General features: G+C 45.1%; 1 protein-coding gene across 1 annotated transcript; it reads right to left on the bottom strand.

Annotated features, from left to right (window-relative positions):
* Window positions 1-18,400: 18,400 nt before the first annotated feature.
* On the bottom strand, window positions 18,401-55,187 carry smarcc1a (SWI/SNF related, matrix associated, actin dependent regulator of chromatin, subfamily c, member 1a). The gene is made up of 28 exons (XM_060900520.1): window positions 54,933-55,187; window positions 36,557-36,676; window positions 36,111-36,196; window positions 35,914-35,995; window positions 35,601-35,693; window positions 35,457-35,526; window positions 34,799-34,868; window positions 32,795-32,870; window positions 30,941-31,066; window positions 30,299-30,417; window positions 30,051-30,178; window positions 29,795-29,854; window positions 29,572-29,609; window positions 29,315-29,436; window positions 25,512-25,583; window positions 25,122-25,235; window positions 24,833-24,986; window positions 24,445-24,555; window positions 23,655-23,714; window positions 23,259-23,517; window positions 22,703-22,864; window positions 21,977-22,032; window positions 21,639-21,789; window positions 20,952-21,103; window positions 20,406-20,540; window positions 19,995-20,295; window positions 19,706-19,819; window positions 18,401-19,275 (listed from the first exon to the last, which is right to left on the bottom strand). The coding sequence occupies exons 1-28, from the start codon at window positions 55,119-55,121 to the stop codon at window positions 19,175-19,177; spliced, it is 3,321 nt and encodes a 1,106-aa protein (XP_060756503.1). The 5' UTR covers window positions 55,122-55,187; the 3' UTR covers window positions 18,401-19,174.
* Between the last annotated feature and the right edge of the window lie 16,902 nt (window positions 55,188-72,089).

Below are 72,089 nucleotides of genomic sequence, written 5' to 3'. Positions count from 1 at the left end.
AGGAGGGCCAGGTGGTCTACTTGCGCAACACCATTGTACGCGGTAGGAATAAAATACAGGATGCATGGAGCCCCACTAAGTATGTCGTGCTGAAGGCGCCAGCCCGAGGGGGGTGCGTTTATTCTGTTACCCCACGGGACCAGCCAGATGACATTAGGCATGTCCATAGGTCCATGCTGAAGGCAGTGTGGCCTCCAGCTACAGCGGAGCCGCTAGCACCTGCCCCGCCCATTCAGGGAGGGCCTCAATCAGAGGCCTTAGAGGAGGAATCGGGGCATTGGGTGGCATTGCGGCTTCCTAGTGAGGGTGTCCCATCACATCCGACAAGGATTGAGGTTCCACCCGAACCACTGCCCCCTGGGGGGGTGGACAGTGATGATGTGGTCTCAGTACCTAGTGCCCCGGAGGTGGTTGCTCCAGGTGATTCTGGCCAGCAGGTTTCCTCTTTGGATGGACCCCATCTGGCCGAGGGGGTGCGCCGCAGTAATCAGGAGATGGCAGGGAAGCATACAAACATCCACCACCTTCCCCGGCCAGTAATAAATGGCGTAGTCGGAAATCTATTGTATCTGCCACTGGTTTTATATATATATATATATATATATATATATAACCCATGTGTCTAGTACACTTGACAATCATAACAGGTCATGTGTTGTAGTTTCACAGGATGAAATAGAGTTAGATTAATACATGCATTACCTGAATCAAATGTAATCATGGATATGCAAAGGAACTTAAAGGTATTATTCTGCACTTTTATGATGGCCGCTGGTCAGATATTACATTACACTGAAATGGCATAAAAACCTACAGAGACTGACTGCAATATTTACACACATGCCAACCATTATTTTTGTTCTGGCTCTAGAAAATATTTAATAGTGAACCAGTGTTCAATAATAGAAATTCTAGCAGTGAAAGAGCGAACAGCTGTCTCTGGTTTCCAAATCAGATGAATGGTGGGTTGGTACAGTAGTTCTCTCCTTAGCTGTTGCAGCCACAGCAGCGCGAGCCTGCAAATATAATTATAATCAATGATAAATTGGGAAATCCTTGTTTACCATTATATGGTCAGATTAAGTGATGTATGTACACATAAAATTTTTGCAAGAGGTAAGTACCTACAGATAATTCTGCACAATTTCATCTAGGCGCATCAGAACCTTTCTCTGATTCTTCTTCTTCTTTTGGCTGCTCCCGATTAGCGGTCACCACAGCAGATCTTTCATCTCCATTGCTCCCTGTCTTCCGCATCCTTCTCTACCACACCTGCCACTTTCATGTCCTCTCTCACCACATCCATGTCTCTCCTCTTTGGCCTTCCTTGTTTTCATTTGCCTGGCAGCTCCATCCTCAACATTCTCCTTCCCACATGCTCTGCATCTCTTCTCAGGATGTGCCCATACCATCTCAGTCTCATCTCTCTTAGCTTCATTCCCAAGCTCTCCACATGTGCTGTCCCTCTGATGTGCTCATTCCTTATCCTGTCCAACCTCATCACTCCCATCGCAAACCTTAACATCCTCAACTCCGCCACCTCCAACTTTGCCTTCTGTCTCTTCATTAAGGGTACGGTCACCAATCCATACATCACAGCTGGTCTCACTACTGTCTTAATCAGAACCTTTCTCTGATAATCTACAACCCTGATTCCAAAAAAGTTGGGACAAAGTACAAATTGTAAATAAAAACGGAATGCAATGATGTGGAAGTTTCAAAATTCCATATTTTATTCAGAATAGAACATAGATGACATATCAAATGTTTAAACTGAGAAAATGTATCATTTAAAGAGAAAAATTAGGTGATTTTAAATTTCATGACAACACCACATCTCAAAAAAGTTGGGACAAGGCCATGTTTACCACTGTGAGACATCCCCTTTTCTCTTTACAACAGTCTGTAAACGTCTGGGGACTGAGGAGACAAGTTGCTCAAGTTTAGGGATAGGAATGTTAACCCATTCTTGTCTAATGTAGGATTCTAGTTGCTCAACTGTCTTAGGTCTTTTTTGTCATATCTTCCATTTTATGATGCGCCAAATGTTTTCTATGGGTGAAAGATCTGGACTGCAGGCTGGCCAGTTCAGTACCCGGACCCTTCTTCTACACAGCCATGATGCTGTAATTGATGCAGTGTGTGGTTTGGCATTGTCATGTTGGAAAATGCAAGGTCTTCCCTGAAAGAGACATCGTCTGGATGGGAGCATATATTGCTCTAGAACCTGGATATACCGGTACCTTTCAGCATTGATGGTGTCTTTCCAGATGTGTAAGCTGCCCATGCCACACGCACTAATGCGACCCCATACCATCAGAGATGCAGGCTTCTGAACTGAGCACTGATAACAACTTGGGTTGTCCTTCTCCTCTTTTGTCCGAATGACACGGCGTCCCTGATTTCCATAAAGAACTTCAAATTTTGATTCATCTGACCATAGAACAGTTTTCCACTTTGCCACAGTCCATTTTAAATGAGCCTTGGCCCAGAGAAGACATCTGCGCTTCTGGATCATGTTTAGATACGGCTTCTTCTTTGAACTATAGAGTTTTAACTGGCAATGGCTGATGGCACGGTGAATTGTGTTCACAGATAATGTTCTCTGGAAATATTCCTGAGCCCATTTTGTGATTTCCAATACAGAAGCATGCCTGTATGTGATGCAGTGCTGTCTAAGGGCCCGAAGATCACGGGCACCCAGTATGGTTTTCCGGCCTTGACACTTACGCACAGAGATTCTTCCAGATTCTCTGAATCTTTTGATGATATTATGCACTGTAGATGATGATATGTTCAAACTCTTCGCAATTTTACACTGTCAAACTCCTTTCTGATATTGCTCCACTATTTGTCGGCGCAGAATTAGGGGGATTGGTGATCCTCTTCCCATCTTTACTTCTGAGAGCCGCTGCCACTCCAAGATGCTCTTTTTATACTCAGTCATGTTTAAAAACAATTTAGTTTTTAAATTTCACCAAACATTCATATTAGGATGCATGTTTATCAGTTTATATTGTAACAATACTAAATAACTGACCAAAGTCATCTTTTGATTGAAATCAGGAGGTAGTTAAACCATCACAGCTTTAAACCATGGTTTAAAAAATTGAATGAAATTCCCCATAAAGGATCCACACTAACATTCAATAACAGGGTTGGCACTGGGAGGTGGGACTCCGACACCACGCTCATCATCCGCCACAAACAACATGGTGCCGTGCGCGCTTTCCTGCGGTGGAGACTCAGACACTAACATTCATTAAAATAAACACTTAACGATAACATTTGCATATAATATATCATCAGACTTAATCACCTTACATTCACATAGTGACAACAACAGCAAGGGTAACATTCTTACCTTGAAAGATTCTGTCGATCAAAGCTCTCCAATTATAACCAAACACCTTCCCTTTGCACCAATAAAAACAAACCGGGAGGCCAGAAGTCGCTCCTTCAATGGGTTTTGAAAGACCGACACGATCCGGAGCCGCAAAGCATGATGGGATAGAGGTCAGCCAGCATAGGCCCTTTTCCCGCCAAGTTAACAGGGTGGGGTGGTGGAGGGGGTCAGGGATAGGGGCAGGTACTGGGTTTGGAAAAAAAGTGGGGGATATTGATAAGAAAGTGGGGGATATTGATAAGAAAGTGGGGGAATATTGATAATTTCTACGAAAAGCGTACAATAATTTCTACAGCCCGAAGGCGCCCTGGGAAATGAAACTGTATATGTTCATTCAGTGAATTTGAGCATATTTTGAATAATTTTGCTTGCTTCAAGCTTTCTGTTGTGTTTACTCTTTTATACCCCCCCAGTCACTGAAGGGGGTTAAACCCCTCCCTTGGATCTGCCCCTGGGGGTCACAAACATAAACATTCTCAATCACACATCACAGGAATAGAAACAGGCTCAAATCATAAGTCACAGAAATAGTTTGTTGGCAATCACAGATCATGTGAAAGTCCTCCCCTTCAGTTAAAGTTTTGCATGCACCGAACATGATTTTGGATAAAAAAATACCACTAATAGTTATATTAGAGGGTTACAATGCAGATAAACTGATAAGACATGACTAACTGCAAAATCATGAATCTACGAACTTTTATTTCATTGAAATGGCCTCATTCAGCACTATTTTAAAGTTAAAATATGACCAATTCATCAACAGACCAAGATCACATTGCTAATGTTATTCATAGAGAAATACAACAAAATGTACGAAAGCAAATTAGTAATACATCAATCATCAAATAGAAAATACACACAACATGTAGACTATAGCGGTGTTTCTCAATCTATGGGCCGTGGACCGGTACCGGTCAGTGAGAAGATTACCATCAGTCCACAAGCCTGCCTCTGCACTAGTAGTCAGTATTATAATTTCAAACTACTGGTCACTGTCAATCAGATTATGTAGAAGAGCGATTGGCTGGCTCTGCTCTCAGTGCTTTTGTCACTGTGTGCCACGTAGCGTAAGTCCTGCCCCCCCATTCTAGAATGTTAAGCCTTCCTGCCCGTGCGAGGTTGCACACTTGCACTTATTCATTCTTTCTGTCCCAAGTCCAGTCATTCGCGCACACACGCTTTATGAGACCAATATCATGGCATGTTCAAAGCAAGCTACTCTTGACTCTTTCTTTGGAAAGCGTCCATCTGACAGTGCAGATACACAACATGAGCCAGAGGAAAAAAAATATTGCCCATTCACTCACAATTATGACCCTTCATACATACAGTTCGGCTGTATTATTTCTGTGCTGTATGTCGAGCCTGTATAGCATATTTGACAATAAAGTTGACTTGACCTGACTAATTTGACCAAGAATGAAAAGCTAACAAAGGCATCATACATGATTTCACACCACATTTCCAAATGTCAGGCACCCTTCACAATTGGGGAGAAGCTAATTATGCCTTCGATTGTTACTGCTTGTAGTGAGGTGTTGGGTCCGGCTGCTGCAGCCAAAGTAAAAGAAATTCCTCTGTCAAATGACACAGTCTGTCGTCGAATTGACGATATGGCGGTGTTGTATTATACCAGGTGGGTGGAGCACAGAAGCATGGCAGGCCAGAACTGAGTTCTCAATAACTCTTTTATTGTCAGCTTTTCAGCTTCTACACGTTCACTCATACACACACACACACACCACACACACATGCGTTCTGGTCGGGAGAGCCCCCTTCCTCTGCTCTCCCTCTCCTCTTATAGGGCGTGGTCACTGGGGAAGACACACAAACACAGGTTAATTCCCGTCAGGTGCAGTGATTCTGCCACTTACCTTCCCTGACTCCGCCCTCCCTTCACAGACCGATGCTTGACCACGCCCCCGCTGCCACATACCCCCACCGCCCGACTCAGGCTGGGGAGCCGTCCGGCCTGCAGCTGACTGCAGCTGACTGCAGGTGCCCCCTTTTTAGTGAGATCAGCCAGCGGGCTGGTGACGTCCGAATAATTAGGTATAAACCTACAATAGTAGCCAGCCAGCCCCAGGAACTGTCTCACCCCCTTTTTGGTCTTGGGCCTCGGGCAGGCCACAATCACTGCTGTCTTATTGATTTGGGGACGCACCTGCCCGTTGCCCAAGTGGAAGCCCAGATACTGTACTTCCATCCGCCCAATTGCACACTTCTTCGGGTTGGCTGTGAGCACCGCTCACCTCAGCGACCTAAGGACAGCCCTTAGGTGTTCTAGGTGCCGCGGCCAGTCATTACTATAAATAATAATGTTGTCCAGGTATGCAGCCGCATAGGTGGTGTGGGGGCGGAGGACCCTATCCATAAGCCGCTGGAACGTAGCGGGCACCCCAAACAGCCCAAAAGGAAGTGTGACAAACTGGTGTAAGCCAAACGGTGTGGAAAAGGCCGTTTTCTCTTGGGATAGAGGAGTCAAGGGGATCTGCCAATATCCCTTTGTCAAATCCAGTGTCGAATAAAAGCGAGCTGTGCCTAGTCAATCGGGCAACTTGTCAATATGAGGCATTGGGTAAGCGTCAAACTTAGACACCGCATTGACTTTTCTATAGTCCACACAGAACCGGACAGACCTGTCGGCCTTGGGAACCAAGACCACCGGGCTGCTCCAGTCACTGTGGGACTCCTCGACGATGCCCATTTTGAGCATGGCCTTGAGTTCTTCCCGAACCACCTTTTTCTTGTGTTTGGGCAGTCTGTAAGGGCGGCTGCACGCTACTACCCCTGGGGGCGTCTCAATGTGGTGTTCTATGAGGTGGGTGCAGCCGGGCAGGGGCGAGAACACATCAGAAAATTTCGTTTGCAACTGGGCTACCTCCGTGAACTGGGTCGGGGAGAGGTGGTCTCCCAACAGGACCAGAGTGGTGGGTGATGTCAATTTTCCCTTTTGAACCTCCGGCCCAAGCTCTGCCTTCTCTGGAACCACCGACACCAATGCCAAGGGGACCTCCTTGTTCCAAAGTTTTAACAGATTGAGGTGGTAAATCTGTAACACCCCACACCTGTCTGTTCGCCTCACCTCATAGTCGACGTCCCCGACTCGCTGTGTGACCTCAAAGGGTCCTTGCCACCTGGCGATTAATTTGGAGCTCGACGTGGACAACAACACAAGTACTTTATCTCCCTGTGTGAACTCCCTAAGGTGCGTGCCCCTGTCGTACAGACGGACTTGACGTTCTTGGGCCTGCCACAAATTCTCCTGGGTTAAGTGCGTGAGGGTGTGGAGTTTGGCGCGCAGGTCAATCACGTACTGAATTTCATTTTTACTTGTTGAAGGTCCCTCCTCCCAATTTTCACGCAGCACATGTAGAATGCCACGTGGCTTATGCCCATATAATAATTCGAACGGGGAGAACCCCGTGAAGGCTTGTGGGACCTCTCGCACTGCGAATAACAGGGGCTCAAGCCATTTATCCCAGTTGCGTGCGTCCTCGCTTACAAATTTTTTAATTATGTTTTTGAGGGTGTGGTTGAACCGTTCGACTAAGCCATCCGTTTGTGGGTGATAAACGCTGGTGCTGATCGGCTTAATTCCCAGTAACCCATACAGTTCGCGCAGTGTGCATGACATAAACATAGTGCCTTGATCAGTCAGAATCTCTTTAGGGATTCCAACTCAGGAGATGATGCGGAAGAGTGCTTCCGCAATACTGCGTGCTGAGATATTGCGAAGAGGCACTGCTTCCAGATATCGCATTGCATAGTCCACCAGAACTAAAATAAAGTGATATCCTTGTGTTGACTGATCTAATGGCCAGATGAGATCCATCCCAATTCTTTCGAACAGGGTCTCGATTAATGGCAGAGGGCGCAAAGGCGCTTTTGGAATGGCCGCTGGATTTACTAACTGGCATTCACGGCATGCCGTACACCACCTACAGACATCGCCATGAATCCCTGGCCAATAGAACTGGGCCATTATTCAGGCTCGTGTCTTATCCTGCCCTAAGTGTCCAGCCATGGGATTAAAGTGAGCCGCCTGGAATATAGATTCCCAGCGGCTCTTTGGGATTAAAAGCTGAGTTATCGGCTCCTTAGTCTGAGTGTCCTGCATCACTCGATATAATCTATCCTTAAAAATGGAGAAATAGGGGAAGGATGGGGTGGCATTTGGCTGGAGCGTTTGACCATCGATTACTCTCACTTGGTCAAACGCATGCCGCAGAGTCTCGTCTCGCGACTGCTCTAATGGGAAATCTGTGAGGGATTCCCCGAGAGAGGGAGGAGGAGCCTGCTGCTCCTCACTCTGACGCGGTGATGATGTGGACGGCTCTGTGACAGCTGCTCCCGCCAAAGCCACACCGGGACCTCCCCCTGCTAAATTATGGCAGGCCCCACTCTTCACTAAATGTGTCATTAATTCCCTGAATCCAGGCCAATCAGTCCCCAAAATTATCGAGTGGGTAAGGCGAGGATTAACCACCGCCTGTACTCTAAATTTCTACCCTCGAAATAGAATGTGGACCGACACTAAAGGGTAGTTGTGAACATCCCCATGCATACACAACACCTTCACCAACTGTGCTCTCCCCAATGCCTCGTCTTGCACCAGGCTTTGGTGGATTGAGGTCTGATTACAGACGAAGTACACCAAAGCCTGATATGTATCCCCTCGGATACTCACTGGTATGCGATACGCTCTGGCCCAATCGAGGGTGGTCCCTGGCGTGTCGGGGATCCAGACCACTGCGCCCACCTCCATCGCCGAGCACTGATGCTGGAGGTGCCCCGGTTCCCCGCAGCACCAGCATACTGGCCCAGGCTCTCTCTCTGCACCGGTGTTCCGGAGATCACTCACCTGAGGGGGGGAAGACACAGACACGGAAGTAGGAAACGGTAGGACACTGCGGGTGCGGTGGGCCGGCTGGGGTGGAGCTGGCCCCCGCCTCCACGGTGGGGGAATGGGGCGAGGACAAGGGACAGAAGGGGGGAGAGAGAGAGGAGAGGGATGAAGGGGAGACACACTGCCCTGCCATTGGAACGGCCGCCATATGGTCCTCTGCCAGCTCGATGGCCTGATCCAGTAATGCTGGGCGATAGCACTGGACCCACTCCGCGGTTCCTTCCGGAAGTCGAGCGACGAATTGCTCCAGTGCCACCAGATTGATGATTCCCTCGGCATTGCGGTTGTCGGCCCTCAGCCACCGCCAGCAGGCGTCCCGGAGTTGCTGGCCAAATGCGAACGGCCGGCCGACCTCCTCCAGGCATAGCGCGCGGAAGCGCTGCCGCTGCTGCTCTGGGGTGTGACCCACACGCTGGAGGACGGCCCTGTGGAGGTCCGCATAGACCAGCTGGCTGTCGGTGGGGAGCTGTAACGTGGCCGCGCGCTGTTCCACCGGCCAACCCCACGCCTCGGCTGCCTGCTCGAAAAGAGTGAAGAAGGCTTCAGGGTCATCCTGCAAACCCATCTTCGTTAGAGTGCAGTGGGGAGGGTCCGTGGCGGTGGTGATCGGGGCCCCCGCCGACGCAAGCTGGTGCCGGAATGCCTGGCGATCTTCCTGTTGCACCAGCACCAGGGCTTCGAAGCATTGTTTTTGCTCCTTCCGGAGGGCGAGCAGCGCCTGGTGCTGGTTCTGTTGGGCCATGGCGAGGGCATGGACCAGGTCCTGGAAGGGGGAGGACTCCATGTGGCTGTTCCCTTCTGCGCTGTCCTGGGTTTCGGCACCACTGTTGTATTATACCAGGTGGGTGGAGCACAGAAGCACAGCAGGCCAGAACTGAGTTCTCAATAACTCTTTTATTGTCAGCTTTTCAGCTTCTACACGTTCACTCATACACACACACACACGCCACACACACATGCGTTCTGGTCGGGAGAGCCCCCTTCCTCTGCTCTCCCTCTCCTCTTATAGGGCGTGGTCACTGGGGAAGACACACAAACACAGGTTAATTCCCGTCAGGTGCAGTGATTCTGCCACTTACCTTCCCTGACTCCGCCCTCCCTTCACAGACCGACGCTTGACCATGCCCCCGCTGCCACAGGCGGCAGACATCGAAATGCAAATTTTAGAAAGGGCAAAGTCATCTGACTGGTTTGCCATTCAATTGGATGAGACCACGGATCTCTCTAACTTGGCTATGCTTCTGGTCTACATCAGATATGCCCATGAGGGCCGGTTTCATGAGGATTTTTTGTTTTGTAAGGTGCTTCCAGGGACCACAACTGCTGGAGAAATATTCTGTATGCTTGATGGGTACATCTCTGGGCATGGGTTGATATGGGGGCGTTGCGTTGGTGTCTGCACAGATGGGGCAGCGGCTATGACCGACAGGCACAACGGAGTTATTGCTCGGGTAAAAGCCGTTTCACCATCAGTGCAGGCAACGCACTGTGTTATTCATCGAGAGGTACTTGCCTCTAAATGCCTGTCCACAGAGCTTCATGAAGTTTTAAATCAAGTGGTCAAAATAGTGAACTTCATTAAGGCCAATCTGACAAATTCCCGTCTATTTACAGCTCTGTGTGATGAGACGGGTGCAGATCATGTTCATCTGCTCTTGCACTCTGAGGTTCGTTGGCTGTCACGGGGTAAAGTGGTGAACAGAGTGTACGAGTTGAGGCATGAGGTTGAGGCATTCTTGACAAATAAACAGTCCAATCTTGCCGATCACCTGTGAGATCAGTCTTGGCTTATAAAGGTAGTTTATCTTTCTGACATCCTGGACCATTTCAATACGCTAAACCTGTCGATCCAAGGCCAAGTGTGTGACATTTTTCAAGCCAATGATAAAATCATGGCTTTCAAAAAGAAGCTCTCAGTCTGGACCAACAGAGTTAATAGAGGTGTGTTTGACATGTTCGGCTGTCTGTCGTTTCTGGCTGATGAAGGTGTGGATTTGGGGCAGGTGCCGGCAGTGATTGCGCAACACCTTACCGAAACACTGCATCATTTTGATTCATACTTCCCCTCAAAATCCCATCTCACGGAAAAGCAATGGGTAAGAGATCCGTTCACCAACCCAGAAACGAGCGCTCTGCCACCTGTGGTGCAGGATAAACTTCTGGAGCTTTCGTGCGATGCTGGTCTGCAGTCGAGATTTGATCAACTTTCTCTGTCTGAATTCCAGCTGTCATGCTGTGATGAAGCTCCCCAGCTGAGTGAGATGGCAGTGAAAACACTGATGCCTTTCCATTCAACATACCTCTGCGAGACCGCATTTTCACATTTGACAGCCACAAAGACAAAATACCGAAACAGGCTCAACTCTCCCCTTTTTTTTTTAAAGACATTGCACAGTATATCTACCTCCATGTTTGCACATTGTTTGTTTGCCTCTCCTTTTTTTTAATGTTTTAATTTTTCACTCTACCTTTATATTTTGCATTCCATATGCACTTTATATTTTATATTTCATAGTTTATATATATATATTTCTTTTTATTTTGGTAAGCGTAGTTTGGTCGGGCAGTTGCAAAATAAGAATTTCATTACCCAATAATAAACCGCTGTGTCTGATATGGCCCTTTTCCACTACCCTTTTTCAGCTCGCTTCAGCTCACTTCAGCCCGACACGGCTCGCGTTTCGACTACCAAAAACCAGCACGACTCAGCTCGTTTCAGCCCTGCTTAGCCCCTAAAACTCGCACCGTTTTGGAGTGGGGCTGAAGCGAGCCAAGCCGTGCCGAGTGAGGTTGGGGGCGTGAGCAGACACTCCCCTGTGCACTGATTGGTGAGGAGGAGTATCCTCACATGCCCACACACGCCCCGCAAGCGCGCTGGGATCTGTAAACACCGCAAACCCGGAAGGAGAAGAATTACGAGAATTATGAAGCCTTATACGCCTCGCCTCATCTATACGCTCTTGCCAGTATCTGTCCGCGTTGTCGGTGACAACAAGCCACAGCACCAAGACCAGCAACACTAACGACTCCATGTCCTCCATGTTTATTGTTTACTATCCGGGTCGTGAGACTACCGCTTAAAAGCTCACTGAATCAGTGACATACAGAGCATCGTGGATGAGTTCGCGGAGCGCAAGGCTCGTCGTATGCCCTTCAAATAATGCGCGCAGTAGGCTATTGATGTTTTATTATGAGCCATGTACAGTATCCTAATGTGTTTTTTTGTTTCTGAGTTACATGTTCGTTTGAAGGACTTAATGTACAAAATAACATAGTTGCACCCCGTAGTGTTGAAATTGGTAAACACAGTGCATTCAGTGAGGTTTGCACCGCCCTCCTTTTATTTCTGACTCTTCCTGTCACCGTTGCAACCTCTGAGCGCTCATTCGTATGCCCTTCAAATAATGTGCGCAGTATAGGCTATTGATGTTTTATTATGAGCCATGTACAGTATCCTAATGTTTTTTGTTTCTGAGTTACATGTTCGTTTGAAGGACTTGATGTACTAAATAACATAGTTGCACCCGGTAGTGTTGAAATTGGTAAACACCGCAGTTGCGGACATTTTGTAGCCTAAAATGATGTTATGATAAGCTTTAATAAAGGGCCCGGTCATTTGCCCCGCCCCCGGCCCGGCTCTGACTTGTTCCGCCACTGTCACTGATGTCACTGTTTGCGCTGCTTAACGACATCACGTGACGTCCACCCACTTTCGCTAACTCCACCCAATGTGTCCACCCACTTCCAGCCAGCACGGTTCAGCGCGGTTGTAGTCGAAATGCAACTCCAACAGCCCCGCTCAGCTCGACTCAGCTCGACTCGGCACGGCACGGCTCAGCCGCGTTTGTAGTGGAAAAGCGGCATTATTGTGTATATGACAAATAAAACATCTTGAATCTTGTCACTCTGTCTTCCTCGTTTGACCTGTTGGTGGCGAGAAAGCAGGCACATCCTTCGCATTAGAATGCTGACTTTTCTTTTACCAAATCTCTGTGGGTGACTGGGCCTGTCATTTGAGGTTAAAAGTCAGCACGTAGCCTCCGTTCAGTTCTCCCTTCTTCATACTGGGACTGTGTAATCAGTCAGTATTAGGGCTACAGTGGGTCTTTAGGTTTCTCAGTTTGAGGTCCCATGTTTCTGATAGACCTTTTTATAAGTGTGTGTATGTTACTGAGGCACTGTTTGGCAGTGCTTCAAGTTCAAAGGTGTAGTTTAAAAAAAATATCTAAAACACAAAAGTAAAAAAAAAATCTTGGTTTAATGGTTCTTACGCAAATGGTAATAATACGCGAATAATAATAATAATAATAATAATAATATTATTATTATTACTGTTACTGGTATACGTAAGCCTGCTTCTTGTAACAAGTACTACTAACAAAAAAAAAATAATAATAATAATCTATGTATGTATGTATGTATATATCTATCTATGGGGGTGCACACGATATGTGTGTGTGTGTGTGTGTGTGTGGGGGGGGGGGGGTTCAGGGGGGCGCACAGAGGCGTAGGCCTATGCAGGGCCTTGCAGCACCAAGGCCTAACATTACTGGGCCACAGAGCAAAGACGTTTGAGAAACCCTGGACTAGAGGACATACGTCACTGGATGGTCGCCAGATAACATGTCCGTTACGTATTACCACTATGTTGTTGTTACATATTGGCACGACGTTGTATTAGGACGTGCCTACTACGTAACGATGACATATTTCCCTGACATTACCAAACCACTACGTCGTATATACATTGTGTGCTTGCTGGGAATAAATTCTGGGTAGCACGGTGGTGTAGTGGTTAGCCTGTCGCCTCACAGCAAGAAGGTTCTGGGTTCGAGCCCCGTGGCCGGCGAGGGTCTTTCTGTGCGGAGTTTGCATGTTCTCCCCGTGTCCGCATGGGTTTCCTCCGGGTGCTCCGGTTTCCCCCACAGTCCAAAGACATGCAGGTTAGGATAATATGGGACGGCCTCAGACTGAGGTGCCTTTGAGCAAAGCACTTAACTCCCAACTGCTCCCCGGGTGCTGTTAGCATGGCTGCCCACTGCTTTGGGTGTGTGTGTGTGTGTGTGTGTGTGTGTTCACTGCTTCAGATGGGTTAAATGCAGAGAGGAATTTCACAAGTGTGTGATGAATAAAGTTGTTGTTCTTCTTCTTTGTCACATGAAGCAGAAATGTAGAAATAAATATTCAGAAACATTTTTCACTGGTGTTCCAGTTGAGTGTGTTTGAGTTGGACGGCACGTCATCATCATTTGTTTGTTTTAAGCTGTCCAGCTGTGAGGAGGGAGGACTAACCAAAACCATACTACACACACACACACACACACACACACACACACACACACAGCAAAGATGCAAGGATGCAAACAAAGAAAGTTACAGCAAAACTCTCTGTGTGTGTGTGTGTGTGTGTGTGTGTATGAGCACAATCTGGGCGTGGCTTTGTCTTATTTGGCACTTTATAACATGTAGGAGTTTGGGAGAGATTTTTTTTTCTAACAGAAAACAGACTGTCACGACTTCCTGCTTCTGCAACATTGACTTCACTTCCTTAAGAATTTGTGTGTGTGTGTGTGTGTGTGTGTGTGCGTGTGTGTTACTGTTGCCACTCAAAGGCTGATTAGTTTCCTATAACAGCATGACCCAAAGTATTTTATTCTTCTTATTCCACAGCAGCTTACCAAAAACTAGTCTTTTATTTAATAAAAAAAGAGACGTTATATTTTTATCAGTTTATACAGTAGTTACATTTAATGTTCAGTGAAACGACTTCTTGATGTCAGTTACATTATAGCAGCTATAAACACTCGTTTGCTCACCAGCCTCTCATTATTTTCTCTCCTGAAGTGAATTGCGCATGTTCCTGAGAAACTGTAGAGAAGTGTAAACTCCTCTGCCCTGAAGTTTCAGGAAACATAAACCTCCAGCTTCACCTCTGACACTGACACTGGAGACTCCTTCCAGAGACGATACACAAACATCTCTTACTTAGGAATCTTCACCACACCTCTGATCTTTTCATTTGTTTATGTGGATGAGCTGTTACTATAGAAACAATAACACGAGTTTATGAAGTGAAAGATGGTTCAGCTTTGGTGTAAGAATTTTACATGCACACACACTCGGGAAGGAAGGGACATAAAAATCAACTGGCATCTCTTTTAAACTCCCACACACTCGCTCCAGTGCCAGATGAGATTCTGCTGCAGCAAAGAGGATGTTCAGGCTCAGATGTGCCAGGACTGAAAGTAGGTCTGTGTGTGTGTGTGTGTGTGTGTGTGTGTGTGTGCGCTCACTGAGAGTGACTGTGGGTCAGTGGGTTACAGATCAGAGCTTTAATCTGGCCTGAGATTTTGAACTCGACCTCCACTGAGCAAACCCACATTGTTACCGTGGCAACGATGGCATCTGTCACCCTGACATTGGTAAACAAAACGAACGCCTTTACCGCAGCACACGGGTCACAGTGCCACAGAAGAGACTCTAACTGTCCTGTCATGTGTCCACCTGATTGGCTAGTGTCCCTCTGATTGACTGCTGGAGATGAAGGAAGCCCCACCCACACAGAGAGCAGGACAGTTAGGCCCAATCCCAATTCTAATTTCTACCCCTACCCCTCCCCCTTCCCCTCCGCCTTCCCCTTGGCCCTTCCCCTTGAAACTGAGCTACAAGGGATAGGGCTTGAAATTCAACCCTTACGTATTGGGATAGCCCTTCAATGATCGCATACGTCATCGCGTACCTCCGTCAGCATTTACGTTAGCAAAACGCAACCAAATGCGTCATTGGCTGCGACCAGCCGCTACAGTCAGAGCCAGAGGCAGAAATCTCTGCTGGCAGGGTGTGATTTGTAACGAACACCACTGAATGGGAGATCTTTGGCGCTTCGTGCACCACATCCGACAGAATGAGGTGTCAGAACACTCATGTAAACAATAAAAGCGAGAATAACAGAACAAAACGTACGCAGTAAAGCAACCGAAAACAATACTCACTCCCAAAGCTTTTTAGCAGCAGCTTGGATTTCAGAAATCGCTGCTCATTCTCAGCTCGAAAGCGAATCAAGCGGCGTGTTTCCTCTGGATAACAACTTAAAACACGTAAATAATGGAGAAAATACATTTATGACAATCTTTCGCCGCGGGAACCGCCATCTTTCTGAAATCCGCATGAAATCTCGCTGAAATCTGCATGGCATTGTGGGAAATCACTCAAACCCCTTCGTTCGGAGTCAGCTCCAGGAAAATCTCCGTTTGGAGGGGTACAGAAGCCCTCCCCCTTCCCCTACCCCTCCGCGTTAACTGGGATTGGGATACCCCTACCCCTTCACGTGAACGCGCAAAATGGAGGGGAAGGGCCAAGGGGTTGGTCCAAGGGGTGAAATGGGATTCGGCCCTAGACTCACTCTGTGTAGGATTGAGGGGATGTTTTATGACGCTGTGTGTGTGTGTGTGTGCACGCTTGCACCCTCACAACCTCAGGTCAAACAGGAAGTACAGAAACAACACTTGCTCCAAGCAGCAGAATCAAAATCCAAGCAGCACTGACATTTTACCAACAACAATAAAGCAGCTGTCTTTTTCTCAGTCCACCTGTCTGTCTGTCTGTCTGTCTGTCTGTCCATCATTCTAATTTTCTGTCTACCTGCCTGTCAGGTCAAGTCAAGTTTATTTGTTTCATGCTTTTAACAATAAACATTGTTGCAAAGCAGCTTGACAGAATTTGAATGGCTTAAAACATGAGCTAATTTTATCCCTAATCTATCCCCAATGATGAAGCCTGTGGCGACGGTGGCAAGGAAAAACTCCCTCAGACGACATGAGGAAGAAACCTCGAGAGGAACCAGACTCAAAAGGGAACCCATCCTCATTTGGGCAACAACAGACAGCATGACTATAACATTAACAGTTTTAACATGAAGTCAGTTTCGTTGATGTTATAAACTCTTCATTGATGGAAACTTGAGTGCAAAACTGTTCATGACAACTGCAGTCCTAAAGTTAGCAAGTCAACTGCAGTCCTCAGCCATAAAAGCATTACTGTAAGAGTCCAGAGCGTCCTCCAGTCTGCTCACCTCTCTGAGTCCTTCTTTCTTCCTGTCTCTCTCTCAAACTCCATGTAAACCTGTCTGTCTCTCAGCATGCCTGTGTATTGATTGCAATACCAATGTCCTGTTTTATATTGCTCAAATGATGTGTACACACACACACAGGTTCTGTTTCCATAGAAACCCAGTCAGAGATGCTGCAGTTCAGCAGATGAAACATTCGGTGAGCGACAAGTTACAGTTAAATCTAAACAAACAAAATTATATTCAATATTAAAAATAATATTCTCTCTCTCACACACACAGTGCAGCTCATACGAACTGTTACTGTTCTTTCTGTTCCTGTGATAAGCTCGTTGAAGGTCAGTGCTGTTGATGACATGGTAATGTTCATGAATGTTTTGAAGCAAACACATTTTGTTCCCTTTCAGGCTGTGGAGCTGAGATTAGACTGAAATCAGACACATAGAGAAGGACATCAGGAGAGAAACACAAGAATAAAAGAAAGAAAACAGCTGAAAGAGGAAGTCCGTTCACTCTGGGAAGGACACCACGTCCTGAAAACGACCAGCAGTGAACTTTTTAATTCCATCACTGATTAAAGATGCCACGTAGAGCGAGAGCAAAACACACAGCATAAATAGTGTTGAATCCTGGGCTGTGTTCCAACACCGCTTTTAACTCCAACTTGGCTACTTCGAGGGCTGCTCCTTTATTGGATCAGCACAGATGAAGTGTGTTAGTGGAGGAATTCAGCCAGCATCATTTTCATGACTTTAGGAGCACAGCTTACCCAGAAGGCAGCGCTGTAAAATAAAATGACAGATAATGTCACAAAATGATTTAATTTTTCAAACCTTTTACATTTTATAAGCAGGAGCTTAAACGTTACGTTTTACAGCTGGACGCTGACATCATTTTACTTTGAGTTATGAAGAACAGCAATAATATCCACAAAAAGTAAGGAAATTATTCGGTCATTTTTTAAAATAGAGAATCAGCATTTTCATGTTGCTGCTTAGCAACAAAGCCCATGGCGTTTAAAAATGCTTTTTTTTTTTAATGCCTCTGGGTGATGGAGGTGTCGTCTGGGTTTCAAGTTGTCTGTCTGCCGGAGAGTCTTGGTAGTGCGAGAGCCCAAGAATATTTGCTTGAGTGTTTATAGGATTTATATGGAATCATTATAACCAGCAGATGATCAGATTTAGGAACTGATCCAAACAGGATGAAGGTCACAGCAAGGTCAAAGCTCTGAAAAGAGGAGGCTTGTTGGTGGAGAAGGCATCACCAACACCACTGGCATCAAGTCCTGCTTGCGCTGCAGTATAAAAGCAGATATTTGAAACATTCAGCTGATTATAATCATAACCAAGTGCTAAACCATTTTGGTTTACGCTTATACACCACGGTTTCCTTTAACATAACTGAATAATTAGGTTTTATTAGTCTTAATTTACAGGTACATGTTCACTTAATTTGTTTTATATTCTTTAATTAGTGCCACGTGAGGATGTGTATTTGATCGAGACTCTAAAGCTCTTCTAGAACTCTCTCTTGAGAAGAACATCTGCTAAACAAAGAATTTAAACTCCACAGTATATTCCAGATATAGTGTAGTAATCCATGCAGAGTGTATGATTTGAAATCAACCAAGTTGAGATTTAAGTTATTTAGTCTTGGGAGTAAATTTAAAAAGGAGTAAAAATTGTGGGATTTTTATGAAAGCCCCATTTGTTATTATTTTTTGTGCAAACACTCGTATGACCAGTTTACAAATAAATCCATTCATATCCAACTCAAATTGTCCAAGGTCCATCATCCTTTGCTTTACTGTAAACTTTACAAAAACATACGATCATGTGTTCTCAAACGCCACCCTGGAGCGTAGACAAGGTAAATTTCATCGTTGCCATAGCAACAACTGTGCGATTGGTGATGCTGCATTTTCTCCATTACAGGCAAAAGGTGTTGGAGAACTTGGGGAAGCGTGAGCACGTGGTGTGTTCTCAAGCAAACAAACAGAAAAAGTACAGACGTGTGCGTATCAAAAGAGCCACAGCAGTTTATTTGGGGGTTTCAGTACCACTTACATGATAAAAAGCTCAATGTGCCAGGAACAGAGGCATCTACAGTTTATTCTCTTAAAAATACATCAATCAAGCTTAAAGTCACACACAGCCATATGAGAGAGAGAGAGAGAGAGAGAGAGAGAGAGAGAGAGAGAGAGAGCTCCTGTCTTAAGAACAGTACAGTGTGGAAGCTCTATGCACACGTGTGTGTGTGTGTGTGTGTGTGTGTGTAGTGTAACATGGGAAAAGTGATCACCTGAGGAAAAGGAGGATAAAAACTGACCTCCACACAGCAGTAATGCAGCAGTCACACAGGCACAGAGAGAGAGAGAGAGAGAGAGAGAGAGAGAGAGAGAGAGAGAGAGAGAGAGGAGGGAGGAGGTAGTAGAGACAGAGGTAGAGTAAAGCAGAATTATAGTAGATGCTCAGGAGCTCTAAAGGCCAAACACACACACACACACACACACACACAGTCCAGCAGAGAGGTAGATTCTAAGAGATAAGAAAGGAAGCTCGACTTGACTGTCTCACACACAAGGGTGGAAGCTGTTTCCCAGCTCCGAGTTAACAGTGTTAAGCGTGTATCAGTAGCACAAGGTCCGTGTGTGTGAGACACACACACACACACACACACACAGGTAAGATGAGGGAGAGAGTGCCTGTGTGTGCGTTTTCAGTAAAGGTGTAAGAGCAGGTCTATCAGGAGCTGTGTTAAAGAAGAGACATGTACAAGCGTGTCTGTGTTAGTTTTCAGGCGGGCGAACAGGAAGTGAGGTCGCTGGAGTCGGCGCCATCCCATCAGGCTGTGCAGAAGTGGTGGGAGGAGGAGGAGGGGGGCCAGGGTCTGCAAGAGTCAAATAAAATGATCGTTAGGATGAAGGTCCTGTTTATTACATCACTTCCTGTGATGTCTAGTTCAAATAAACCAAAATCAATCAATCAATCAATCAATCAATCAATCAGCAGCTCGTCGTGATCCTGAGAGTGTAAACTCCTCTGTCCTGAAGATGTCAGAAAAGAGTTCCAGCGTCACCTCTGACTGTTACACAGCACTCACACTGGAGACTCCTTCCATTAAATATCTCTCAAATATTTCTCGAGAGAAAATATGCACGTGCAGTTACTATAGAAACGATACTGTATTAGACCAAGAGCATTAATATAAGCCTGCACTACTGTCAGAGCTGCTGTTCTAGAGAACTAATCAACACCTTCAGACCAATCAGAGTGCAGAACTCAGCAGGGCTGTGTGTAATAATGTAATAAACACTCACAAATGCTGTTCGGGGCTCCGGGGTGTCTGGGGCCAATCATAGTGGGCATCGCGCCTGGAGGAGCTCCGGGCATCATACGACTAGGCATGGGCTGCCCTTGTCCAACCATCAGCCCTACACACACACACACACACACACACACACACACACACACACACACACAGCATTCTGGGTAAAGTGAACCTGAAGTCGACTGTGCTGCTGAATGGCTTTGAAATTACAAATGCCATGGGGTGTTTATAGCGGCATGAAATACTGCAGGTGTGTGTGTGTGTGTGTGTGTGCTGACCTGTCTGTGGAGGATGGTGGGGTCCCATGGGGTGGTGCATTGTGGGATATCCAGGTCCAGGGTGCATACCTGGAGGGGGAATATGAGATGGGGGTGGTGCACCGTGGGGAGGAGGTGGAGCTCCATGTCCTGTGGGTGGAGCTCCATGTTGAGAGGGTAGGGGTAGCTGTCCATGCTGAGCTGCAGCCGCCGCCGCTGCCTGTTGCTCCATCTGCTGGCGTGCCTTCATCTCTGCATACTTTAGCTGCTCCATGTGGAACGCCTGCCTCTCCGTCAGCAACTGCTGCCTCTGCAACTCCAGCTGTAGGGGGCACAAGAGAGCAAGGCGTGTGCACACACACCGTGTTCAACACTCATCTTTAAATCATTAATACGGAGCTGAAACGGTGAGTGGAGACGTTTGAGCCTCACCGCTTCTTTCTCTCGGTCCATGATGGTCTCCAGTTCCTCAAAATGACGCAGTTTAATCTCCAACTTCTTCATCTGCGTCTCCACCAGCAGCGCCACCAGAGACTTGATCTTCCTCTCTTCCACCGCTGCCAAGTGCTGAAAGAGAGAGTGACACACACGCACTCACACGGGTACAATTATAAATCCCTCCACGTTTTCTGCACCAACCTGCTCAGGAGTTAAATGTAAACTACAGAAATGTTTTCAGCCCTTTCTATAGGCTGAGAATTAGAACCCTTTGGTGGGAGTGGGAGGACTGGACTGGAACCACAGACAGTGCAACAAGGTTTGTTCGGTAATGAGATACTCCCCGCTCCAGCAACACTCGGTTTGCTGAACTGTGCTGGAATTCCAGCTGTTTTCTATTAGTTCCTTTCGTACTGATGTACGATCAGCTATTAATCTTTCATTTTATTTAGCAGGATGCTTTAACAGATGTTGCGTCCTATCCATTTTATCATCAGCTAGATTTGGGTGTTTGAACTGTTCTACGATTGTGTGCTTTACTTTCGCCTTGGTGGCAGCGGAGGCGAGCGCGGCGGCCGCAGCAGTGGCGATGTTTCCCTCTCCAATATCGAGCTCCAGCTTTTTCTTTCCTTCCTCAGTCATCGTCTCCTCTCCCTCCTTTCCTCCCTCAGTCACCTCCATCGCCTCCTTCTCTACAGTCATCAAAAGAGCCACAGCCACACGCCATCAGAGGACACCCACAACACTACTAATCCATACTAAATGGATAAATATTAGTTAGTAGACAGTGTTGAGTATTTAAAAACAAAAAAGAAAGAAACTCGACTCTCAGTGTCTGTGATGCCTCGGTCACAACCAGCAGTACGTGCTCCTACGGCCGGTCTACGTGCAAAAAACGCACGGAGGGCGCACGTGACGTGCTGATTTTTGAGCTGCAGACCGGCTGCAGAAGTTCGTCATGTCAAACAAACTCTACGGGCGCTTACGTTTTTTTCAGGTTGCAAGACAAACTTATGGCCAACGTGCGTCTTTCTCCATGAACAAAAAAAAAAAAAACGCAGCGATTTGGGAAACGCCAAAAATCGCACGGCCAAAAAAAATAATCGTACGTCCGGTTGTGACCGAGGCTTAAGAGACTTCCCCATTTCATGCGGTGATTTCTTAACCACCAATTAAAATTTCATAAAATTCTTGGATACTAGCTCAGATTAAAAGTGTGAGGGTTACCATCAGCAGCAGCTGCCTCCTTCATCTCTCCTCCATCACCCTCCTCTTCCTCACCCTCAGGTTTCTCCAACGTCTCACTCTTCACTTTCTCTCCCTCCGCTGGCTTCTCCGCTGCCTCGCCCACTTTCTCCATCTCGTCCTTGGACTCAGTCTGTGACACAAACACACAGCAAAACTAGAACCGTGATGCTGAAACATTTCAACACTGAAAAAAGGGAATGGTGTGTACGTTTAACAAGGTTAAAATGGCCTTTACTCAGAGTTTGACTGTTATGAAAATACTGATGATCTCCATGTGCTCAGAAAATATTTGACGATGTGATGTTGACCTCACTCACCTTCTCTCCCTGCTGAGACTCTGAATCTGTTTCCATCTTCTCCGTTTCTGTGGTTTCTGAGAAACAAACAGCACATCAAAACACACTCACATGTCTCCTTTTAATCCATAAAATGCAGGTCACAATCTCTCTGCATCCATCGATAGAGACTTCAAAATTTGACTCAGTCGCTCATGGCAGCAAAAATAAGCATGACCAGTATACACCATAGAGTTCCATTTTAAATAACTTATAACGACTGACCCATTTAGCCAGGAAATGCTGTGTTTATCATTAAACCACGAATCCCTCTCCACCAGCACTGGGGGTGGCGGGGTGACATAATACCACACCATGGTATAATAAGGAGGTTTCTCACACATCTGGAATAAAATGTTTTTTCCCCCCTATATAAAAGTTTTCTACACGAGTGCTATCTGTAACTAAGTGTATAACTCACTGGAGCCTATGATCACTCAGGCACATTTTACACCAGCAAGATTCTAATCAACGTGTAAACGAGTTAATTCATTGGTTTCGTTGAGTCATTTTGTACAGACGGCGCCCTCTGGTGGTGATAACTGGCATAACAGCACATCGCCAAATATTTAAAGAGCAAAACCTGGACTCCATAAATCTTCCTCCAACAGCTCTGAAGGGTGAAGCTCTAGCTCATGATAATTGTATGCACAATGATGTATATGTACTGCATACACAGTGAGGAGGAGAATAACATAACATGGGTACCAGTTTTCTCCGGCTCCTCCGGCGCTGTTCCTGCGATGCCGCTACTCTCCAGGCCGTAAGAGGGGTCGACCTTCCCCGTGCTCCTCGCTGCCTCCTGCACTTTTTTCACATGAGCCTCAACCAGCTCAGCTGGGACCTCCTCCCTCACACGGGAGAACTCCTCTACACACACACACACACACACACAATTTAATTAAAAAAAAAAAAAGTTATATAGCATTACTTATAAATGCCACTAGAGTACGTACAGTTAGCTAGATGTTTAGTAGCCTTGAAGTTTTCCCCTAGCATACTTAAATCATATCTGACTAAACAGCACCACACACGGTAACAAAATGGTGTAAATATTTTAATGTACTACTCGATACAGTTGTATGTGATGCAGCGAGAGAAAGTACAATTTTGTGAGATGGTCTGGCTGTTAAGAGTACCAAAAGTATGGCACTTTTTAGATGTAACTATTATTTTGTCTGTTGGTATACATGTACTATGGTCATATTTCTGCACACACAGGTAACCTAGCAACACACACACACACACACACACACACACACACCAAGAGCAGCCTTAGCAGCAGCTGCAGCCACTCTGGGGTCCACCACGGACGCGAGGAAGGCCACAGTGCTCATGACGGGATTTCCTGATTGGCTGAAGGGGATGGGCTGATAAGCGAGGGGTCCGAGAGACGCCTCTGTACTCTCCAGGTACGGGTCCTCGATGGGAAGCCGTAAGAAGTGAAGGATACACTCGTCCTGCGTCCGGCTGCCAACATGCTCTGAAACCTTGTTCCAGTCGTCCTTGTACATCTCCAGTGCCTAAAACACACACACATACACACACAAAATAATTACCTCAAAAACAAACACACACTGAAAGCAGCCCAAAAGATCAATGAAAACACACACACACACACACACACACACACAACTTGGCAGTCTGGTTTTAATGTTACCTCTAACAGCAGCAGAGTTTCTTGCTCGGTCCAGTCTCTTGTACCACTTCCTCCCTTACTCTGGAAGGAACACACACACACACACACACACACACACACACACACACACACACACCACTTTTATTCTCAGGGATGCAAACGGTGCGCCTTTTGGCAGATGCCGCCTTTTTCACAGCTGAATCGTGCAGATCCGATTTTTTTTTTTTTGGGGGGGCGTTGGAGTGTCTGATTATAATTTCATCAAAGTAAATTCTGTATATAAGCAAATGCCGTTACAGTCCATGAAACATAGGAAGTATAAGTAGGAGAAGAAAACAGTAAATCGGAAAGCTGTGCACGTTTGCTCAGCTTTCGTGCAAACGTGCACAGCTTTCTGATTTACTGTTTTCTTCTCATACTTCCTATGTTCCATGGACTGTAACGGCATTTGCTTATATACAGAATTTACTTTGATGAAATTATAATCAGACACTCCAACGCCCCCCCAAAAAAAAAAAAAAAAAAAAAAAAAAAAAAACGGATCTGCACGATTCAGCCGTGAAAAAAAAGGCGGCATCCGCCAAAAGGCACACTGTTTGCATCCCTGATTCTACAGAGATGATATACACAGGTCCTCTGTCTGAGACACCACATGAGCAGCAAGAATCAGGATTATTAATTCAACCTCCAGGAGTTACTGACTACATTACATTTTGCAAACGTGACATCATTCAGGATTTTCCAGACTGTCGCCTTAAATCCAAAATTAACTTCATCCCAGTGCTCAGGTTTTCACCTTCCGAGAGCTCACCTTAGGGTTCTTCTTGGAGTACATATCTGTCCTGAGGCCAAAGTTCTGCAGGTCTGTTGGTTTTTCTTTGCTTTTCTCTGGGAAGTTGAGCATCTGCTGAGCTGAGGGAACCTGACACACAGGAACATAAAGGACTTAAAAAAAAAAAAAAAAAAAGACCAAAAAATTCTCGATGTTCAAATTCACCAATTAAACCTGCAATAGGTCACATAATGTCACAAAGGTTGGTCACACAAGTCCTCCCTCACTTCAGGAAAAGGTGGAGATAATTTTATTGACCTGATGTGAGCCAACTGTCAATAATAATTTTGCTCACATCATAAGTGTGTTGCAAATAGTTAGACAGTCGAGCTGTAACAAGAAGGAAGCTGCGTGTGCGCACACTGACCTGCGGGGGGCGATGGTGTAGAGGGACGAGGCCTGATGGGGTATCAGCGAGAACATTAAAATGTGGTGTGGGTGGAGGACCCATCGGCATCGGCCTGCTCTCCGTATCAACCTGATAGTTAATGAGACCCCACTGCTCCAGAAACGCATGCACCCTGACACACACACACACACACACACTATATGGATTAACTCACAGACAGAAGGTGCATTCCTTCCATACAACCAGAGTGAGTAAGCAAGTGAGCGAGCGTGTACACACACACACACACACACACACACACACCTACCTCATGACAGCACACACGTCTCCAGTGAGGTTGCGTCTGCAGGAAGTGGAGGTCAGGTATTCCTGAGGGTTCAGCCGATACGTATCAATCATGAAGTTACGATACGCTAGATATCTTTTTAAAAAGAGAAAAAAAGAACCCACATTAGGGAGGGACATGGCACACAGCTTAGTAATAAATTCCCCCCAAGTCCAATGAATAAATGTACAGAGAGGTTTTTTTTTTAAATCATTTAGAATTTCTTGTCTTGGTTTTAAGAAATTTTACTAATAAACAGACACATGCCTGGTTTAAGTTTATTAAAGTTATACAGTTTAACTGAAGACAGATTTAAAGGGAAAACTAGAACGCACACAAACTGGAAGATGAATGAAGTGAAATGAAACTCACATCTCCGGGGATTTAGACTTGTTTTTTCCATTGAAGAACTCGGGTAAGGCTCGTCTCTCGATTTCATGAATCCTGGACACACACACACACACCCGTCAGGACACACACTTCAAACCCCCCACCCCTGAAAAGCAGCTGATATTATTAGGGTAATACATTACTGGTGGAAAGCCTGAGGATAAATTCGGCAGTAGGGGGCGCTCATTGGTTAAGTGCAATCTAATATACACCATCAAACAGCAGCTCCTTTCACATACTGTACAGTGAGGAAAAGTATTTGATACACTGCCGATTTTGCAAGTTTTCCCACTTACAAAGAATGGAGAGGTCTAATTTTTATCGTAGGTACACTTCAACTGTGAGAGACAATCTTAAAAAAAAAAAAAAAATCCAGAGAATCACATTGTATGATTTTTAAATAATTAATTTGCCTTTTATTGCATGAAACAAGTATTTGGGGCGTCACGGTGGTGTAGTGGTTAGCGCTGTCGCCTCACAGCAAGAAGGTCCGGGTTCGAGCCCCGGGGCCGGCGAGGGCCTTTCTGTGCGGAGTTTGCATGTTCTCCCCGTGTCCGCGTGGGTTTCCTCCGGGTGCTCCGGTTTCCCCCACAGTCCAAAGACATGCAGGTTAGGTTAACTGGTGACTCTAAATTGAGCGTAGGTGTGAATGTGAGTGTGAATGGTTGTCTGTGTCTATGTGTCAGCCCTGTGATGACCTGGCGACTTGTCCAGGGTGAACCCCGCCTTTCACCCGTAGTCAGCTGGGATAGGATCCAGCTCGCCTGCGACCCTGTAGAAGGATAAAGCGGCTAGAGATAATGAGATGAATGAGATGACATTTTAGACGGATATGGATATTTAATGCATTGAGCAAATGTAAAACACCATTGCACTTGTTTTATGCCATTAACCTCAACACAAGGTTTAAGAACCCCCCCCACACACACACTGGATAAGAACATTGTAAGCAGCTTATACAAATTCACAAAATAACATCCAAAATCTTTCAGTAGGTAACAGGCCCAAGTTATTCAAAATAAAGACGTAGCAGCCTAATGGAAATGGAACTGATGAATAATAAAACTACAGAAAAAAAATTAAATAAATGAGTGTCAGAGAACATTGACAAGTCGCCTACATAAAGTGGCTTAAAGGAACAGTCCACCATACTTCCATAATGAAATATGCTCTTATCTGAATTGAGACGAGCTGCTCCGTACCTCTCCGAGCTTTGCGCGACCTCCCAGTCAGTCAGACGCAGTCAGACGCGCTGTCACTCCTGTTAGCAATGTAGCTAGGCTCAGCATGGCCAATGGTATTTTTTGGGGCTGTAGTTAGATGCGACCAAACTCTTCCGCGTTTTTCCTGTTTACATAGGTTTATATGAGCAGTGACATGAAACAAGTTCAGTTACACAAATTGAAACGTAGCGATTTTCTATGCTATGGAAAGTGCGCACTATAATGACAGGCGTACTAACACCTTCTGCTCCGTATCAATGCGCTGCCGAAGCGCGCAGAAGGTGTTAGTACGCCTGTCATTATAGTGCGGACTTTCCATAGCATAGAAAATCGCTACGTTTCAATTTGTGTAACTGAACTTGTTTCATGTCACTGCTCATATAAACCTATGTAAACAGGAAAAACGCGGAAGAGTTTGGTCGCATCTAACTACAGCCCCAAAAAATACCATTGGCCATGCTGAGCCTAGCTACATTGCTAACAGGAGTGACAGCGCGTCTGACTGACTGGGAGGTCGTGCAAAGCTCGGAGAGGTACGGAGCAGCTCGTCTCAATTCAGATAAGAGCATATTTCATTATGGAAGTACGGTGGACTGTTCCTTTAACAATAAACTGCAAATTTGAAGTAGCCTTATTACAAAATAAATGTTTTGCCTATCAGTCAGTGTGATCTCTGGCCCTGCTTCCCCTTACTCAGCTCCGAGATGTGGGGATGGTGATTGGTCACGGAGTTGGACGCATGCTTCCGAATGGCCCGTTGTCAGACGACTTTGGGAGGGGCAAAGTGCATTCTTCATGTGCGAAAATATCTGTTCACACGGATATGTTGATCCGAAAACTGACAATAAAGCCAATGCGATATTGCGAAGACAGTTGAACTTTTCGGGTAAAGATGCCCAGCAGGATTCATTGGCTTTAAACAGCAGAGCTCCCCTCTCACAGTCACATCACAATATCTTGCCATCACTGCCAAACGTGCCACATCATTCACATCTACGCTTTCGTCAAGCGCAATGCTAAACACTGCTGCATCTTTTATGCCAGTTGTTTGCTGCACCCTTACGTTTCCTGCCATTTCACCAATTCACCGCTCAACAGTTCTGGCTGATATGGGCATGTCTTTTATTCTTGATTTTATTGTCTCTTTATTTGGCAGCCCCTCAAAAAGACTATCCGAGCCGGAGAGAAAGGCCTCCTTAATGTATTCACCGTCTGTGAATGGCTTTCCATGTTTAGCTATGCAGTGAGAAATTATATAGCGAGCTTCAGTGGCATTGTTTTTAGCTGAGGTAAAGACTGTTAAAGTGCGGGCTTGCTTCCCATATCCGCACACTGCGCGTGAGTGATTCATCCTTATCTGCCTGATCTTTGAAAGTCTTTTCGTGCTTTGCCTCGAAATGACGTTTAACATTGGATGTTCGACACACAACACTTTCAAAACACAACGTGCACACAGCACGGTCCCTCTGAGAAACAAACCCATATTCTTTGGTCCACGAGGAGAGGAAAGCCCGAACTGCCGGCTTCTTTGCCATCTTAGCGCAACTGCTGCATCAAGTGAGCCCATCTCGTGAGAAATATGGGGAGGGGGCAGTGTTGCCAGATTGGGCGGTTTTAAGTGCATTTTGGCGGGTTTTGAACATATTTTGGTCTGGAAAACGTCAGCAGTATCTGGCAACACTGGGAGGGGGCGCTATATTGTGGTGTAGTCATGCTAAAAGAGCAGGCTCGCCATGCAACAGCCAATGACGGTTCAAGATGACATTTGAACATTTTTAATGTGTTGAATAATTAGGTTTGTGTATCATCGTCAGTGTGCCACTGGAAATTCCTCGGCGTGCCAGTTGTGGCACGCGTGCCTAGGGTTGCCAACCCCTGCTCTATTGTATCAAATACTTATTTCATGCAACAAAAGGCAAATTAATTATTTAAAAAAAATAATAATCATACAATGTGATTTTCTGGATTTTTTTTTTTTTTTTTTAGATTCTGTCTCTTACAGTTGAAGTGTACCTACGATAAAAATCACAGACCTCTCCATTCTTTGTAAGTTGGAAAACTTGAAGTCGGCAGTGTATCAAATACTTATTTTCCCCACTGTACGAAATCCATTACTGTAGGAGGTAAAAACAACACGGAATAGATAAACTTTAGATTATCCCACTGGATCTAACAAAATATTTCTGTAAATTTTACTGGATCACTGGGGTAAGATTAATGTTTCCACTTTGTCATTTTTCTCCCCTTCTGACACGACACCATTACAGCATCATACGGGTAACATCCAGTTTTCACTGGGAGTGGGAACGGGGTAAGAGACAGGGCTGGGTGAGAGGACATGAGATTCTCTAACATATTTCTACAACATACAGGAGTAAAAGCTCTGTGGAAAAATTATTCAAGGTCTACAAAAATTATTTTAGATCAAATTTTTAAATTTAATTTTTTAAAATTAGACTTTGGTGTCACAATCAATAGCTCTAATAAGTGTTTATTTATTAGTCTGGGCTTTATTTGTTAAACCCCCCACCCACACAGGATGTGCGAGACGGAAGCTCTTACGAGTTGTAGTCGAACCAGGCCGAGTAGCTGGGAATGATGATATGATGCGTTTGTTCCGTCACGTTATCCTCGCCAGAGTCCATGAGACGATTTACCTCCGTTTTGCCCTGTTCTTCATCATCCTGTCTCACACACACACACACACACACGTTTGCATCATCCACTGCTGATGAATGTATTACAGTTTATCATGAAACCGCCACGTTAGTTTCACACACTGAATAGTGCACAGAGCTTCACACACGATAAAATCTCACCTTCCCCCCAGAGCCCACAGAGTCATCTTCCTGTTCATCTGACACAGAGAGAGAGAGGGAGAGCTTTAACATTACTCCCATCAGTAGAGATCAGATCATCACTATGATTAAATATTTCATTTTATTTAAACACTGAGATAACTGACTTTTTTTTTTTTTTTTAAAACACCCCCCCAGCCTACTGATTTATGTACACTTGCATGCAGACAGGGGGCGCTCTTACCCAGATCAGCCATGGTTCCTCCTTTCAGAGGCGTGCTCTCGCTGTCCTTCTTCTGATTAACTGCAGGAAAAGAAAAACATCAGCATCAACAGCCACTTCGTCTGTATTTAGTTTTACTGCTGACTACAAGTTAATGAGCTTTTACTGCAAGCGTAAATATTCAGCGCTATAGTATGAAATAAAATTTAGTCCAATTCAATCATTTTAACGTCATTGATACTTTGTTCCAGTCCCACTAAATCGTGCAAGTGCTAACCATTTTTGGGCAGAGAAACCTCCTCTATTCCCGGAACAGGAGATGGATCCTCCATGTCCTTGGTGAGATCTTCATCCTGCTCATCATCATCACGATGAGCTCGGCGCTTCCAGTGCAGCCCACTGTTCCTGAAACCACAGAGTAGTGTGAGAGAACGATCCTGAACACACACATTGATCCTAGTGTATATGCACACGTGTATGTGTGTGTGTGTGTGTGTGTGTGTGTGTGTGTGTGTGTGTAAGCACCCTTTCTTGGTGCCCTTCTTGCGGGACTCTGCAGGGGTACTCGGGGGCGATGGGGAGCGCCGCCTCTTCTTCCCTCCAGCCAGAGACTTTCGCTCCTTACGATCAGGTGTACGGGAAGACTGATCAGTAACCACGGCAACAGGATGAAGGATGAGAGAAAGAGTGAGAGAATGCGAGAATGAATGACAGAATGGAACGGTCTCACGCACAGCAGGATGAAAAGACAGGGAAGAGGAGGATGAGGAAGGGTGGAGAGTGTGGGGTGATACAGATGGACGATGCAGGCCTGAGCAGTTGATTACCAGACACGTCAAACTCTCACACACTCTCACACACACAAACACCATTCCAATACTGCTTTAACTAACACACACCTGTTGAGTCACAGTCAGCTCAGTTTGCATTTTGTAGTTTAACCCCCCCCCCCAAAAAAAACCTACTGTATGATTCAGGATTACAAAATTACCCAGAAGGCTTTACACTTGCTTTAGAAAACAGTTTAAAAACACTCCAACACAGGAAAGTGTGACATTTTACACACCCACCCACACATTGTGTTAAACAGTATTGGAAGATGCAGGTCTGCAGAGCTGAGCAGTCATGTGCTGAACACATCCAGCAGTGTTAGCGGTGATCGCTTACCTCCTCCTCTTTAGGGAAGATGCGCTGGCGGAAATTCACTGGCTTCCTGTTCTCGTCTACTTCATAATCTTCCTCGTTCATCCACTCGTTAAACGCGTCTGTGTCCAGGACCCACTTGCCGTGCACCTGGACCAGGTAACATCAAAAAAAAAAAAAAACCTCACACATCCAAGTGATGTTTCATATCCACATGATTAATGTTTAATTTTAACAATCCTTGAGCGAGTGTATAGAAATTCACACACTATATGATCAATTTATTCAATATAACCTCGAGTCAGACTGAGTTAGTTTATTGGGGACGTCTGTAATAGATTTTTTTCCTTACACATCTCCTCGGCGATAAAACTTGCATCAGGACCGCAATAAGCCGACCTCAGGAGGAGCGACTTTCTAACAAATCTGGATGTTTGCATCACACGTGTCATTAAATAGTTAAGAACCTGGCAGTGATGTAACTAGTTATTTATAGAACACTGTGCATGTGGATCTAAAGTAAGGCGTTATACCTGTAGCTGCAGTTATAATGGCTACTTTAAACTCAATCTGCGTAATCTCACTCTTCTTAATGATTATCTTCTGCTCAGGGGAACGTATCTAGTTGCGGTACACTACCGTTCAAAAGTTTGGGGTCACCCAGACAATTTTGTGTTTTCCATGAAAAGTCACACTTTTATTTCCCACCATAAGTTGTAAAATGAATAGAAAATATAGTCGAGACATTTTTCTGGCCATTTTGAGCATTTAATCGACCCCACAAATGTGATGCTCCAGAAACTCAATCTGCTCAAAGGAAGGTCAGTTTTATAGCTTCTCTAAAGAGCTCAACTGTTTTCAGCTGTGCTAACATGATTGTACAAGGGTTTTCTAATCATCCATTAGCCTTCTGAGGCAATGAGCAAACACATTGTACCATTAGAACACTGGAGTGAGAGTTGCTGGAAATGGGCCTCTATACACCTATGGAGATATTGCACCAAAAACCAGACATTTGCAGCTAGAATAGTCATTTACCACATTAGCAATGTATGGAGTGCATTTCTGATTAGTTTAAAGTGATCTTCATTGAAAAGAACAGTGCTTTTCTTTCAAAAATAAGGACATTTCAAAGTGACCCCAAACTTTTGAACGGTAGTGTATATTGCTCAGTGCCTCTTCTAAAGCAGCCATTTTTCATTTCATGACTCAGGAGGTGTTTAATACCTGGGGGGGGGGGGGGGGGCACTGAGACTCCCACACACTACAAGGCTGAATACAGGAAGTAACAGCAGTCTGACGCGTCTTTCCCCCAATGCAATGTGACATCTGTGTAGAGTGTCACAGACGTGTATCCGGATGGAAATAAAATAACAGAGCAGCTGCTGTAAAACAGGAAACTACCCCAGAATCCACGTTCATTTAATCCCGTCTGAATAGGGCTTTACTCCCGTGGGTGTGAAACTGGTTGGTTTATGAACATTGGGAATCTCAGATGAAGGGTCTTTGCTGGGGAGTTTGATAGTAACATGGGGGATAAGATCAAATCACAGCGACATAATTTATATTAAAAATAAATAAAATCAGAGGCTCTTTAGAGCTGGACAGAAAAAAAAAGCTGCACTTCAATTCAAAATTACACACAAAACAGTAACTGTCTTTGCGGTTCTATCAGTCAGGCAGAATTTTTGCACAATCTGAGTACAGTGAGCGAACAAGAAAAGGATTTCAGTTCTGATGTCAGACTGTCTTTAAAACTACTAAAACTCTAAAACTATAAATAAATAAATAAATAAAACAAACAAACAAATGTAATGTAATGGGAAGAAGAGGACGGAGTGTGTGGACTCTGCAGGATTATTATTCCCAGCTTCTCACCCTCCATGGTTTCTCTGAGCTCGGAGGTTCTTCCATCTCACCGTCCACATCACTGGCAGAAACCCAGGTGTCGTAACTGCACACAGTAAAACCAAAAGAGCACTGAAAAACACCAACACATCTGCACAGAGGAAAACTTTTAAACCATTAGTGTTATCTGAGACTTTAAATACAAGGCGTGTTGATACGAGTCACCACTGTTGGATTCATGCATTATGGTTTTAAATCCATCAGAGAGAATTAAAAATATAGCTGCAAGCGGTGACGAGCAGTGACTGACACGAACCTGATGATCCATCTATGAGGAATACTACAAAACGCAAGACGTGTCAAAACGCACAAAACCCAAAATAACTCACTTCCTGTTGGGTGTGGCTAAAACAACATATATTGCAAATGTGTACATGTCTTAAAGAAACCCACATGTGGTGCGCGTACATGAAACTACATCCCATAAGCCTCGGTCACAACCGGCCGTACGTGCTCCTACGGCCGGTCTACGTGCAAAAAACGCACGGAGGGCGCGCGTGTGACGTGCTGATTTTTGAGCCGCAGAGGTTCTTTGTCATGTCAAGCTCTATGGCCGCTTACAGTTTTTTCAGGTTGCAAGACAAACTTACAGCCAACGTGCGTCTTTCTCCACAAACAAAAAAAACGCAGCGATTTGGGAAACGCCAAAAATCGCACAGCCAAAAAAAATCGTATGTCCGGTTGTAACCTAGGCTATACAAGATAGGACAGGGTCTGTGAACCTCTGCTGCTCAGGCTGTAACAGTGCAGCATGCACTCAGTATCTCACACACCTGTCCAGAGGTGCGAACATTTCTTGCGAGCAATAAAATCCAAGCACGTGTGAGAAAAAAACAAAACAAAAACACAATTCACCTGGTAGACTTTTGTGTTTGCTGTTTTACTGATGTTTTTCTCCCAGTTAAAGGTGGGGTATGAGATGTTTTTCAGGAGTATTTTTTACCATATTGCTTGAAAAGCTCCTCACACCCATGTTGCAAGCAGTACAATAGAAGGTTTGACCCAAAAACGAAATATTTTAATCCAGTCTACAGTGTAAAATAAAGGAAAAACGCCATCCAATCATATCGAGGTACCACCTCAAAATGATTGGATACTGACACATCAATCAGACTGAAGCCCGCGAGCAGCCCGGCCCTTCTGTGTGTGAGCGCGCGAGAGTGTCACACAGAGCGCAGGATTCTCTCAGGGCGCTTCCTCCAAACAACAGGGATTTACATGAAAATGGAAGGAGATATTCACAAAATTCTTTCACACCGAGTGCCACAAGGCTCTCCTGAACACACTGATGTAATTTTTTTGTCTGTAGTGTAAAAAAATGAGGTCACTAGAGCGAGTTAAAAACGAGTGACTTTTCTGCCAAGTTTTATAATGGCAGTCTATGTGGCTGGGCGGCTGTGCTCTCCTCACTTTCAGGCTGCTCATTCAAAAACTGCAAGTCCTATCGTGTAGGTAGACACATTGTGTGAGTGTGGCTACTACTTTTGAGAAAATTGTGTGTGTGGAGTGAAAATTGGGGCTGAAAACACAGTTTAAATGAGAAAGTTTGAGCTATTTTTCCAAGCTCTCTACACTCTGCTCCACTGGTGTGTAATGCAATAGACACCCATTATAAAAGCTGATTTTCTCAGGCTTTATAAGGGAGAGGAGGGGTGGAGACGCGGGGGTGGGAGCATGGCAAGGGCGGGCGTGTTTCTTTTCAAAATATGGTTTGCAGGAACCGTTATTCCAAAATCTCATACCCCACCTTTAAATGTCATTTTCAGGTGTTTCAGTGAGGTATCAGTGTAGTGAAGGGTCAAAAGTCATAAGCACTATGGCTAAAACTAACAGTTGGCACCTTGGACTGTCGCGTTCAACAAATGGAAGAGTGTTGACTAGAATTCATTATACACACACAGCCTTTGTGTGGCCTTCGGTACACAGAGACAGAGAGAGAGAGAGAGAGAGAGAGAGAGACAGAGAGACACACACCTGTCAGGATAATTCCCCCAGTGAACCAGCACCTGTTTGTCTTTGCGCATGATGGGACGCAGCCACTCCTCTGGGGGGAGGAAGGGGAGAGAAAAAAAAAGGCACCACACTTCAGTTCCTCAGTAAAGAACTCGGCTGTAAATCACAGAGCTCCCACAGTTAGTCACAGAATAGGATCAGGGCATTTCCTCACTTCTGACTTTGTTTAAAATACTGACTCCATTTACTGACTTCCCCTGGACTCGACAGCACCTCTGTTTCTCACCACAGGGACATGAGTGCAAAACCCTTCGGCCTTGTTTAATCTGCTCCTGCTGTAAACACATCACACTGCTGCCACTGCTGTTTCTAGCTTTATCACACACACAAAACACCACGCCATCGCTGAACACAACTAAACCAAACAATACTTTATTTTTGGACTAGCAGTGTCAGTTTTCCCCTCACAGCCGCGCTCTCTCTCTCTCTCTCTCTCTCTCTCTCTCATGTTATAATGAAAATAAAGTGAGAAACACTGACAGTGTACAAGCTGTTCTGGAAAACATATCAAATACATGTTATATACACAAAAGAATTTTAAACTGTAAACCTCATAGCAATAAACCCTGAGAACACACAATGACATGTTGAGAGTGTGTGTGTGTGTGTTGAAGCTGACCTTCCTCTGTCTGAGCTGGAGATGGACAGATGAGATGAGTAGCTTTGGATTTGTCCTCAGTGATGGAGCCCTAATGAACAAAGAAAACGTGTAAAATCAGAACCAGAACCAGAACACTACACACACTGAACGCATGCCTCTGACCTGATGCCTCTTGATGATGTCCTTCAGTTTGCCGGCCTGTTTTTGGTCCACGTCAGATGAGATGTACACGTTTGGTCGAGTCAGACAGTTATTCTGCAGGATGCAACGTTACACAAGAGGTTTTTCCAGGGACAGATGAAGCATTAAAGCACAAACTTACCAAAACCTACAATACTTCACATTATACGCATCACAATGGACAAAATATAAATCGAGTCATTCACAGGAAGTTTAAAAATGTATCACACTTTATATATTATAATATAATACACACTTTCACGACACCTGCAATTCTCTCAGGTGTGCATCTTACCTGTGCGAGAGTTTTCTCAATATTCATGAACATCTCCACGTTTCTGTCCATTCTGGATGGATTCTGCAGATCAAACCGTCGCCTGAGTGAACACACACACACGCGCACACACACACACACGAGAGATACTGTAAGTAACAGAAAGAAACCAATAATGTAACATCAGCACACATTCATCATCTTGAATCCTAACTCACCATCCCTGTTCACTTTTAAACTTGTAAGCAGATCCCAGGATGTGACACAGAGCTCCACCAGCTTTGAAGTCCAAGAAGCTTTTTGCCTAAAGACACAAGACGGACCGTGACGTGTCAGCGGAGCAGCAAATTCTCACAAAGGCCCATTCTTTTTCACGATAAGACGACTGCATGTGGATGGTGTTGAACAGACCACAGTTTCTCTCGTACGAGTGGAACGCACAGTGATATGACCACGTTACTAGATTAATTTTACCATTGTATACAGATGCAGTGATTAACTGTGACCCACAATGATATTACTAATTGGCCCTTTATTCCACAATTTCTTGAAAGTATTCACAAATTCTCTTTGTGCGACGACGTCTACAGACAGCTTTCAACACGGACAGGACTGAGACGATCAATCCAACCTACCTGGAAGAGAACTGGGTGTGTGGACTTACGGGTAGTTTGGTGAGGGCCGGATTGCTCACTCTGCGTCCGAACGCGTCCTCCTGAAACTGAAGCAGCTGAATCACCAGTCCTGCTAACGATTTACAGGATGGAGAGTCGGTCTGGACGTACTGCAAAAAACAAAATTAGTGTAGGCTAATTTATGCGGATGCATATATCCAACTGTAAAAATAGGTACCCAATGGGTCCATGTGGCTACTGCTTATAAATAAAATTGTTTCCTGATACCATGTCCATACAGTAACTATAGCAGGGTTCTCCACGGATTGAAAATATAGGGGGTGGGGGGTCAATCGGATGACCTTGAAACAAATTTGCATAAATTTACATCTCATTTGCATAAAATAATCTCAAATAGTAATCATTGGGAAACCCTGCTCTATTCTAAAAGTGTGGTGCGCGCAGCTGCCACTAGGGGGTGTGCAAGATAAAAAATGTAATGGCGATTTTTAACTCTTCTTCTACGCTGTAACGGTTCTATTTCGTTTCTCCTGACCGCCAGAGGCGGTGCTTTCAGCACATGGATATCCATCACACGAACGTGCAGGTCGAGTAATAGTAACAACAAAGTCACGTGTGACCTGGGTGACGTCACCCCGTGACCCCGGCATAAAAGACCGGTAAACCCAGGAAGTGACCTCTTGCATCTTCTCGCGTTTGCAGGTTGCGAGTTGGATTGGAATTTGGACAAAGCGCTGTGTTAGTTTCGTTACCCGTAGGGTTGGGGCTGTGCTTACGCATCCTCCAAGAAACTGCGTTAAGTCCACCAATTCTTTTCTCTTGTTATATTCGTATTGATTTGTTACTCCGTTAAGCTGAGTGCTCTCACTCGGTGGAGTTAGCTGATTAGCCCTCCGGGGCGGTGTCCTCACCGCTGGAGGCCGGCTTGTTTTTTGTTCAGGTAAGCGGTTTTCATTCATTTAAATTAAAGCGGTGTTTCTCGCCGCTGTTTATCAGTTCTGTGGCACACGGCGCCTATCTTTGTTAATATTATCAACCGCCTTGTTTTGTGTAGCCTTGCCTCCGGCCTGCTCACGGGCCGGCTGTCTTGTGTGTTGTATTCGTATTGTTTGTTACTCCGTTAAGCTGAGTGCTCTCGCTCGGTGGAGTTAGCTGACTAGCCCTCCGAGGCGGTGTCCTCGCCGCTGGAGGCCGGCTTGCTTTCGTTCAGGTAAGCGGTTTTCATTCATTTAAATTAAAGCGGTGTTTTTCACCGCTGTTTATCAGTTCTGTCGCGCACGGCGCCTATCCTTGTTAATATTATCGACCGCCTTGTTTTGTGTAACCTTACCTCCGGCCTGCTCACGGGCCGGCTGTCTTGTGTGTTTTAGCGGCGTATGATGTCTTCTCACGCTAGTGAGTGACTGTTTAGTTGCGTCCCGACCACGGGTGTGTTCGCCCGGTCGTTTTTTCGTTGCCGCCTGATTGTTTATTTTGGGATACTTACTTGGGGTGTTCTCGCCCTATTTTTTAAGTTCCCTTCTGCCAGCCAGGTGTCATGGACCCATTCTCTTGCTGCGCCAACTGCCGGGCCCCCCTCGAGCCAGAGGACGGCCACCGTGAGTGCCCCTCGTGCCTGGGTATTGATCACCTGCGGCAAGGGCTGACGGACATGGCCTGCGCAGACTGCATGTGCCTGAGCGTAGCTGCACGGACCGCCAGGCTGGCTCGGATGGATCCTCCGTCTGACATCCCCCGGGCCTCGGGGGGACAGGACAGGGTGCCGGCTGCAGCAGCAGGGCCCAGCAAGCGCCGTGGGGCTCCCCCACACGTCTCCGCTTCCAAGGCGAGAAAGAAGCGCCCAGGCGATTTGGCTCGGAAGGTGGAGGTGATGTCCACCGAGCTGGAGGAGATGAAGGCCCTGCTGGCGAATCTCCAGCCTCCGCCACAGGGCAGCAGTGTTCCCGCAGCCACCCCATCTGCCTGGCAGCCCGACCGTTCGCCATCACCACCGCTTCTGTCACCGGCCGTTGATGCACGCGGCCTGGATGAGCTGTCGATCCGGGCGTCGGAGAGCTTTGACTGCGGTGGGTCTGACGGTCACGACTCCACCTCTCCAGCCGGTTCCCAGGCCACCAGCCATGGCACCATGGCAGCGTCGGAAGGCGGACGCTCATCCATCCAGCCAACGCTGAGGGCTACATTGGCCCGTCTGGGGTTGGACATGCCCCCGGTGGCCCAGCATCAGAGCGCTTTCTTCAGAGGCTCCACACAGCCTTCCTCGTTGTCTGTTCCGCCCTCGGCCCCATACATCGAGGAGTTACAGAGGTGTTGGGCGGACCCTAGACGCCGTTCCCCCCTCCCTAGTGACTGCAGCACCCTGGCAGCAATGCAGGACGCCCCTACCTACGGCCTCCAGCAGATGCCCAACATTGAGCCCTCCGTGGCTGCCCTCGTCCTTTCGCCCAACGAGGCTCTGCGGCCCGATGCCCCCGCACTCAATGCCGCGCGACCGACGACCTCATCGTGCGGGGATACAACACGGCAGCACGAATGGGTCGTATTGACAATTCCATGCCCCATCTGCTGCTGGCCCTTGCCCAGACGCTGGAGGGGACGAGCGCGGCATCACGGGAGCTGTGCGACGCGGCTCTCCAGGCCTTTGCCTACCCGTCGCGGGAACTGGGCCGGCTGATGTCGTATCTCACCCTCGCCCGCCAGCAGATATGGCTGGCGCAGTCCCCTCTGGCCGAGCCCGACCGGCGTGTGCTGCGCTCTCCCCCTGTTGTCCCCGGGGAGCTGTTTGGCGAGGCCGCTCAGCAAGCCCTAGACCGGAGTGCCCAGGTCGTCCAGGCACGACAGCAGTTCGCTGGCCTCCGCCAGGCCCACCACCACGGCAACGCTGCCCAGTCCTTCAGGGGGCCCACACCGACTGTCTCGGCCACGCACCCGCCAGGAGACCAGACGGGTTGATGACTTTCGTCGCCCCACCACCTCCCGGACCCGCGGCGCTGCCCCCTACACCCAGTCCGCTCCTCGTCGCCCCCATGGTGACCGATGGGGGCGGTCTGGGCGGCGCTGACATCAGCGCGCCGGCGGTCGGCCGCTTTTCCAGCGAACAGCTCCAAAGCTGGAGAGCGTTGACCCCAGACCCCTGGGTGCCGGTGACCCTCACCGAGGGTTACCGCATCCAGTTCTGCCGCCGACCGCCGTGTTTTCATGGGATCAAACACACCACCGTGAGCCATCCGGGGAAGTCCCTCGTCCTCTGGCAGGAAATCGCCACCCTCCTGGAGAAAGGAGCAATCTCTCCCATCGACAGACAGAGACAGCAAGGTGGGTTCTACTCCAGGTATTTTCTGGTTCTGAAGAAGGACGGCGGTATCCGCCCGATCCTCGACCTGAGGTCCCTCAACTCCCATTTGAAGACCATGAGATTCCGCATGCTGCGTACAATGGATGTCTTACACCACATCCAGGTGGGCGACTGGTTTGCCACCGTCGACCTGAAAGACGCCTATTTCCATGTTCCCATTGCGCCACACCACAGGCAGTTCCTGCGGTTTGCCTTCGAGGGCCAGGCTTTCGAGTTCAATGTTTTGCCCTTTGGGATATCGCTGGCACCCCGTGTATTCACCAGGTGTGTGGCAGCGGCATTGGCACCACTTCAGGCAAGGGGTTTGCGTGTCCTGCCTTACCTGGACGACTGGCTCGTCTGTTCACGGTCAGCAGCTCAGGCCTGCACCGACATCGTGACTGTGCTCTCACATATCGCAGAGCTGGGGCTCAGGGTGAATTACAAGAAGAGCTCGCTGGTGCCCAGCCAGGAGACGACTTTCTTGGGCATGCACCTGGATTCGAGGTCGTTGATGGCAACCCCCTCCCAGACCAGGATCCACAACATCCGCCTGCTGCATGGCCGCTTCAGACGGGGCAGGTCACTCGCCCTGAAGACCTTTCAGCGCCTGCTAGGCATGCTTACAGCAGCCTCCTCTCTGGTCCCACTGGGGCTCCTGGACTTGCGTCCACTTCAGAGGTGGCTCAACGGTCTCCACCTCCACCCGGCGCTACGGGCTGTGCTCCTCGGCCTACAGCACTTCCTCCCAGGCCTGGCCGGCAGACACGTCCTGGTGTGGACGCACAACGCTACGGTAATGTACTACATCAACCACCAGGGAGGCACCAAGTCCCTCCAGTGCTTGGAAGTGGCCGGCCAACTTCTGCGGTGGGCCCATCGACATCTCGAGCCTGCGTGCCATGTACTTGCCAGGCACTGCCAACAGGGCAGCGGATCTGCTGTCCTGCCAGAACCCCGATCCCGGGGAATGGAGACTCAACCCAGCGGTGGTTCTCGCCATCTGGGAACGTTTTGGCAGGGCAGAGGTGGACCTCTTTGCCTGCCAGGAGTCGACACACTGCCCTCTGTGGTTCAGCCTCCACGGCCCCAGTCCCCTGGGCCAGGATGCGCTGGTGCATGCTTGGCCGAGGCAACTGCTGTATGCCTTCCCCCCTCTGCCGCTGATCGTGCCAACCCTACACAGGGTTGCGATGGACCACCACAGGCTGCTGCTTGTCGCCCCTCGGTGGCCGGGCCGAGTGTGGTTTCCCAAGTTGCTGCAACTTCTGAACGGCGACCCCTGGTGCCTGCCAGTGAGGACGGACCTGCTATCACAGCTAGGAGGGCAGATCTGGCACCCGGCTCCAGCCCGTCTGCAGCTCTGGGTGTGGCCGCTGAAGGGCCGGACCCCCTGCTAGGTCTTTGTGAGCCGGCAGTGGTCAACACCATTGCAAGCTCTCGGGCACCCTCCACCAATGCCCTCTACGCCAACAGATGGAGGCTTTTCTCCAACTGGTGCTCAACTCGGGGGGAGGAGCCTACATGCTGCCCCCTGCCGACCATTCTACTGTTCCTCCAGTCTCTGTTTGATAAGGGTCTTACTCCTTCCACCATCAAGGACTATGCAGCTGCCATCTCTGCTCAGCATGCCAGAGTTGGGGGAAGGACCGTGGGGTCCCACCCCTTGGTGGCACGTTTCTTGAAGGGTGCTCTCCGGTTGAGACCCCCCCGACGGAGCCGGGTACCCACATGGGATCTTCACTTGGTGCTGCAGGCTCTCTGCGACGCACCGTTTGAGCCCCTGCTCACGGCAGACATTTCATGGCTCTCCCTGAAGACTGCTTTTCTTCTGGCCATTACATCGACGAGGCGCATCGGGGAATTACACGCGCTGTCAGTCAGTGGGGAGTGCCTGCAGTGGCACTCCGGCGACAGTGGGGTCACTCTGTGGCCTAACCCCTCTTTCCTCCCGAAGACCCTCTCTGCTACCTTCGTCAACCAGCCCCTTAGCCTTGCGGCGTTCGAGGCGGGCCATGGTGAGAGGTCGGAACTTTTGTGCCCAGTTCGCGCCCTCAGGGTGTACGTGTCCCGTACAGAGGGCTCCCGTAGGAGTGACGCCCTGTTTCTGTGCCACACAGGGCCGAGGAGGGGTCTGGCGCTCTCTAAGCAGAGGCTATCCAAGTGGATAGTCGAGGCCATATTACATGCCTACAGGCACAGTGGCTCCCCGATTCCTCCGGCTGTCAGGGCGCACTCTGCACGGGGCGTGGTGGCCTCATGGGCATCACTGAAGGGCGTGCCCCTTTCAGACATATGCAGCGCAGCCTCCTGGGCTTCCAGCTGCACCTTCACCAGGTTTTACCGTCTTAATGTCGTCCCACATAATCCTGTGGCGACGGCTGTCATTCCAGGCCCGTCGCAGCAGCACTGAGTATGGGTAGGCACTCCTCATGACCTGGTTGGTATTAGTCATCCATGTGCTGAAAGCACCGCCTCTGGCGGTCAGGAGAAACGAAATAGAACGAGGATTATGTATATAACCGTGGTTCTATGAGTTTCGGATGACCGCCAGAGCTTGGCAGTCACTCGGAGTGTACACGAGAAGATTTGCCAAGAGGTCACTTCCTGGGTTTACCGGTCTTTTATGCCGGGGTCACGGGGTGTTGTTACTATTACCCGACCTGCACGTTCGTGTGATGGATATCCATGTGCTGAAAGCACCGCCTCTGGCGGTCATCCGAAACTCATAGAACCGCGGTTATATACATAACCCTCGTTCTGCAGTAGTTTGTGGCTTCATTCATTCATTCGCGATGCTCAACTGGTTGAAATCGGCAAAACTAAATGCGCCACCACAAATCAGGGATGAAGGAGGAGACTGGGAGATGTTGAGAAAGATTTGAGGCTGAGACGGTCTTCAATTACCCCAAACATCAGAGAGTTCTGTGCCAAGATGCAGGCCCATCCGTCGCATTAATATTGGTATGTATTTGGCCAAATGGCATTGATCTTGCTAAAAATATATACTGCTACTGAAAATAGGACCTATATAGCCTTCATCCGTGTTTAAAACACTAGCAACACAACCCTGTCATTACAAGGTTATGAAAATGAATGGATCTAATTTGCAAAAAAGTTAACATAACAGTAAAAATAGCAATGATAATTATGAACATATGCATTTTAAAGAGATACAACAATTAAGGAGCATATCAGGAACAGATAAAGAAGAGGATCCATCGGATTGTGAAGTGCAGCACTGGCGGTGCTCCTATGGCCGGTCTACGTGCAAGAAACGCACGGAGGGCGCGCGTATCACGTGCTGATTTTCGAGCCGCAGACCGGCCGCAGAGGTTCTTTGTCATGTCAAACAAACTCTACGGGTGCTTACGTTTTTTTCCAGGTTGCAAGACAAACTTACGGCCAACGCGCGTCTTTCTCCATGAACCAAAAAAAAAAAAAAAACCGCAGCGATTTGGGAAACACCAAAAATCACATGGCTAAAAAAATCGTACGTCCGGTTGTGACCTAGGCTTTTGTAAGAAAGCTTTGTTTTTTTTTTTTTCCACTTTTGTGGTTTCCTGCAGGTGTTGCAAACGATGTTTATTATAATTTTAGCACGATTAAAGATGCTGCCTTTGTAAGAAAGCGTGTGTTTTTTGAAACTGGGGGACTGGGGGTGCGTCAACCTGGTTGGAGTATAGAAGGGGGTGCGCGGCCAAAAAAGTTTGGGAACCGCTGCAATAGAGGAATCAATTGGACCGATACAAAATCAATTTGGATCGATGTTTTCGATGTCGACAGTGGAACGCTTATGCCTAAAACCGAATCGCTCGAGAGACATTTCGACAGAGTGTACGCACTTCAAGAGCTACAGTAACACTGACAGCCAGGTTATATCCTCACGGTTTTATAGGCAATATCGCGCTTGCTCCACCAACTTTGAACTTTTTGTTTTTATCCTTTATTTCTCTGCCGACAATAACAATCAGTTATCTCGAACTTGGTGTCGATTCACACGTTATTATAAAGGCGTGTTATCTCCCGGCGCAAGAACAATGTGTCAAAAACACCGAAGTGTGAAACGCTTTTCTTAGACTAAGCCCATGTTTACATTAGACCGTATCAGCGGATCATCAGATTAACGTTTTTAAAACGATTAGCGTGCACACAGCAACACCAATACACGATTTGCGTGCACACAACAATACCAATACACAGATACGCTCGGCTCCGCAGGCATCCTGCACTCCAAATCACTCCGCCCTGAACAGCGAGTGCCCTCTGGAGGGTGCGCACTCCGGCCCTGCGCAGCTCACAGAGCACGCGGGTGAAGTGCACTAGCAGTGTTTTCGGGACTGAGCCGCTGTGTGTGTGATCCCAGCGCAGACCACTTACCACTTGCAAGTGGAAGGATGGCAAGCCTAAAGACAATCATAACTACACAATGGGCAGTATTTGCATCAGTATTTGCAGTATTTTCATACTTTTATACTCTTTAATGAAAGGTGATACAAGGTGGAAGTCCGCGCCGTTTTTCAGCAGTCGCGTCACATGACCAACGCCAGCGAATCAGGAAGGTGGATGTCACAGTGACGTTGTCCAATGAGACGCCAGCTAGAGCTCAGCACAGCGTATCCGCGTATTCTGAATGTTTACACAGCACCGGAGCTGACACGATCTGGATTGAATACGTGGACGCTGGCGGATTCCCGTTTCCCGGCGTTTCCAGGCGGTTTAATGTAAACGGACAGTGCATCCGCGAAGAAAACGAGACAGATACGGTCTAATGTAAACGTAGCCTATAATCGTCAGACTGACTAAACTAATTGCTGGTAAATGAATTTCACACTCGGGTGTTGTTGCGTTGTCGGTACTCCAACAGAGAAAGGCTATCTGTCACAAAGAAAACAAAGGGACGTCTCTTCCTCATACCTGCCAACCTTGAAAAAAATTTTATGAGTACCCCCCCACGCATCAACCTCACCCCAACCCGGCGCGCATGCGCCCCCACAGACCACAACCAGCAGAACACACACACACTTTCAATCCAGTTTTATTGATTGACCTTGGGAACATAGTCCAGTTTTGTAAAACATTCCTATTGATAGACTTTGGGAAACTGTTATTGATGGCTCTTGGGAACTTCCTTCTGTTTTGAAAAGCACAACAAACATTAAATACATGTGCAAATGAAATGAAATTAAACCAGAGCCGCTCTTTCAAAATAAATAACACATTAAATTAATACAGTATGTAAAAAAGGCACTTTCAACACAAAACATGGTCTGCACAAATTTCCCATGCAATAGGTTTAGACTTTTGCATTTTTTAACATGTTGGAAGTATATTGCATTATACAGTAAAAATATTGCATTATACAGTACACTGCAGTATTTTGTAGTACGCCTTTTTCATGTGCAAACTATTGCATTTACATTCGAAATATTGCATTTACTGCAGTAATACTGTAGAAAAAAGCATTTGATACTGCAGTACCACGCAGATTTTTTCATAAGAGGGATGACCAATTTTCGACTTCACATCATCTGCAAACATTCTAGGCTACCACTGACAGAAGTTACCGACTGCCCTTAACATATACAACACGCTACGTTTTGTTGAGCACATCAATAAAGTGGTACTTATAGTGATTCAATGAGAGCGCGAGAGGAATTGTAATCAGGTTTTGTTGGTTACCGCATCGAATATGCGACCTCACGTGATGGCTTCCAAGTTAAATGAAGACCTAGCCTGTACTGCTGGTGTTGTAAATGCACAAAATAACGGCTAGGAAGCTCGAGTATACGTGAAACACAACCGTTTCTGTTACAAATATAAAAACGACGTCTCTAACCGACGTTTCAATCCCCGACTTGCTCTCGCCACCTGGCTGCACCGCTGCACTCAAGTCAGAGACGCGAAGGAGGAAGGGGAGGGGCTGAAGAGGGCAGAGCCACACGCTCTGGAAGAGGGGCGGGGGATTGGGCAAAGCGTTCCATTCTGGCTTTGACTTTTCTCACAGATCAGCGGTATCAACTTCAGCGAGAACTTGACTGAAATGCGAGTTCGGACGATATGCGCACTTTTTAATGTGAAAACGTACAGTCGTACAATGCGGTAAAAATTTGTAGCGGCTACGCAAGATGCGTACAGGTTGGCAGGCATGCTTCCTTTTGTAAAGGGGCGGCAGAAATTAAACGGGGGCGGGAATCACAGAAAGGGGGGCGGCCTGCACCTCTAAAACCCCTCGTGGAAAACCCTGTATAGCATATACACACACGTTCAGAGTAGGGCTGCACAATATATTGAAAAAGTATCGATATCGCGATATCATAGTTTGCGATACACATACTGCAAAAATTACTTAAATTTCGATAAAAGGCACATTTTTCTGTGCCGTCCAATCACATTTGAATGTCAACAAGCGCCGCAGGATAACTCCGCCCCCTATTGCAAAACAAGTAAAAGCCTCGTGGTGATGGCGGAAGGCGGGAGCAAGTGTGGTGAGACAAACTTGTGTGAGGAGGAACTGGTTTCCAAAAAAAAAAAAAAAATGCACGTCTGCTATTTGGAAGTGCTTTGGATTCAGGAGGGGTGACGTACTGCAAACTCAGGTACTTTGCAAGACATGTACCTGTAAAACAGTGGTGGGGCGGCTCGCTGGGACAAACACTGCTGTACAGAAGCATAAAAACATAAAACCGCGCTCTCTCTCTCACACACACACACTACCTCTCACTCTCTCACACACACACTACCTCTCACTCTCACACACACACACGCTCGCTCACTCACACACACACTACCGCTCTCACTCTCTCTCTCACACACACACACACACACACACACACACTACCGCTCTCACTCTCTCACACACACACGCTCGCTCACACACACACACTACCGCTCTCACTCTCTCTCTCTCTCACACACACACACACACACACACACACACACACACACACAACTGCTCTCTCTCTCACACACACACACCACTGCTCTCTCATCCGCATGTGTTATTAACAGATTGTGTTTGAGTTTATGGTGAATCTGTGTCGCTCACCTTCATCTCCCGGGAGCCGCTGAAATTGCCATTTTGAATGCTTTATGTTAATGTAATGTAGTTTTCAGTTTTTTGTTTACTTCAACTTAAGACATTTTCTGCTGCGCTCACAAAAATTAAGAGATTTAAAGATGATTGATGGACACCATTGCAGGTGTAGCCATGTTTTTCCAATAAAAAATAATGTTGGAATGGCAGCGATGCATTGAGTTTTTTTTAAAATGCTAGATACAGGGCAGAACGGCGAGTAGAGGTAAGAAAAACATTCTATATTTAATTATCGTGATACATATCGATATTGAGATATTCAGTCATGTTATCGAATATCGCATATTTTTCCGATATCGTGCAGCCCTAGTTCAGAGGTCTCAAAAGTAGCTGGTTGGCAGCAGCAAATCCGATTGCAGATGGCGATCTGCTGCCGTCAACCGGCTGATTTTTCACCGAGCGCAAAAACAAATTTTTTTTTTTGCAAAACCGAGAAGTGTGCAATGTGAAACTACGTTTTATTCAACTAAATAATGGCCAGATACTAACACGTCCGTAGGAAACAGAGGCAGCCATTACACTGCCGTGTGCTGTAACTAAGATGTAATCTGATTGGCTGACAAGGTGCTGACACTGTTTCATGTGCTGTGACTGAGCCGCGCTACCACATGGCTAGAAATGCCAACTAAGAGGAGCGGTACGTTACATGCCTGGTTTTCAAAAAGGCCTCAAACCACAGGCAAGTCTGTAATTTTAGCCGTCACCATGATTACCGAGTGAAACATGTGCGTGTACAGGTCCGTGTATAAAGGCTGTTCGGCTAAACATTAAATTATAAATAATCGATCACTATTCCATTATTGCATACGGCCTGTTTTTGGGTCAAACACGCCCACGAGGCACATTGACATTATTTACATTTTGACTTGTGATGGAATGCAGTGTATCCTTGTAGGGGCGTCACATCAAGACTCGACATCTGTCAAGCAATTAATGTTAATCATTAAAATGATAAATTTATGAGTTTGTACACATTTGTTTTTGTGTACATTTTTTTCAAAAGATCTGAAATCTTTTGAACTCTGAACCTCCTTTAATACAAAGGGGATATCACATGCTTGCTTTTATATATGTATCCCTCCATTATCTGTAGCCGCTTTATCCTGTTCTACAGGGTCTCAGGCGAGCTGGATCCTATCCCAGCTGACTACGGGCGAAAGGCGGGGTTCACCCTGGACAAGTCGCCAGGTCATCACAGGGCTGACACATAGACACAGACAACCATTCACACTCACACCTACGCTCAATTTATGGCCCTTTTCCACTACCCTTTTTCAGCTCACTTCAGCCCGACACGGCTCGCGTTTCGACTCTCTCAGAGCAGCACGACTCGGCTCGCTTCAGCCCTGCTTAGCACCCAAAACTCGCACCGTTTTGGAGTGGGGCTGAAGCGAGCCAAACCGAGCCAAGTGGGGATAGGGGTGTGAGCAGACACTCCCCTGTGCACTGATTGGTGAGGAGTGTCCTCACATGCCCACACACGCCCCGTGAGCGTGCTGGGATCTGTAAACACCGCAAACCCGGAAGAAGAATTACAAATTACGAGAATTTCTGAAGCCTTATGCGCCTCGCCTCATCTATACGCTCTTGCCAGTATCTGTCCGCGTTGTCGGTGACAACAAGCCACAGCACCAAGACCAGCAACACTAACGACTCCATGTCCTCCATGTTTATTGTTTACTATCCGGGTCATGAGACTACCGCTTAAAAGATCACTGATGTCACTGTTTGCGCCGCCTAACGACATCACGTGACGTCCACCCACTTTCGCTAACTCCACCCAATGTGTCCACCCACTTCCAGCCAGCACGGTTCAGCACGGTTGGAGTCGAAATGCAACTCCAACAGCCCCGCTCAGCCCGACTCAGCCGCGTTTGTAGTGGAAAAGCGGCATTAGAGTCACCAGTTAACCTAACCTGCATGTCTTTGGACTGTGGGGGAAACCGGAGCACCCAGAGGAAACCCACGCGGACACGGGGAGAACATGCAAACTCCGCACAGAAAGGCCCTCGCAGGCCACGGGGCTCGAACCCGGACCTTCTTGCTGTGAGGCAACAGCGCTAACCACTACACCACTGTGACGCCCTACACACACACAAAAATATAAAACGAATTTCACAATTTCTAACAGCCAATCGTTAGTTTTCCATGGTCCATCTGAAATAAAGATTCAGTCATTCCTGGGTCTCATGGCAATTTCAGTTCGTATGCCACAAAGCCCAATCAAGATTTGGAAAATCAGAACATAACACGAACGCTTGCAGAATGAAGAAATCGAATGTATAACGACAAACATGCAAAATAGCAATAACAAAATGTAAACTGGGCAGGGTTCTCCACTTTTCAAAAATAAAAGGTGGCAGAGGGGACGAAGACCTCCTGAAGCTGACGGACTTTGGGCTTCTTTGACAGTGAAACTGGCCAATAAATGGACAGGAAATGCTAAATCATTGTTAAAATCATTTTACAAAAAATTAACACACTCACTGTACATATCTTTGTCAATGTGAGACTCATTTGACATTTCAGTTGAGACTGATGCGCTTGTCGCGCCTTCCTGAATTAATTATATTTTTTTTCCTGTGCGTGAAAATAAATGAACTTCCATGCATAAACAAAATACCCAATTACAATAAATTTTTTACAATACACATCATGTTAATTGGGTGAAACCACTCCAATCAATGCATGAGCTGGCGTGCGTGCCCGAGACTGGCACTACAAAGCCACCCGGCCGCCGTAGTTCAGGTCCTTTGACCCAGAAACCCAGAAGTCCTGCAGTAAACAACCACAGAAGCAGCGGGAAAACGCAGCTCTCGCCTACACAATCACAGATACGTAAAATAAAAGACCTGAACTTAACTCGTGTGTGTGTGCGCTGTTATATGATTACTGTAACTGTGTATGGTCAGAAAAGACGATAGATAAGCGTAACTGGTGCACAATAACAAACACCCGCAGAGTTATTTAGCTGCTGGCTAGTTATTTTGGCCACTTCAGGTCGCCCGGTATGCATTCGTTTAATGGTCTTCTGCGTGTTAGTTACAAAATTATAATAAAGCAAATACTTTACAATTTATTTGGTGTATGCTGATTTTTTTTTTTTTGGCCAAGGGAAGGGTGGCAGGCCAGAATTATAACATGGCGGTGCGCCACTTTAAAAGCGCCCGTGGAGAACACTGCTGGGCATTTCCTGCAAGACTTGCCAGTTTTTTCTGTGAAGCCGAAATCAAACAGCATTCGCTTTTGTTTTTTTGCGGTTGCCATCACGCTATACCATACAGGATAGGGTCACCATCTTACCATGAGGGAACCACGTGATATGCTATAGTTTAATACGCGCTAAATGGTTGGATAAGAAGGATTAGCCAATCGATTCCCACTTTTTATCTAGTCACATGTACACAGTCTCAGCAACCAAAAGGCCCGCAAGTAGCGGCGTTCCTTATCAAATAAGTCCGACGAGAAAGTTCAAACAATTACAGGAAAATTGCATTTGGCCGAAAAACAACCGATTCAGATGTCATTACAACCGATGATTTCGATTGGCAATCGGTTACTAACCCCACTAAATGTACACAGTCAATAAACTATACTGTTTTGAATGGTGATGTTGGTTTTAATTTGAAATAAAATGACAAAAGAAATAAGACATAAAATTAAATCTTTGATGTGAATACTCTATTCAGAATTTGGCAAAAATTCTGCAAATTTGTGGAAAAATGGCGGCTTGATCTGGGACATGATAAATGGTTGACTCCATCGCATTCCCTTAAAAAGGTTGTAGTCCACTGAAAAGTCGACAGTTATCACTGATTGTATTTTAAGTTGTAACTGTATCCACCTAAGGATTGGTGCGCTCACAGAATAATCATAACCGTAATAAAACATCATGCAAAATATTTGATCACCGTCATAACTCCATTTTCCGCAAACCCCAAACCAATATGATCGTGTGTTTTGATCTAAACGGAAAGTCTCAGGGTCGAGGTCACGACCTCACCAAAAGTAGTAACTTAAAATCACTACACCATATAAACATTTAGTTATAAATCTGCGATTTTGTTTTTTAAAACGAAAGCTGAAAGTTAGGTATAGAATATGTTTCTTACAGAATATGTTACGATGGTAGCTGGGCTTGTATGAATTTCTGAGCTATAAAATGAGTTGTGGTCTATTTTTTACCGTAGCGTGTTATTTGTGTGCGGGGAAGGACACACATTAACAATTTGCATGTGTAGAATGGAATTTTCCACTCCAACAGTTAGAAGTTGATCGTGCTTCCATTTGCAGTCTGTTACGCGGGTGATCTGTTCGGACGTTATCACAGAAAAGGTGAGTTTTGACAGTTTTATTTTGTTTTAGTCCTGCAGGATAAGGCAACAGAATGTTTCTTATATAAATATCTTATGGTACTTTCATATTTCATAGTGTTTGTGTATTTTTGACCAATATTTTGCAATCATGGTCAAATTAGATCGAACTTTTGATAGACTCTACGGCCAGTCATTTTGCCCCGCCCCCGCCTCACGCTCTGTCCGGTGCGGTAGTGATGTCCCGTTGCTCGCGCGCCGCAGCAGAGACCCGTGCGACCTTCAGCCGGTACAGTCGCTGTTCTTTTACCACCGCCGTTATTCTCATCTTTCCGGTGTGTTCTTGATTTTTCCATTGCGTCCTATTTCACCATATCAAATACCCAAACTGGATCATATTTATATTTAAGTGAATAATCAATTCAGTCATCATAACTTGGCATTTTTAATCCAATCAATCAAAAAGAGGAAATTTATTCAATATTTTCACTCATCTGTGAAGGAGGGGCTTTAATTCTTCATGATGGAGTTATTTTATATGGAAATCAAATTTTACAAAAGCATTTGAATTGTAATAAAAAAAAAAATTTCCACAGTGGAGGCCAGATAAAGCAAGATGCTATCTTTATTATTATTCTTTTGGCTGCTCCCGATTAGGGGTCGCCACAGCGGATCTTTGGTCTCCATTGCTCCCTGTCTTCCGCATCCTTCTCTACCACACCTGCCACTTTCATGTCCTCCCTCACCACATCCATGTATCTCCTCTTTGGCCTTCCTCGTTTTCGTTTGCCTGGCAGCTCCATCCTCAACATTCTCCTTCCCACATGCTCTGCATCTCTTCTCAGGATGTGCCCGTACCATCTCAGTCTCATCTCTCTTAGCTTCATTCCCAAGCTCTCCACATGTGCTGTCCCTCTGATGTGCTCGTTCCTTATCCTGTCCAACCTCCCATCGCAAACCTTAACATCCTCAACTCCGCCACCTCCAACTTTGCCTCCTGCCTCTTCGTTAAGGGAGATTTATATTTATTATATATAGCTGTGAACTATATTTTCAAATTAGTAAGAAAGCGCATGTTCATGAATTGTCTTAGCATTATTTAATACTAATGAGCACATTTTGTTTCACAAATGTAAAGACTCAAAAAGTATAATTAAAAAATTAAAGTGAATAGCATAAATTTGATATTGGCTTCTCAATATACCTGCCAAAAAGCTTAACCCCCCCCCCAAAAAAAACCCTTACAAAACCTTTCATTTGACCTTTCAGAAGGACCAAACAAAAGCTGCGATTATCAAAAGGTAAATTTTCTTAAAATAAACACCACTTATTTAATATCCAATCAGTAGCCTTGGCGAACCATGAGGTGAATTTCGTTTATCTTTTTATCTGCTGATTATCTTCCGATATTACAAAGTTATAACACAGTTTCTCTTATTTCGTTTCTGGTTCTGATTGGTTCCCAAGTTTATCAAGAAGTAGAACGGGTAACCAAACTTGATCAGGATAAGTGCTGACTGCTTACGAAGTTTCACTATCGCTACACTCAATCTTACAACACGATGATAGTGGCTTCGCCACTTATTCTTGTGTACCTTTGATAACGCGAGATCAACTGTTCATATCGCGAGATCACGATTCACTGTTCTGGTGATTGTAATGCTTACGTGTATACGCATGTGCTATTGTTACACTCACTCTTGCATCACAATGACATAGCGAGTGCGTTTACATGCACATAGAGAAAATCGAATTTCTGCCGTTGCTCGACTGAAATCAAAGTTCTAAATGCCATGGAAACACCTTAGCTCGGCTGAAATTGAACCGAACTTGATTTCTCGTAATCGAGCTACACAACCTAGATTATGCGATTTTTGCCGAGCTACTTAGTGCATGTAAACCTTATCGAGCTATGCAGTCAAGCTACTTACTTCAGCACTGCCCCTTCCGGAAGTGACGAGTGACGAGACCACAAGCAGGAAACACAACAGCCTCGGTTGGCATGACAACAGTAGTAGCGAGCAGCAGAAGAGGTCAGGAGGAACAAACAAAGAAGAGAAAATGGCGAGCAGAAACGTGCACTTCTGGAGCAATGAGGAGACAGAGTTCATGCTCATTCAGCTTAAGGAGTTGAATATATTAAAATTCATGGACGGGAGAAAAACGCACAATGGAGAACACGGAACTGATAACTTTGTTTACACTCTTGAATAGCTCTTCTTCATGACGACAACCGGAAGTGTACCAACACGATGGGGCGTGTTGCGCCACCTGTGGCTCGGGTGCACAATGTACCTCACACAATAGCTCGATTTCCTTGTGTGCATGTAGGATTGGATTTCTCTGGCACCCTGCTGGGACCCTCAGCTCGATTACCGACAGCAGCTCGATTTGGATGTGCATGTAAACGCACTGAGTGGCTACTCCCTCACTTCACCTCTAGATTAGATAAAACTTTATTGATCCCTTTGGGCGGGTTCCCTCAGGGAAATTAAGATTCCAGCAGCATCATTACAGATAAACAGAGAAAAGAAGTAGAGAAAACTTCTAGATAAATTAAAATAAATTTACATATAGCCACAAAAAACAAATAAGTGCATTAATACAAAAGTTAATTGCCCTGAGATACAACATTAGTGGATCATCTGAAGGGTGTCAAATCATCGACAGACCTTTTAAAAAAAAAAACAAAAACAAAAAAAAAAACCCTTTCCTGTTAAAATGGTGTTTTAACAAAAAAGGGGGATTAAACTTTTGCACATAACTGAATGAATAACGGCGGCTGCAGATATTTTTCCGCATCCATATGCAAAATAATAATAATCCCGCCTCCTATTCTAGGATTAGCTAGTACCTTATGCAAACAAAATCCTGATTAGCTTCTCTTATATCAATATTGGCAAAATTAACCAATAGGAGTGCAGAACAGGGACACTGTTAGCCAATCACGACACAGAAGGCGGGCTTCTCTTGTATCGCAGATGGATAAAGCCGAGTTGTTGTTAGCAAATGTGCTAATTTCACTCCACTGACTGGAAAAAAACAAACAAACAATAAGTTTACGGCATAAAATTATTAGAATTAAGGAGTTTTCTTTGATCGAGTTCAACATTTTCTAAAACTAGATGAAGTATGAATTTTTGTATAAAATAAAGACCAAAAACTAAGATGTACTAAACATAAGTTAGCACGGTTAGCGAATTCTGCTGTCCAAGCTAGAGAAATGAGTTTTAAAGACGCTTATTAAATTAAAATCTAAAAATAGAACATGTGCATATTATTACACAGTATAAATATTCAAAAGAAGTCTTGACAAATGAATCATAAGAGCTCGTTAACTAACTCCTAACTAGTTTGGTTCAGCAAATAATTGCACTATTAACTTTTTTGTTTTTACTAACGATTCATATTCCTTGTTTTCAGCCAGCAGAACCGGATCTTCACAGCTCAAAACAAGAATATACGGTTTAACAGACTTGTGTTAGCGCGGTTAACCCGGGCCGAAACCCAAACCGCTCCGCACTCCGCGTACAAGTGCACTACAGAGGGCACTACAGAGGGCACGGAGCCCATGAAACACGCACCCTATGTAGTGAGAGAGCAGTCCATTTGAGACACGCAGTTTACAACAGCAAGTTTAGCATTAGCATGATCCAGCTAACCTTTTTGTAGTGTTTTCCGATCCACATCCGAACCGTCTCGAGTTGAGAAACCGTCTCAGCGCTCTCCCAAAATTTAGCCGACGGCCCTCCGTCCTTTTTTCTGCCCAGGGAAGCACCGGATCCCGCCTGACCGGCCGCTGATCCTCCCGAGCCGCCCGCCGCAGTCGCCGCACTTCCCGCAGTCGCCATTGTTTCCTCTCACAGCGAGACTCTACACCATGAAGTTCACCGTGCAGAAATTTGAAAACGAACCTGCGCATGCGCGATGTTGTCTTCTTGTCTCGCGATGCAAGACGTCGCCAATGGTGATGACGTCACGCAGAAATAGGAAGTAAATTCCTGACGGGATGAATAAACGGCAACACACGTGTAACGGTGCCAGTTTAGTAAAATAAGCTGCAACGTTTTTAAATAGCTATGAATTGTCTAAGAATATATTTGAACACGTCACACGTTCACATATTATATAAAATCAATACCTTTGTATTACTATCTTTGTTGTGATTTCCGCAAACTCCGTGTCCCAGAAAGCAACGCAGGTTCTTCTGAATAAATCAGACGCCACCATCTCACCCGGGGATACGCAGTTAATTAATGCTTTTTCTCCCCTACGCTTTGGCAAAACGGACAAATCTTGTTTAAACTACATTCATTTCTAATTTATGTATGTATTCACTCATTTATATTTGTCTCTCTGTTTGTTATCCGCACTGCACATGTGACAAAGCAGACCTACGGCAATAAAACTGTCTAAAGAGCGACATCTAGTGGACAACACAGTCAACAACGCATGATTATTCCTTGAACCTCCTGTAATATTTGTTTTTGTCCACTAGATGTCTCTGTAGATACATGTCTTTAAATATGTTCTTTGTTCTGTTAGTTTTGGAGTAAAGACCGCAGGCAGCATGAAGTTGTCGGTGAGTTTCATTTTCTTTGAGCTTCAGTGATGCTGATGTTCCCCATCTTCATTCTCATTATTTTTCTGTGTTTATTTATGTAATTTGGTTGACTTTTAAGCTGGACAAATTTTGTTTGGGTTGAGATTTCTGATTTAATTTTTTATTTTGAGGCTTTAAATATAATCTGATTTTTTTTTTAATTGGTATGATCTTGATTGCAGTGGGTAAGTCAAATCAAATCTATTATTACTGATGCCAAGAGGCCTTTGTGGGTGTTAGTGACTGTTTTAGTAAGTTTTATGTCTGCTTTGCAGGAGCCCTTTCCCAAAACCAGATATCTATACAGCCGCCACCACCTCCTCCTCCTCCTAGGTGGAGTATCTAGGATGGCTAGATACCAACGAGTGGTCTATACATTGGCATTCTTCATGCGGTGGAGCCACTGGGGTGGGGCATGGTCAGAACAGAGGGTGTCCTATCAGGCAGTACTGGAGAGTGAGGACTGCTCACTTGATGGCCAAACACTCCTTTGCTGTGGTGCAGTACTTTGACTCTTGCATTGAGAGCTTGTGGCTGATGGACAGCACTGGGCACTCTGCCCCCTCCACCACCTGGGACAAAACAGTCCCTAGCCATCTGTCTGACATGTCGGTCTGCAGAACAAAGGGGAGAGAAAAGTCAGGTGAATGTAACAGCGGGGCCCTACACAAAACTGCTTTAACTTGAGCAAAAGCCTGTTCGCATGGCTCTGCCTTCTGGACTGGATCTGGTGCCCCCTTTTTAGTGAGGTCAGTCAGCAGGCTGGTGACTTCCGAAAAGTTAGGTATGATCCACCTATAATAGCCAGTCAGCCCCAGGAACTGCCTCACCCCCTTTTTAGTCTTAGGTCTTGGGCAGGCCGCAATTGCTGCAGTCTTATCAATTTGGGGATGTACTTGCCCATGACCCAAGTATAAACCCAGATACCATACTTCCACCTGTCCAATTGCACACTTCTTCTTCAAGTTTGCTGTGTGCCCCGCACACATCGGCAACCTCAGGACAGCCCTTAGATGTTGTAAATATCGCTGTCAATAATTACTATAAATAATAACATTGTCTAAATAGGCAGTGGCATACACATTGTGGGGATGGAGGATTTGGTCCATGAGATGCTGAAATGTTGTTGGGGCCCCAAACAACCCAAACAGAAGGATGATGAATTGGTGTAAACCAAATGTAGTGGAAAAGACCATTTTCTCCTGGGATAATAGAGTCAAGGAGATCTGCTATATCCCTTTGTCAAATCCAGTGTCGAATAAAAGCAAGCCATACCTAACCAATTGTTAGATTTAGAGCCATGATTTAGGTTGGTTTTGTAGCTGCATGTGATTTGGGATTGTTGAGGCTTTGTGATTTGATGTTTTGGAGCTTTTTAGGGTCCTTTATTGTAGCGGTGGTTTTGGACTGTCCCTGTGTGGCCTGGCCTTCCTCCAGTGGAGAGGACACACGCTTCTTTGCTGGGACTGAACATGGTGGAGTTGTCGTGGGGGCGTTTCGCGCTTTGACGTGCATGGGTGCTGGAGTTGCTGAATCGCTGATATGAATATTGTTTTGCTTATGATTGAAGGTTTCATTCACACACATATTGTAAGGTTTTATTCCTTTGTAAGGATAAATAATTGTAAATATTTATTCTTGACCAAGAAGGCAGTAATTCTTAATACTTAATACTTATTTTTAATATTGTAGTTAGAATGCCAGCTAGAAGGCATTGAATTCTGTGTAACTTGTAAGTTACTGTGTGACCTTCTGTCTAAGCTAGACACATTGCTCGAGGCGTGTTTTGGAACATTCTATCAGAGCATGAGGTAAATGTTGATCTGTTAGAACATCTGAAATGTACCGTATTTTCCGGACTATACGTCGCTCCGGAGTTTAAGTCGCATCAGCCAAAAAATGCATTATGAAGACGAAAAAAACATATATATGTCGCACCGGACTATAAGTCGCACTTTTTTTTGAAGGGTTATTCTATCCATAGAATCTGTGATTCTATCTGATAAGCGGCGCGTGGTTACTTGCCCTGTAAGTAGCCTAGTCTGATTATTTTAAATATCTACTACTATCTTTAATACTATCACTATCGTTATTACTCATCTCATCTCATTATCTGTAGCCGCTTTATCCTGTCCTACAGGGTCGCAGGCAAGCTGGAGCCTATCCCAGCTGACTACGGGCGAAAGGCGGGGTTCACCCTGGACAAGTCGCCAGGTCATCACAGGGCTGACACATAGACACAGACAACCATTCACACTCACATTCACACCTACGCTCAATTTAGAGTCACCAGTTAACCTAACCTGCATGTCTTTGGACTGTGGGGGAAACCGGAGCACCCGGAGGAAACCCACGCGGACACGGGGAGAACATGCAAACTCCACACAGAAAGGCCCTCGCCGGCCCCGGGGCTCGAACCCAGGACCTTCTTGCTGTGAGGCGACAGCGCTAACCACTACACCACCGTGCCGCCCTATCGTTATTACTAATAGCCTATATTATTATTATAACTAATATTAGTAGCTTATTACTGATGCATTAATCAGTTTGCTTTTAGAATATTTTTACCGGTAGGGCTTATTATCGCCCCATGGCTCTTTCATCTTTGTTATTAAAGCTGTAGTCATCATCGAGGAGTGTCATTCTTCATTTTTGTCGAATTTTATTTCATCAAATCAGAGCTCAAGTAGGCTATAGGTATATCATCTCCAAAGACAGGTACGGTAGTAAAAACAACCGTCTAGTGAAAAAAACCAACAACAACCGCTCAGAGAAAAAAAAACAGGCAGAAAGTGCACCTGTCAGTTAACGTCATATCAGATAAAAACATTAAACGTTATTCAGACCATTAACACCATAACATCAGAGACAAAACAGGACAAACATCAAGGAGGATGAATACTTTTGCATGGCACTGTACAACAGATTCAAAGTTAAAACTGATGAATTCAGAAATGACTTTGATGCTCAAACTCATAAGTTATTCATATGTTCTTGTTTACACAATTGTACTTTTTGACTATTTATTATACAGTTATAGAAGAGCTGATCTATAGTCACACTCTGGTGTCACCCACATAAGGATGGGTTCCCTTTTGAGTTTGGTTCCTCTTAAGGTTTCTTCTTCATGCTGTCTGAGTTCTTCCTTCCCACATTCACTTCTGTTTTGCTCAGTAGGGATAATTTAAAAAAAAAAAAAAATTGAATATCTGGGATTTTTAGAATTTGATAAAGTTGATTTGTGACTGTTCATTGTTAAAAGCATTACAAATAAAAGTGAACTGACTTGAACCTCCTGGAGGAAATAATGAATCTGGTCACCCCTTCAGGAGATTTCTTTTTTTGGGGTCAGATACACTGATTAACATGTGTCCAAGGGGTTTAGCTTGAGCACCATCTGCAAAACTAACTTGGACACCTCATACCTGAGCGAACTTCTGGTGCTTTATGACCCACCATGCCTACTTGGATCAAAAGGTGCAGGCTAGCTACTGGTACCTCATCTAGTGAAAGCTACAGTGGTGGCAGAGGTTTTTCTTACAAAGCCCCACAGTTATGGAACAGCCTTTCAAGTAGTGGTCGGGACTCAGACACCGTCTCAGTGTTTAAGTCTCATCTGAAAACATATCTGTTTAGTCAAGCCTTTTATTAATAGTATAGAGTGTTTTGGTAAACTGGGATGTATGGATCCCCCCGCTCACTGGGGTTTGTTGACGGTGTAGTGGCTGCTACTTTATGTCTTGGAGGTCCCTCATGCCTGTGTTACATTCTGGCTCTCCCTTTTAGTTATGATGTCATAATTAGTTTTGCTGGAGTCTCTGCTTGCACTCAGTGCAAAATGTATCCTGTTCTTACTCATTAGGTGACATTGGACATACCTAACAACCTGTGTTTTCCCCCGTCTCTTCCCTCTGTCTGTCTGTTACATATCGATCCTGAGATCGAGATGCTGAACCTCTTCTGCTCCTCGGACCTGCCTGATCCATCCTGATGGCCTCTGTCTAGCTGGAGTCTCATCACATCGCTCCTGCAGAGGACGGCCCCATATGGACAGTCAAAAGTTGCACTTGGAAGACGCTCTGGACTCTTATAGTAATGCTTTTATGTCTGAGGATTACAGTTGACTTGCTAACTTTAGGACTGCAGTTGTCATGAACAGTTTTGCGCTCAAGTTTCCATCAGTAAACAGTTTATAACTACAACAAAACAGACTTCCTGTTAAAGTATAATTAATTTCCTGGTTACACAGTTGTACTTTGTGACGATATAGGGCACTGTTCTAAAAGCGAGTTATTTATAATCACACTATCTGTTATCAGCTAAATGAGGATGGGTTCCCTTTTGAGTCTGGTTCCTCTCGAGGTTTCTTCCTCATGTCTTTTCAGGGAGTTTTTCCTTGCCACCGTCGCCACAGGCTTCATCATTGGGGATAGATTAGGGATAAAATTAGCTCATGTTTAAAGTCTTTAATTTTCTGTGAAGCTGCTTTGCGACAATGTCTATTGTTAAAAGCATTATAAAAATAAACTTGACTTGACTTTTTATGACACTAGCACTTCATCCTCCAAGTTGTACCTGTCTTTCTTGCAAAGTCCCAAGATATCAGACCAACCTCTGCCACAACTACTTATTCCAAACAGCATTTTACTCCAGACATAGATTGCTTTGGTTCTTGCCTGGTGAAGATTGGACATGGGCAGGAAAGGAGAAACTATTTTAAGTCCACCAAAATGTGTTTGGTAGGATTGAAGCAGAAATGGATTTTTTTTTAACTCCTCAGCTCTGCCTGGAGCTGAGAATGTAGAGCCACTAATGTCTCTGAATATCCACATTTACTTAGTGCAGTAATGTGATAATTGGTATACAATGAAACATCAGAAGGCCAATAGAAAGGAGCCACTGTTGAGATACCAGAGATCAACATACACAGCCTGACTGATTAAGGCACTTAAAATAGCTTCTCCTTTCCTGCCCATGTCTAATCTTCACCAGGCAAGAACCAAAGCAACCTGTGTCTGTGGAGTAAAATGCTGTGTGGAATAAGTAGTTGTGGCAGGGGCTGGTCTGATATCTTGGGTTACTTGGGCTTGACTCTTCAACAATGGCAGTTGGCACAGTTGTGTTGGGGATGACAAATAGCTTCTCTTTAACTGGTTAACCAGACCTGGATTGGCTATGAGAAGATTTTGGAGAAATCCTGATAGCCTGATTTGTCTTGCATCTGATGTTCTTTTTCCTCCTGCAATGCCGCCACATGGCTGGCAACTGCTTGACATTCCTCAAAATTGTTCGATTCGCATAGTATTTTATCAGGACATGGATATTTTGACAAAAACAAACTGGAAAATAAAGCTTACTGTTTATCCCAGGAAATATATATTGCGTCTGAATTGACGTATTGGTAAAGATTACATTCGATGTTGTAGGAGAAGAGTTTTTGTGATGGCTTTTAAAGGGGTATCATTGATGCTAGATATAACCTACACATTATCCAAGATGGCGGCGCGCACAGAGGCAGCGGCTCTTCGCTCTCCGATTCTCTCGATCACCTATATTTATTTATTTATTTATTTATATTGCTCCTGCTCAACTGCACTTTGTCAACATGGGAAATTATCACGCCTAATTGTGCAATACGTTCACTTATTACTGTGCAATAACCCGCTGTATCATGGGTCACAATCTCGATACATAGATCCAACTTTTTTTTTATGTTTTTTTTTTGTCAAATAGTTCTTGAAAAGATATGTGTATCTTTTTTATTGACTATCTTGTATAGATTTGTTTATCTTTTTACTTGAATGGTTATCTTGAACAGATTTGACCCCCCCAATACTGTTTGTATGAATACACCGACTGGATTGCGTGCTTCAATTTTACTGTACTGTATGGTGCAGTGACAATAAAGGAATCTTGAATTCTGTGACACTCACCATTCTGCTGCACCTAAAATAAATAAATCCACACAAAAACACTGCAATTAAAGACCTGGTGGTGTGCCATTATTTTAATTCCACATGCTTAGCCTCCTGAAAGGAACCCTTTGTTCTAAGTGTGTGTGTGTGAGATCTGGGTAATTGTGTGTAACTGATGATGAAGATCTCTGTGCAGCCTGAGGTGCATAACCTAGTAATGGTCATTTAAGCAGCTACGCCCTACAAGCACTTATAATTAAGGTCGAAATAATCAGTGTATTTTCCAGCGAGGTGTGTGTAGTAAGCATGGAATGTAGAGTATGATGAGCATGTGTACATGGTGAGAACAGATTTGTACAGAGTTTGTGTAAGAATGGATCAGAATGATGAAGGACATCTCCTGCAAACAGGACTTATGTCCTGAAAACTAATCCAGTGACCAGGTACCTGGCTTTGGATTAAAATGTTATGGTACTTTATTCATGATGCTATCAATCTTCAGAAAAGCTACAAAACATCTCCAAAGCCTCACTGATCCACCTCTTGATTTTACACTGGCTTTGGGAGATTTTTCATCAAACTTCATCTAAAAGACGTTTAAAGGCACATGGAAGGAGAGTTCACTCCTGACACACACACACACATCAGTGAGGAAACCTACTCGGACATGGGGAGAACGTGTGAAACTCCACACAGACAGAAACCTGAGCTCAGGACGGAGCCGGGAACCTGGAACTGTGAGGAGACAGCGCCACCCGCTGACCCACCCTGCTGCCCCCCAATTCTACCTCTAACACCTGGAACTGGGGTCAAAGTTCAGATTAAGGTTAGGCCTGGGGTTAAGAGTGCATGTGAGCTCCTTAAAATCTTAAGCTTTAGAACTTTGGTATTCGCTGATGTGAACTTTAATTAGAATTAATTAACGGAGCAGTTGACATGGTATCATGTGATTTGTTTAATTGCTGGTTTCGCTCCTGTTGTGTTTGGTGACTGTCACTCTGGAACTTTTTAGTTATTTGGGCGTGTAGAAAAAAACAGGTCAAATATTTCTATACATGGGTATCTATAGCAGCATAAAAGATTCTAGAGTGTGAAGTTTTGCAGCATATATACTGTGGTCTAAGCTCTCAACTTGTCTTGACATAAAGAAGGACTCCAGATGGAGAAAGCTCAAAAGAAACTCTAAGGGGCAAAGACCAGGGAAAGAAAGAGGGAAAAGTGGAAAGTTTGTGAAGGAATGAGAGAAAAATTGTCAATGTTGATGAAAGACCAGAGGGAGGATATAAAGCAGCACTTCAGTGAAAATCTTGAGAGGGACGCTTGAAGTCGACATTTTCTAGTTTGTTCAACTAGAGTAGGTAACATTAGCTAACATTAGGTGGTCTAACATAGTTGTATGAGACATGTCAAAAGACTTGATAGCTCATTCCCTCAGTACATCAAAAGAAATGTTGGTTATGTTTAGATTTTTGTCGAACCTGATGGGCACATCCCAGTATTTTATCAGGATGTATACAGTGTAATGAAAACAAACTGGAAAATGTAGCCTACTGTTTTCTTGGGTTTTCTGCCCACTCGGACATGGGGAGAACATGTGAAACTCCACACAGACAGAAACCCGAACTCAGGACGGAGCCGGGAACCTGGAACTGTGAGGAGACAGCGCCACCCGCTGCCCCCCAATTCTACCTCTAACACCTGGAACTGGGGTCAAAGTTCAGATTAAGGTTAGGCCTGGGGTTAAGAGTGCATGTGAGCTCCTTAAAATCTTAAGCTTTAGAACTTTGGTATTCGCTGATGTGAACTTTAATTAGAATTAATTAACGGAGCAGTTGACATGGTATCATGTGATTTGTTTAATTGCTGGTTTCGCTCCTGTTGTGTTTGGTGACTGTCACTCTGGAACTTTTTAGTTATTTGGGTGTGTAGAAAAAAACAGGTCAAATATTTCTATTCCTGGGTATTTATAGCAGCATACCACCAGGGCATTATATACAGTATAAGTAGTGTAAGATACGTGGTTATGAGAGAAGCTTCACGGCGCTCGCTGTTATTCAGACGTCGCTGAGAAAAAGTCAAGTTACTGGTAAGAAGAAATAACCTTTAAAATAACGATTACAACAAAATATTCTCTCTTCTTTACGTGTGTTTTTGTTCCATCAGCTTTGGAGTGAAAACTGCAGGCATCATGAAGGAGTCGGTGAGTTTCATTTTCTCTGAGTTTCACTGAGACACTGATGATGAAGATCTCTGTCTATTTCCCTCTCATTTTTCTGTAATATTTTATTTAATTTAGTTTTAAGCTGTAAAAATGTTCTTTGGATTTTATTGACTGCAGTTATTATGATGTGCTGTGATTTTTAATGTATTTTTACATACATTTTAAAATATTTATTAAGTTATCCATTTGAACTGTTATTTATAGCTTTAGAACCCATATGGTTCTTTGATTGGGAACCCTTAAACATTCTCTAGACAACAGAGTGTTCAGAATGTTTTTCTGTCAGAAATTCAGGTTTTTCACTGAATTTGAAAACAGTAAAACAACAATGGAGGAGAGCTATAGCTGTGACAAAAGCTGGTGAGATATTTGGGGAAATTAATCAGTTTAAGTCAAACTGGAAGGAACTTACCAATATACAGTCACGTTCTAATGCCAAAGAAATGGCAAAGCACAGCCACAAACGAGCATGGCTACTCTGCCGAAGAAAAATAAATAATTTTATACGACATTTTTTGTTGCTAATGATGCAGATGACTTTAGATTAGATTAGATCAGATTAGATTAGATTAGATTAGATTAGATTAGATAGAACTTTATTGATCCCTTTGGGAGGGTTCCCTCAGGGAAATTAAAATTCCAGCAGCATCATTACAGATAAACAGAGAATAGAAAATAGAGAAAACTTCTAGATAAAATAAATTAAATTAAGTATTTACATATACAAATATAAAAAGAAAGAATAAGATATGGGGGAAAAAAGGCCAGCAGGAGCAGTATTCCACATTATATAGCACATTTATATTGCACATTGTCCGGTATTGCTTCTTGTCAGGCTAGGCTGCTGCTCCTTCCCGTCCTCTGTCTTCCTGTTACCCCGCCTCCCCCCCAGAGAGGAGTTGTACAGTCTGATGGCGTGAGGGACAAAGGAGTTTTTGAGTCTGTTCGTCCTGCACTTGGGAAGGAGCATTCTGTCACTGAACAGGCTCCTCTGGTTGCTGATGACAGTGTGCAGAGGGTGACTGGCATCGTCCATGATGTTCAGTAGTTTGTCCATAGACCTCTTCTCTGTCACCATCACCAGAGAGTCCAGCTTCATGCCGACCACAGAGCCGGCCTGCCTGATCAGCTTGTCCAGCCTGGATGTGTCCTTCTTGGATGTGCTGCCCCCCCAGCACACCATGGTGTAAAACAGGACACTGGCGACCATGGACTGATAGAACATCCACAGGAGTTTCCTGCAGATGTTCAAGGACCGCAGCCTCCTCAGGAAGTATAACCTGCTCTGTCCCTTCCTGTACAAGTAGTCGGTGTTGCAAGTCCAGTCTAGCTTGGCGTTCAGCCACAGCCCGAGGTACTTGTAGGAATCCACAGCCTCCACCTTGACTCCCTTGATCAGAACTGGTCATGACCTTGGTCTGGACCTCCCAAAGTCAATGGCCAGCTCCTTGGTCTTCGAGGTATTGAGCTGCAGATGGTTCCTTTTGCACCACACAGCAAAGTCCCTCACCAGGCTCCTATACTCCTCCTCTCTGTCATCCCTGATACACCCCACAATGGCTGTGTCATCGGCAAACTTCTGAATGTGACACAGCTCCGAGTTGTAGCAGAAGTCCGCGGTGTACAGGGTGAACAGAAGAGGGGCCAGCACCGTGCCCTGGGGTGCTCCAGTGCTGCTAATCACAGTGTCAGACGTGATGTCCTTCAGCCTGACGTACTGTGGCCTGTCAGTGAGGTAGCTGGAGATCCAGGTGACCAGGCAGGGGTCCACTCGCATCCTGTTCAGTTTGTCCTGAAGCATAAAGGGCTGGATGGTGTTGAAGGCACTCGAGAAGTCCAAGAAGAGGATCCTCACTGTGACATTTCCCTTATCCAGATGCGAGTGGGCTCGGTGTAGGAGGTAGAGGACGGCGTCTTCCACACCAACGCCTGCCCGGTACGCAAACTGCAGACAGTTTTGGGCATGTTGCACCTGGGGTCTGAGGAGGCTGAGGAAGAGTCGCTCAAACGTCTTCATCAGATGTGAAGTGAGTGCCACCGGTCGGAAGTCCAGCTCATTGGGCCGGTTCTTCTTGGGAACTGGAATGATGCATGATGTCTTCCAGAGGGTGGGCACTCTCCCCAGCTGCAGGCTGAGGTTGAAGATGCGTTGGAGTGCTTCACCCAGTTCAGCAGTGCAGGTCTTCAGTAGTCGGGGACTCACCTTGTCTGGGCCTGCTGCTTTCCTGGGGTGAAGGACCTGGTCTGCAGTGATGCATGGAGGAGTCTGTGTTGAGGTGGGGGAGGAGGGGGCTGCTGCGATGACTGGGGGGAGGTGTGTTGAGGGAAGAAGGAGAGATTGCTGCAGTGAGGGGGAAGGCGGGGGGGACGTGGGCTGGTTGAACCGGTTGAAGAAGTCATTCAGCTCATTCGCCCTCTTCACTGTCCCCTCAACGACTCTGGTGACAAAAATGTATCAATGTACCATTTCAGAGGACAGATACGTTTACATGAGTTAGATACAAGTCACTTGTAATTTATGAATGTGAACCCTCAAGACAAAACCGATCTGAGCAAAAAAAATCACAGTTGAACAATGAGGCTTGTGATGTGAATGTAGCCTTAATTATTTAATCGTGATTGCGGTGTGCACTTAATTATCACAATTGCTGTGTGCTGATCATCATGGAGACTTGGCTACATCAACTGATCCCGGATGCTACAGTACAGCTAGCAGACCGCACCGCTCATCACTATGACAGAAATGGAGACTTCGGAAAGAACAGAGGAGGGGGACTGTGTGTATATGTTCACAATGACTGGTGTACAAACAGTAACATCACACACACCCATTGCTTTCCTGACCTAGAAGCAATGACAGTTGTTTGCAGACCCTTCTATCTGCCCAGAGAGCTGACAGTGGTGCTCATTACTGCTGTTTATATTCCACCAGATGCTAACGTTAGCATAGCTCTCACCCACCTACATGATATTGTTAATAGACGGCAGTAGGCTCATCCTGAGGGAGTACAAATCATTGCTGGGGATTTTAACCAAGCATGCTTAAAGGCTGTCCTTCCCAAATTTGTACAGTATGTACAGTGCTCCACCAGAGGGATTAACACACTGGACCGTGTCTATTCTAATCTGAAGCATGCTTACAGAGCAGTCCTCCTCCCACATCTGGGTCTGTCTGACCATCTCTCACTGCTCCTCATCCCTGCATACACTCCCCTCAGGAAGAAAACTAAGCCGGTCATAAAGACTGTAAAAACCTGGCCGGAGGGTGCACTCTCCAAGCTGCAGAACTGCTTCGCTGTCACAGAATGGAATATCCTTGAACAACAGGACTTACAGGGCTTTAATGACACTTACATCGAGTTTTGTATGGATAATGTCACGGTGGACAAGCACATTCATGTTTATCCAAACAGAAAGCCCTGGATGACAAGCGAACTTCAGTCACTCCTGAGAGCCCATAACTCCGCCTTCAGGACAGGTGACAAGGCCCTGTACAGCACGGCGAGAGCAGACTTTTTTTTTCAAAATATTTTTATTGGCAAAAATAAGAATGATGATGAAACTGCAGTACAGACTTACCAAATACTTCTCTTTTTTTAAGAACAGACAGACAACTAGATAAAGGAAACATTAACAACAACAGCCACAAAAATAAAATTAATAAAACAAAACAAAATCAACAAATTAATCCCAACATTCACACGTCCCATTCTGGCTGAGGCAGAAATCACAAACATGGATATTTAACAAACCAGCATCTAATCTGGCAGGACCCGCAACTCATTAAAATACGAAATAAAGGATTGCCACTTGGAAAAGAACTTATGGGTGCACCCTCTCATTGTGTATTTAATTTTCTCAAGTTTGAGAAAGAAAATGGTGTCCTTAAGCCACTGAGACACAGAGGGGGGTAGAAGACTTCCACTGGAGGAGGAGGCGGCATTTGGCTATCAAAGAGGTGAAATTAATAATTTCACACTGAACAGAATTGAATAGCCTTGGGTCAACAGGAGTTCCAAAAATGGCAATGAAAAGACAGGGTTGTATGTCAATTCCCATTATGGTGGATATTATATTAAAATAACTGGACCAATAATTGTGTAGGCGAGGGCAAAAGAAAAACATATGACTCAGATGACACTGTGAATTTGAACAATGGTCACATTTGTCCTGTACCTCAGGGAAAATGTGAGATAACCTCAGTTTAGAAAAATGAACCCTGTGTATCACTTTAAACTGAATAAGTACCAAATGCGCACAGGATGAGACAGTGCCCAACCTGCTCACCACTCCACTCCACTCCACCAGTCATCATTGATTTGAAGACCTATCTCCTCCTCCCATGCAGCCTTAATTTTCAAGTTGGAGTGATCACTGAGGCTCAGTATACGGTTATATAACACTGAAATAAACCCCCTACTCGGCGTCTTGAGAGTAAGCAAGTCTTCCCAAGATTGCTGGGGGGGTAGAGAGAGGAAAGAAGAGAAACATTTAGAGACAAAATGTCTAATTTGAAAATACCGAAACAGGTGGTTTGCAGGTAATCCATACAATGATGACAAATTGGGAAAGCTATTGAAAATACCATCAGAATACATATCCCGGAAACAATGGATACCTTTTTTATGCCATACTGAAAAAGCAGAATCAATACATGAGGGGGAAAACAAGTGATTATTACATAGTGGACCCAGAGGAGATGCAGCAGAAAATTTAAAATATTTCCAAAATTGAAACCAGATCTTAAAAGTATTGAGCACAACAGGGTTTTCAATATGCATTGAAATCTTGACTGGAAGAGAAGAATATATAAGAGCAGATATAGAGGACGAATTAGAGCAAAATTGAGCTTCTAGTTTGCACCAAATTAAATTAGGAAAATCAATCCAACAGCGTATTTTATGAATATGGGTTGCCCAATAGTAAAATAGTAAATTTGGCAGGGCAAGACCCCCACTAAACTTGCATTTCTGTAGTAATGATCTATGGACCCTTGGAGATCGCGCACCCCAAATAAAGGAGCCAATTACCTTATCTAAAGAGTCAAAGAAATATTTAGGTAAAAATAAAGGAATTGATTGAAATAGATAAAGGAATTTCAGGAGAACGTTCATTTCCACAACATTAATCTTTCCTACCAAAGAGAGAGGCAAATTATTCCATCTCTGAAGATCAGATTTAACTTGAGTTACGAGTGGGGTGAAGTTAGCAGAAAAGAGTCCAGAAAAAGTGCGAGTCACATAGACACCAAGATACTTAAATCCAGAAGGACTGATTTTAAAAGGCAAATCGGTTTGTTGGAGAAGCAAACCAGCTGCATTAATAGGGAAACATTCACTTTTATTAAGATTTACCTTGTAACCTGAGAATGAGCTAAACTTATCTAAGATGGATAGGACATTTGGAAGGCAAGATACATACATCAGTACATACATCAACAAATTGTCCGCATACAGAGACAGACGATATTCAACACCATTATGGATAACACCCCTTAGTGATGTGGAGGAACGTATTGAGATAGCCAAAGGTTCAATCGCCAAAGCAAAGAGGGATGGAGATAGAGGGCACCCCTGGCATGTCCCATGTTCCAACATGAAATAATCTGAGTGAACATCATTAGTATGGACACTGGCTTGTGGTGAGGTGTACAATAATCTCACCCATCTAATAAATTTATCGCCAAAACCGAATTTTTCCAGAACTGCAAACAGGTACTCCCACTCCACCCTGTCAAACGCCTTTTCAGCATCCATGGAGACCACAATTTCAGGTAGGTTGTCAGAGGGCTTGGAATAAATGATATCAAAAAGAGTACGAGTATTAAAAAATATATGGCGACTCTTGATAAAATCTGTTTCATCCTCAGGGATAATATTAGGCAAAACCTTCTCTAAATGACTGGCAACAGCCTTGACCAAAATCTTCACATCAGCATTGAGTAAGGACAGGGGTCTATAAGAGCTATATAATGCGGGGTCCTTCTCACTTTTTAAAAGAAGAAAAATCGAAGCTTGGGTCAAAGTAGGTGGTAACGAGCCATTTTCAAAAGATTCATTAAACACTGACAAAAGTAAAGGGGACAATTTATCGATAAATTTCTTAAAGAACTCGATAGGGAGTCCATCTGGGCCAGGGGCCTTATTATATTGCATTGCTTTAATTGAAGATTTTAATTCCTCAAGGGAAAAAGAAGCGTCCAATTCCTTTGCTCTGTTAGGTTCAATAGTGGGAATTTGAAGATCAGCCAGAAACTTGTTCATTTCAGTGGTGTCAGTGGGGAATTGAGATTTGTATAAGTAGGAGTAAAAAGATTTAAATGTGTTATTAATTGCTACAGGATCAGTGACAATAACATTGGAGTCATTATTAACCTGGTATATAAGATGCAAAGTGGACTGACACTTCAACTGGTGAGCTACCAATTGGCTTGGTTTATCACCATGTTCATAGTAAATACATCTGGTTTGTAATAGCACACGCTCTGCATTTCTGGTAGAGATGAGATCAAACTCCGCTTTAAGGTTTAGCTGCTTTTTAAATAATTCTGGAGAGGGAGTAGAGGCACATTCCCGATCAAGGTCATCAATAGCAGAGGCTAACTCTATAAGTCTAGCATTCCGTTTCTTGTTAGAATAAGAAGAAAAAGATATAATCTGCCCCCTAAGAAAGGCTTTTAGAGACTCCCAAAGTAATGAATAAGATGTGGATTCATTTTGATTAAAGGACAGGAAGTCATCAATAGATTTGTAAATAAACTCACAAAATGAATTATCTGCAAGTAATAGAGAGTTAAACCTCCGGAGGGGAGGTGTAGGTTTAAGCATGGAGAACTGGATGTCTAGATACAAAGGCGCATGATCAGATATTAGAATACTTGAGTAATCAGAGGAAACAACACATGAATTAAGTCTATTATCTACAAAAAAGTGGTCTATTCTCGAATATGACTGATGTACTGGGGAAAAGAAAGAAAATGTCTTTGCTAGGGGATTGCAGAATCTCCAAGGGTCAACCAAGCCACTTTGAGTCATAAAATCAGAAAAAGACCTAGCCATGGCCGAAAGGGGTATAGAGTGGGGACTAGAGCGATCCAGTACAGGGTCAAACACGCAATTCAGGTCATCTCCAAGGATCAACTTGTGGGTGTTCAAATGGGGTATATTGCTAAGCAATCTATTAGAGAAATTAACATCATCAAAGTTTGGTGCGTAAACATTAATCATCACCACTTTTGTTTGCATTAGTGTACCTGCAACTATAATATATCTGCCATCCTTATCAGCAATGATGTCTGTAGACTGAAACTGAAGACGTTTATTGAACTTAATAGCAACCCCTCTAGCTTTAGAGTTGAAGTCAGAGTGGTATATCTGCCCTATCCAGGGAGACTGGAGCCTGTAATGATCTTTACGTCTAAGATGGGTCTCCTGCAAAAAATTATGTCAGAATTAAGCCCTTTAAGTTGACTAAAGACCATAGACCTTTTAGTAGAACTGCCCAAACCACATACGTTCCAAGTAAGAAAATGAATTGGCTTACCCATGCCAGAAGTGCTGGAGTTCAAGCTAGCTGAACACATTTGTGTGTAAAGAAATAAGGGATCCCCAGAAACGATTTAAAACAACCAGAGTGGACTAAACTCTCATCCCACTCCCCCCACCCGACACATATACATAAACACACAACAACAAAAAATTGTGTCTCCAAAAGGGAGAACACAGTGAAAAAGGTGAAAAGACCATTGTTGCCACAGAACCATGACAACAACTCGGAGAAAACCTGAGCTAAACCTCAACAAATGGCCTCAATAACAGTGGCCAACACTGACCAAATACTAAAGTACCATATTTCAATAAGTGAACATACCAGTATATCATATAAGGTAGCATATAATATGCAGTAAAAACATCCAGAACATTGCAGCTTAGTAAGTCCTGACTTTTTAAGGTTAGTATATTATCAGTGCAAAATATTAAGTAAACAAAATATTTATAAATACTGTACAAAGGAGAAGACCTATTAATAACACACACATAAACAAATAATGCCAGGCCAATACTATTCATAGGTAAACAAA

Source organism: Neoarius graeffei, chromosome 19 (assembly GCF_027579695.1).
Source record: "Neoarius graeffei isolate fNeoGra1 chromosome 19, fNeoGra1.pri, whole genome shotgun sequence".
Lineage (NCBI taxonomy): Eukaryota > Metazoa > Chordata > Actinopteri > Siluriformes > Ariidae > Neoarius > Neoarius graeffei.
The sequence above is the reverse complement of the archived record's forward strand: the minus strand, read 5'-3'. Positions and strand labels throughout refer to the sequence as shown.

What these genes read in the sequence shown, in the direction of transcription:
- smarcc1a (XM_060900520.1), bottom strand. Translation starts at nt 55,121, where the DNA reads ATGGCGACTGCGGGAAGTGCGGCGACTGCGGCGGGCGGCTCGGGAGGA. An exon ending in CGGCCCTCACCAAACTACCC is followed by an intron (nt 36,197 to 36,556) that starts GTAAGTCCACAC and finishes TTGTGTCTTTAG; the next exon opens with GCAAAAAGCTTCTTGGACTT. An exon ending in CTGTGGGCTCTGGGGGGAAG is followed by an intron (nt 29,437 to 29,571) that starts GTGAGATTTTAT and finishes TGTGTGAGACAG; the next exon opens with GATGATGAAGAACAGGGCAA.